The sequence below is a fragment of the Mytilus californianus genome, unplaced genomic scaffold (genome assembly GCF_021869535.1).
Source record: "Mytilus californianus isolate M0D057914Y unplaced genomic scaffold, xbMytCali1.0.p SCAF_5, whole genome shotgun sequence".
In the NCBI taxonomy this organism is placed as follows: Eukaryota; Metazoa; Mollusca; class Bivalvia; order Mytilida; family Mytilidae; genus Mytilus; species Mytilus californianus.
In genome coordinates, this window is record NW_026262701.1 from 59413498 (window position 1) to 59485586 (window position 72089).

The 72089-nt window shown below is 32.0% G+C and overlaps 2 protein-coding genes across 3 annotated transcripts; one reads left to right on the forward strand and one right to left on the reverse strand.

Annotated features, from left to right (window-relative positions):
- Positions 1-29724: 29724 nt before the first annotated feature.
- Positions 29725-48663, reverse strand: LOC127701161 (titin-like). 2 transcript variants are annotated; one of them, XM_052204983.1, is made up of 8 exons: positions 48511-48663; positions 45683-45770; positions 43473-43787; positions 41347-41392; positions 40430-40533; positions 38919-39227; positions 32167-32472; positions 29725-31145 (listed from the first exon to the last, which is right to left on the reverse strand). In XM_052204983.1, the coding sequence occupies exons 2-8, from the start codon at positions 45741-45743 to the stop codon at positions 30862-30864; spliced, it is 1425 nt and encodes a 474-aa protein (XP_052060943.1). In that variant the 5' UTR covers positions 45744-45770; positions 48511-48663; the 3' UTR covers positions 29725-30861. The 2 variants fall into 2 exon arrangements, with proteins under 2 accessions (XP_052060943.1, XP_052060944.1); XM_052204984.1 differs by lacking the exon at positions 45683-45770.
- A 17846-nt stretch (positions 48664-66509) lies between these two features.
- LOC127702732 (uncharacterized) lies at positions 66510-68306 on the forward strand (the record flags this gene model as incomplete). The annotated part of the gene is made up of 1 exon (XM_052207037.1): positions 66510-68306. A coding segment is annotated over one exon (1587 nt), but the record flags the coding sequence as incomplete, so codon positions are not given.
- Between the last annotated feature and the right edge of the window lie 3783 nt (positions 68307-72089).

Consider the following 72089-nt stretch of genomic DNA (forward strand, 5'->3'; position numbering starts at 1 on the left):
TGGTTTCGTATTGACTTGATATAGTTTTGTCATTACTCAATATGGTTTTGTCATTACTCGATGTGGTTTCACCATTATTTAATGTGGTTGTGTCATTAGTCAATGTGGTTTTGACATTACTTGATGTGAATGTGACTTAACGTTATGTAGTTGTTTCATTACATGATGTGGTTTTGTTATTTCGTAATGATGATTTGCCTATTCTTTATATGGTTTTAACATTACGTAATGATATTTCAAAATTTGACGATTTTACACTACATGATGTGTTTGTTTCATTATTTGATGTGGTCCTGTCATTCTTTGATGTGGCTATCCCATTACTTGATGAGGTAAAACCACGTGACCAATTCGGAAAAAAATATGTTCTATTTTTAAACAGATTCTCAATTTTATTCAATATATCATTTGTTTAATGTGCTTTGGATGGGTATCGCTACCCATTGAGTTAAAGTTCAAATTAAAGTTCGAGTGGTTGTTCAGAGTTATTTAGCATGAAAAAGGTAACCGGCAGACAATAATAAGAAAAAAAGTATTAAAAAGTTTACAGTATTTCTTACATAATTGGGATATCCCCAAACCACTTTGTCTTGTTTTTTTTTATCCTAAGTTCTCAAACGGAAGCAGCATTTTTGTAATAAATTTGTAAAATATTCCACGGAACCCTATGTCTCGCCTGATATTGCTGCTGTAAGTGTAAAAGCGTCATGTTGATCGGCTGTACATTTACCTATACATTTATCGGTAAAAAAAAAATAAAAAAAAAATGTTTTTCTGTTGATGCTTTTTCTTGAAATTGAGGAATAACTCCTATACGCCTATACAAGTTTTAAAACACTTCATGGAGGTTTACAAATTTATCATGTCAAAACGGTTTAATTCGGTTTTATTTAACTAAAACAAAACTGTATGGTTTTCAACAATAAGCAAAACCCATACCCTATAGTAAGCTATAAAAGGTCCCGAAATGAAAAATGTAAAAAACTAGAAACCTAACGATAGATAGATAGATAGATAGATAGATAGATACTTTATTCTCTAAAAACTAATTACAAGTTTACAGAGAAACACACAATATTAATTCAGATAAAATAGTTGAGGTAAACAAATATAGTATGATATTCTAAAAGTACAAAATAATAATAGCATACTAGTACGTGTTTAGTAACATGTATAATGAAAGGTTAAACTCAATAGAAATAAAAAAAATGGAGATGGAGACGCCGACGCCACTATCGACGACGAAATATAGGTTTGTTGGGTCTCACTGTCGCTATATTGATGTCGCAGGCTCGACACAAATCAAACGACTTGAACTTTAATGTTAACAAATGAAGCACTTCAAATCAACTCACACTAAAGTTACAGGGAAACGGGGGGAGGGGGCTCGGACTTAGCAACAAAGCATCAATACTATAAAATAAGAATTCTCCGATTTTGTTTTAGCGTAAATGATCATTTGAACTTATACAAATATCAATCTTTTATTTGTAATCAATTGAATTCCCTGATCTACCTCGCACTAATTGAAAAATAAACTTTTTGGAATATCTGTTTCACATGTGACGACAGACATGTTCCAGAGGTCGTAACCATAATACCGTCATTTTTTTCTTGAATGTGAACTACCAAATAAAACCAAATCACTGGGTTTGTACTTTCTCGAATAACACGACGGGTGCCTTTCTGGAGCATCCAAGATCACCCCGATGGATTTATATTACCCAGTCATACCGATCTATTGAGTCAGCCAAATGAAACTGTTTTGTATGCCACTACAACTGAAAGTTGGGGGGGGTGGGGGGGGGGGGTGGGGTGGGGGTGGGGGGGGGGGGGAGCATATTGTTTTACCGCTGTCCGTCCGTCCGTCCGTCTGTCCGTCCCATTATGGGTATATAGTTATTCCGCATAACTCCTCCTACAGTTTGAATCCTAGGAAGTTTTCTCTTTACTGTCTGTTTGTACATATATTGAAGGTGTGCATGTGGTCAGGGTTTAGTGTTTATTAATATTTGCTCTTTTGGGGGATAGTTGAACTTTGTAATTTTTTGAGAAATTTACTTGCATAAGAAGAGCGTTTCCAGATAACTCCTCCTACAGTTTGAATGCTAGGAAGTTTTCGCTCTGCTGGCTGTTTGTACATATATTGAAGGTGTGCATGTGGTCAGGGTTTTTATTTTTATTATCTTTTGCTCTTTTGGGAGATAATTGAACTTTTTTTTTGTCATTTTTGGGGTATAAGCGGTTAAATGAGTTGAGTGCGGGGCATCACTTTGTCTAGTTTACATTTTTTTCTCGTGTTGTGCTGTTACACAAGTGTAACAGTCCGATGTAAGGTTAGGATTTAGCGCTCACATACACGTTAAACTCCGCCACGTGCACTTTCTTTATGTATCTGCCCCAAGTCAGGAGCACGAAGTTCAATTGTTGTCGTTGTATAAATGTGTGTCATTTTTTTTTTGTAGATTGTTTAAATATAAATAAGACCGTTTGTTTTTTCGTTTGAATTTTTTCACATGGTGCATGGTGGCCTTTTATAGCTGACTATATGGTGTCTTGAAGGCTGTACGGTTGCCTATATATGATTTCTTACATCCACTGTATTTAAACTCTGGTGGATAGTTGTCGCATTCTCAATCACACCACATCTAACTTTGTTTCAACTTCTAAGTTGCGTTTTGTATACTGTAGCATTGTTTATCTTTTGTACGCATACCCCGGAGCCCTCTTTTCGAAATCCCGAGCAAAAGTCCTTGTTCCGCGATAGAAAATTTAATTACGAACTCATATAAGATAGCACGAATTTCAACTCAAAATCTTAATCAATCTAAATGAGACTTAAATTCGAATCCTACTCAAACTCAAAAAGTGACTCAAATTTAATGGTGTAACTTGAACTCTACCTTTAAATGTAACTCAAACTTGAAGTCCAACTCGAAACTCAATGCTAACTAAAACTTTAATTCTAATAATGACTTGAATTCGGAATCGGAGACTAACTCAAAGTTCTACTCAAACAGTAACCCTAACTTTAATTTGAACTCTAATTCGATGGATGGCCACATTCATCCAAGGCACATACAACATGGAAATCTATCTAAAAATAGAACAGGTTTTTTCCGAATTGGTCACGTGATTTTACCTCATCAAGTAGTGGGATAACCACATCAAAGAACGACAGGACCACATCAAATAATGAAACAAACACATCATGTAGTGTAAAATCGTCAAATTTTGAAACATCATTACGTAATGTTAAAACCATATAAAGAATAAGCAAATCATCATTACAAAATAACAAAACCACATCATGTAATGAAACAACTACATAACGTTAAGTCACATTCACATCAAGTAATGTTAAAACCACATTGACTAATGACACAACCACATTAAATAATGGTGAAACCACATCGAGTAATGACAAAACCATATTGAGTAATGACAAAACTATATCAAGTCAATACGAAACCATATCGTGTAATATCGAAATATCATTAAGTAACGACTATTCCATATTGAGTTATATCAAAACATCATTACGTAATGTCAAAACCATATTTTAAGTAAAGACAAAATATCATCAAGTAATAATAAACAACATAAAGTAATATCAAAGTTCCACATAAGACAGCTGAGGCGTTCCATAGAAATGATATCCTTATGATTTGAGTTGATAGAAATTATGTATGATTCGACGAAACAAAAATACGTTGTTTTTTTTTACTAAATACAGATATAAAAATACATATGTTTTGACTAAATAAAACTACGTATGTGTTGACTTAATAGAAAACGTTTGGTTTGACTAAATTAAAATACGTTTGTTTTGACTAAATAAAAATATGTATGTTTTGACGAAAGAAAAAAAACGTATTTTTTACAAAATAAAAATAGCGTATGTTTTGACTAAATTAAAATATGTATGTTTTGACGAAACAAATAACGTATTTTTTTACTAAACAAAAACACATATGTTTTAACTACATAAAACTTCGTATACTCGAAATTGTATCGTTTCACCTATGTGTTCTTAATTTAATGGATCAACAGCAAAGATAACATTCTTTGTTATTCAATTTAATGATTCACCAAATGCATATATACTTAATTCCATGTGCCTGTATTTTACATTGTTATTATAATGACAGCTTACGCTTCCATGTGTTGATCGTTGATACGGAAATACTAGATAGCAATCTTAAATTATTCAATTAACTTGTATGGCATATAATATATTATCACAACTAGTAATGTTTGTTTATATTTTATTTACCCAAATTACTAACAGCTATATTACAAATATCAAAACATTGAATAAATTGTTAATATTATGGATTAATGAACAGATACTCAACTTTAATAAATATATGGTACGGTTGTCTATAAAGAAAAGCACTAGTCTTTAAAGGCAAATAACTTTACTGCTTACAAATATATTGGATAATTTAATTACATATTAATACCGATTCTGTATTTTTGAATTTGTAGTATTTGTTAAATAACATGGTTATAAACTGAAAATTCACAATCTGCTAAATTATGCAAGTACAGATGTACCAATGGAACGGAGGATTTGTCCTCAAAAACTGTTACCAGACCAATGATACATCCACGTCCTTTCGTCTCTGGTTAATATAAAAAAGAAGATGTGGTATGATTGCCAATGAGACAACTCTCCACAAGAGACCAAATGACACAGAAATTAACAACTATAGGTCACTGTACGGCCTTCAACAATGAGCAAAGCCCATACCGCACAGTCAGCTATAAAAGGCCCCGAAATGACAATGTAAAACAAATCAAACGAGAAAACTAACGGCCAAATTTATGTACAAAAAATGAACGAAAAACAAATATGTAACACATAAACAAACGACAACCATTGAATTACAGGCTCCTGACTTGGGACAGACACATACATACAGAATGTGGCGGGGTTGAATAGTTTGTCTCATTGGCAATCAATTTCATCCTAGCCCCCCCCCCCCCCACATAAAAATGAAATGGTAGCTCCCTAAGATACAGATTTACGTGCATAATACCGTTCTGAGCTTTACTTTTTCCAAAGTAATTACCAGTACGCAAGCACCAAAAAATTACTTCTGTAAGAAAGGTACATTTTTAAGACTAAACAGAAATTAGCCTCAAGGAATATAAATAGAGATATGATACCAAGAGGAAATCAAAAACGATGCAGTCGCGGAAAAACAAATAATGTCATGGCCAAAAACAAAAACGACTCAAAGACACCCAAAAGATTAACAAAACACTATATAGAAATCAGAAGACTGCATAAGCTATATCCCCCCCCCCCCCCCAAAAAAAAAACAAAAAAAAAAACCCAAAAAAAACCAAATGTCAACAAAAAAACGCAGTTGAAAACAGATAATCCGGGTATGTGTTATGGCAATCCTCTAACACACACACAGTAAAAATGTTGCTCAACATATATTGTGGACTTTTGACTTATCATGTGTAGGAAAGTGTCAAAACATATGTAATTATATTAATATTAAATACAATTAACCAACACAACTTTTCTTTCCTTTACCCTGATCTCTCGCAGCACAGCTTTGTAGAAGTGTAAAATTCAATATGTCAGTCATATTATAAAAACTGCCATACGATACGAGCATTTTTATCTCAATACCATACCAATACGATAAGATTGTCAGCGCCTAAATATACAATGACGTCATCACTGACCATATATATCGAAACAGTTTGATAAGTTCTTTTTTCAATTCCACATCAAATTAGATACAAGAATGAAACGAATTAAAAACAATGTTCATATTTTGTAACAGAAAATTCCCAGTTTATTTTCACTATATCATTTTCAGATTTAAAAGGCAAGTCAGTTCGAACTTAAGTGCATTTACCGAAAGGGGAATTTTTTGTTCATTTTGTCAAATATTAATAATTTATTCGGTCTAAAAGGGCCATGCTGATGGACGCAGTGGTAAATGGATTTCATTAATGAATTATTTTCTGGTTTTTCTTTTTTGCATTTGCGTGTTGATATAATGACCTTTTACTGTCATTGTGTGAGTGTTTTAGATAAGTATTGTTACTCATCAACCATGACTATTGTTCTTTAAGATGAGTATATGAATATTGAACTGCTTTTTTATTACCTCCTTATATCATTGAGATTGGCTGAAATAAAATTATATTCTTTTATACTTTTCCATTCATCTCCCTTATTCATCAAAATTCGATACACAGGAAGTAGTTTATACATTTCCTTTGTTTATATACAAAAAAATGCACGTTCATTCTGTGTGTTCGGTAAGCCCATAACCATAAAAAAAATTATGTACTGTCATGTTAACATGGTTAATTTATGCAAAGTGGATAATTATGGACTTTTATCAAATATATAAGTTGCAATGTATATCATACTCACTACAAATCATATCGGTTCATAATAAAGAACAAACACATTGGTTTGTCTCGAAGACAATTAAACTCATTGCCGACCAATGTACCAGTATAAAAGGAGTATGAACCTACTGCTTTTATAACCCAATGATCGCGCAGAAAGCACTTACTATCATTGCTACAACTAATGCCAGCTTTATTACCAGTAACATTTGCAAAAGCCATGACCAACAGTACTATCTTTGAAAAATTGGTTCCGTCATTTGAGTGTTTGACGATTAAAGCTGTTTGAATACAGTACCAGTACTGGCATACCTTCAAATAACAATGGTATACTAGTATCTTTAATGAAATTTAAATGGAATGCATACACGCAACTGTTAATTTGTTGGCCTAAATCTATAAGCTTTCATTTAACTTTATTTTTGATAGATTTATAATTATATTTTTAATTTACTATTTCTAAGTTTGGGTCAAATAAAGAACTAATTCTTTCACATGTTTTGTTATATTTGCCTACCTCATTTATTTATCATTTTTCTAAAGGCACATTTGATGTAATGCAATGCATTATTTCAAAATATTTAGTTATTGTTTCAAAATGTCCAAGGATTATTTTTACTATTTTTCCACAAATATTAAGGACAGGCTACATAAATCATGTTTAAAATTCGGTCATGACAAAAGGTCACGTGTTGTCATTTTTTTATTAAAGTTGCGAAACTAACGCCTGACTCCAAGATCCGTCATTCGAATCAATAACAACCAACAACAACATTAATCTAATAATGAATACATGATTCTCATGTTAAACGCTTGACCCACTTTAGATACTTCACCTTTAATAAATATGATTTACGATTACCTTGGTATATATCGTTCCTGTTTGGAGTTTCCTTACTCAGGAAGTAGATCGAAGCATTGTACAGGTCATATTCTTTCTGATTAAATAGATAATGTGATACTGAGGGATGAGCTTACAATATAAATGATGATATTTAGGCATCTGATATTTATCATTGAACAAAGATTTGTTGATAATAATACTGTTATATCTTTACACCTCACATTGTATAATAATATAGCCTATTCCTGAAGTTGGACACCGCAAGTTCAGAAAAAAATATTGTCATAGTGTTATATCACAACTATTTTCAGATTTTTTTGTTCTGCAAAAATCGTTTTTTTAACAAAATTATGTTAGCAAGAAAAATTAATGCAATGCTTAAATTCTTTGCATGGTTTGAACTCAATCTATGAGTCATTCTCAGCAAATCATGCATTGTAAAATTTTGGAATATTTACTCAATTTCAATATTGATAGTCTACACTTGTTTCTCAAATAGAAATATAGGACATAATTTCTAATACAATAAAAAAATTGTGTTGTAGTGTTCCAGAAAGGGTAGTACTTGCTTATTCGAATTAGAAGTGCACACCGAGTTGTTCTTCGAGTCTATAAATTGGATTCCTATATAAGCTCTAATTTATCAGTGAAATATTTCGGATCTGGCGCATACAACTTTATATTCAATTTACCAACATTTAGTCCAATATGAGTAAGAACATTATAATACTCACACCTCGAAGACTCATTAAACTCTAAACATGAAACAAAAATGCTTTCAAACTTATGCAAAAGGACTTCCTTATTGCTTGATGTTATATATGATTCTTGAAAAATTATCAAATATATATCATTTTAATTGTTTTCGATAAAGGAGAGAAGCAAATAAAAAGACATTCAAATCATAAATTGATACTTAAATCCAACAAAATGATCAAAGTAAAAGGCAAACAGACAAATAAAAATTCAAAAACCCCAAAAAGTAAAGATAAAGCAACCTCACCAAAACAACTGAGCTGACTTCAGTGGCTCCGATAAGGTAATTTGTTCGTACTCCATTAATGACACCTTTTAAAATCTCCGGACGGAACTTAAATTTATCTGAGATCACAGGGTTTCACACAATTGCGGAATCCTCTGCCATTATAGATTTCGTAATCATTCATTCAAGTAAAACGCAAATGAAAGTTTGAATCAAAACAGTACTTCTAAGCTCATTACAGATAAAACAACATTGCAAAAATATAACAGATACAACACAGAAAACAATAACAAAAGCATGAATGCCTTTAAAAACATGGATGCAATCAGGTAGCCTGGACCCTGTTTCATTAGTAGCATTCGGCCTTTTGCCTATAACAAGTAAAAATCCACTCGGAGATGAGTCACGTTCGGCGATGTGTAAAGTTTTGGAACGAATAAAGGATTTGAGTTTATAACATATGGAGCGTGTCCGTTGTCATCTGTAACACAGATATTCCATAATAATTAACCAAATAATAATGGGGTCCGTTTAACATTCGAAGACTTTTCAAATCGTATTAAGTTTTAGATATATACTCCATATACATGATAACTGCCAATTTACATCGCTCCATCAATAACATTTGAGGTCAAAGTGTTGAAACATAAACAACAACATCGCTTGCACTCTGTTCAGCGCCATAGACCACTAGAACAACTGGGCTATAAACTGTAGCAATCGTTATTCAAGTAATGCCCTTTTTCGTAGTCTTGACCTCTCAATTCTTGCATCTCATATACCACTATTTACAATTTTTTTTAATGGATAGAAGAATCACTACTATTATCATTATTATCATTATTATCATTATAGTCATTATTCACGTAATTCCCTTCTTCGTCGTCTTAATCTGGGTTTTAATACAGAAAACAAGGTATGGTTGCTTGGAGATAGTACATCTGTTTAGTTATTCTTTATTTCAAAATATACGCCCAACAATGCTAGAACTGCATTAGTGCACTTGAAAATTAATATCTTTCCTTCAGCGGGATTCGAACTCAACCTTAAGATTCCTGATCGACATTTAAATACTGCCGATACTAGAATGTGTGCTTCACATCTAAATCTGTTCGTCTTGTTGCCGTTCATATCGCAGAGGTTGAGTTCTTTTGAAATAAAGAATAACTAAACAGATTTATCTTTAAGAATCCATACCTTGTTTTCTGTGTTAAAACCCAGATCAAGACAACGAATTACCTGAATAACGACTGTAATAATAATGATAATAATGATAGTAATAATGATTCTTCTATCCATTAAAGAAATTAGTAAATAGTGGTATATGAGATGCAAGAATTAACTAGATGGGAGTGACAGTAGATCACAAATGTTTCTGAACGTGCAACTGAAAAAAAATGGCAACTGCATTGAAACTGAGTAGAAACTTTGATTTAACTATAATCATATAGAAATTACCACTTATTCCTGTTAAAACAAATCGTTGTTTGTCCTTTGATATAAACTGTTTATATGCAGCGAATTGAATAATGTTGCAGTAATGACTATAGATGAACTTTTAAATATCAATAAAAGATGTTAATATTGTTGTTGTTATTATCATTAGTTGTGGAAGTAGGAGTAATAGTGTTACTAGTATTTATAATTAGTGTTATCACGATTAACCGGTTAAACGTCGGAGGGAACGAATATTGAATACCAAAATCGCTAACCTGTTATCAGGACCTTTTTTTCAATTTTTTAAAGATTTGGGATAAATGTGTATTGATATCATTAAAACATTTTGTTAAATTTCAAAATAATAGTCGTGCTAATTAATTTGATAGATCAAGTGTCCAGTATATTGATTGCTATTGATAACCTTGAAAACATTCTAATTTTATAAAAATTAATTAGCTCAAACACAACTTGTACTAAAGCTCGAGGCAAGATCTAAAGTAAACATAATTAACATACATGTATTTTGAACAGTTGTAAGCTGACTACATTTTACGATTTACTTCATTATTACATTTTTGATTTAATATAGCTTTGATCTACATGTAAATATGTCACCTCCATAGTCCAAGGTTTCATATAAATGGAATTAATGTATATTTGTTGTACGAGTAACAAGCTTAATCATCTCAAATTGAATCACTCCACATTATTTTCTGAGCCACTTTAGAAAATGAAATAATCAACGGTTACAGACATTGTCAATTCAACGAGATCAAGAAGATTTTCATTTTCTCAATCTGAAGTTACTAGTATTACAAACTTCGTAGTTGATACGGTAGAATCGAATTATTAAAAATAGAACTTTCCAGGAATGCGCAAAGCCTAGCTTTATAATGGACAAGGATAAACTTCCATTTATCCTATCATAACAAACGTACAAGTGTAGGGTACTATAGATAAGGCATTTAAAGAACAACTTAACTACCAGTTAACCGGTCAATCGGTCGAATGTATTAAATAAATTAATATCCGTGATAAAATAAATACGAAAAATGAAAATACTAAAAATGAAAACAACACGTTATTAATTTCATGCGTCCGAAGCGCTTTTATGGATTTACCTTCATCAGGAACTCTCACACCTGAATATTTGATAGTCAAGGATGTACAAGAACCGAAACAGTTGAAGAGCTATATAACAAAAAAGGACCTTAAAAATATCAAATTCCATATAAGGTCAACTTTGCCTGAGGGAGTTGAAACCTTAAAATGATAATAACTAAGAACAACAAAAAAAAAACTAAAAAAAACCCCAAAAACAAAAAAATAAGACATATAGTGTTTAGGATATGACTTTTAGATAACGATGGGTGGCTGCTTAACTTCCAGCGGCAAATTGAAAAACATTATCAGAACATGTTAATGTGATATGAATATGAACCCTGCTTTGTACTAGACCGACACGTTGAACCTGATATTTAACGTGCTAGTTCACAAAGAAATAGTCAATATGAACATATGTCAACCTACCCGTAAACATTATTCTAACTCCGGGCCAACTAGTCGTTGCTCGAGCTCCTACTCATAAATGTTGAGAGGAGAAGATGCAAATCTGAAATGTTCAAGTTTAAGGTTTGACATGGCCGGGGATAGAGATAATGAAAGAAGTTGAGGTATTAGTTTACATTACTTATATGCCAGCATTCGTGGTCGAGTGGTATCATCGACGGACTGCAGAATATTGTAGTTATTAAAGAAAATGCTTGCAAGTTCTATTTGTAAAGGTGAAGACAGTTTTTTGAGAGATGAGTTGTTAAAAGCTGAACGTTAAAACGAAACTAAACTTCTGTCGAAAGTAGATTCTTGAAACATAATCTACAGTTTGAATAATTGCCTAACGTCTGAGAAATTGATTAAACATTATATTGATAATGTGTAAAGGTAAGACAAAAGATTGATTGACTGGTTGATTAGTGTTTAACACCACTTTCAGCACTATTGTGCTATTTCGTGGCGGTCAGTTTTTATTGGCAGAGGAAGCCGGAGTGCTCGGAGATACACACCGACCTGTGGAAGAAAAACTGACAATCATATTCAATCAAAATTGGAGTCGAGCGCACCTGCCACGTTCGTGATTCGAACCCACAACCTCAGCCACCAAGGCCCCTAAGACAAAAAGACTCTACCAATCTGATATTAAATGGGGATTTATTGCTTATTTGATATCAACATCAGTAAAACGATGGGTTGAGAAGAAACTGTTCAGGATGCAAGGGCATCTGGTCTCACCTTTGTTTTTCTTAAGGGCTCGTATTGCTCAATCCTTTAGGTTTCTATTGATTTGCTAAATAATTCTGGACAGTAGATTTTCTTTCTTTCTCCTATTTTTGACAGGGATATTTGTCATCCAAATGATTTTGTGATTTTTTTTAATACCTCCACATGGACTTTTACAAAAGAGTTGGGATAGGAAACCAAAACGACTTTCTAACCACTGAATTAATTTCAATGAAACCCTCATAGACTTTTTTTAAATAATGCATTATGTACTTGATATATATGATAATTCCAATGATACATATTTTGGGTGCCTTTTTGCCATATTTATATCTGGTATGTATATTTCTCATCAATCATATTACATTCATAGAATTTCACTTACATAATATCATTGTGCACCTACTAATTTTGTTTTTATTTGAGTGAATGTTTAGAGTTCCAATAGACAAATATAGAGAATGCAATATTAACAAAAGGTGAAAGGTATCTTGTATCCGCATATTGCGGAATCTTCAATACCTATAAAGACTAAAGTCTAATGTCCGTTACAGTTCTAGCAGATAAGGATTTAACATTATTCCTAAAAATGTGGTACAGGGGCTGTTATGAAGACTTTCTGGACTCTGATAATTAATTTTCTAGTTATTGTTGTCCCATGTGATACCACTTAACTAACATTTCTACCACAAGCACGTGTATAACATGGCTAAATATGGAAATGTATAAAAAATCATTTGTAATTGTAGAAAAGTGGGTTTCCTTCATTACCAAAAACTGTCAAATAAGTTACATTTGAAAGGAAATTTACTTCAGTAACTCGAATTCCTAGTATTGATATACATGTACATTCTCGTAAGAAGTTTCTAAAAAAGCTATTTTAGTCACAACATTATAAACTATGATATAAATGCTTAGTTTTACATTAACTTGTACTTTTAAAGCCAATTTTAAAAACAAGAAGGCGTTTTGTGGTTTTTTGTGCGATTTTTCCCATTGCCACAAATAGAAGCTGAAATAACAGGAATCGATATTCCTGTCCTTCTAACCCTGTTATATGTAAATGAAACGAACCTAATCCAATTATGATGCATTGATGATGTAAGATGTTCGATCGAATCTATCTATGAATGAAAATGAAACAAAAATCATTTACATTTACGTAATGCTTTAGGTAATCAGGCAATTGTTTTTACAATGATTTTTTTTGTAATATCGGCAATTGTATTGAAACATCTAGTTAAAGAGGTCCGAATAAGGAAGCTTTTGTTTAATGACAATTGACTTGCTCATAAAGGTACACATTTAATAAACAAAGGTAAAAAATTAATTGATATTCTACTTAATAGATATAGGAAGATGTGGTATGAGTGCCAATGAAACAACTCTCCATCCAAGTTACAATTTATAACAGCAAACCATTAAAGTTGAGTATATTTTAACATAGATATATAAAAGGTTGCAATCACTTTAATTCTTACACTAATATACAAATTATAACTTTTCTGAAGTATAAGGATACATATGCAGACGATAACCAATGGCTTGTCATTTTTTTTTTTTATTTATTATACATACTGTATCACTTCATGATTATTCAAAGGTAAAACAATAAAAATTATTAACCGAACGATAAACAAGAATAAACAATCATATTGGAGTTAACTGCGGGTATATTGATCAACTGAGGTCAAGAACTAAAACAAGTGTAAATGAGCTTATGGTAAACATTTGAAATATGCAAATGAACTGATCATAGATAGGCTGTACCCCTATTTTTGATATTTTTTTCCTATTATGTCTGTTTGTTTTGCTCACATATTGTTGTCAATATAATGGAATTAATTGCGACTGTCATACAATTGAGAGGATTAGCTAGCTATAAAACCAGGTTTTATCCACCATTTTCTACATAAGGAAATGGCTGTACCAGGTCAGGAATATGATAGTTGTTTTCCATTCGTTTAATGTGTTTGATCTTTTGGTTTTGCCATTTGATAATGAACTTTCCGTTTTGAATTTTCCTTGGCGTTCGGTATTTATTTTATTTTACTTTATACCAGGCTACAATTGTGTTCGTCTACAAAGACGCTCGAATTACAAATGACGTAGATGAAGAGCATTGAGGATCCAAAATTCCGATATTTTTTCCTAAAAAAAATTAAATAGCCCATAAAGGTCTGTGTAACCTCGTAATTGATTATACTTGTTAATTTCGTAGTGTTTTTATTTCTCAGGAATATAAAAGGCTGACATATTTTCATGGTATCTGTATAGATATATTTACAGTTTGTCTTGACATAGATTTAGACCTTTGGATATTTAGACACATGGTATATAAACTTGTTAATTGTTCAAGATGACTGATGTGGTTCTATTATGAGTAAGGGTTGCTGTTTTTTTTTACTTTTAACTCTTAGCTATCATTTAATTTATCCTTATTTATCCTTGAAACATGCACTGGGCGACTTCTAAGTTCATCGAAAATGCATTCATAAAACGTGAAAAATATCACAATCACCGTTTCCAACACACGCTATTGAAAAGAATATTCAAAATCAAAGGGAAAATCAAGGTATGAACGTTGGTGAATTAGACTATTATCCTCTGAACATTTGTGTAATCATATATATGGTAGAGTTAAGCTAACTCTTGTGTCAAATTGATAGCTTTATACTCCATGTACGAATTTGTCCTGATTATGCCAGTGATGTCTCTTAAATTTTTTATCTTCAAAAAGCAACCCACACTGGTGACAGGTACAATATCTTTCCCGACATTGCTCAGCATTTTCGAAATAGATCAATCCAGAAATGGATCGGTTTCTGCTGTTAACTGTTCAATATCTTAAATTATTCATCATAGATTCCAGGATTGAAATTTTTGTACGCCAGATGCGCGTTTCGTCTACATAAAACTCACCATAACGTTCGAATGAAAAAAGTTAAAAAGGCCACATAAAGTACGAAGTTAAAGAGCATTGAGGACCTATAATTTTATCATTGCAAAATTCCGTACTATGAGTTTATAATTTATGGTTTGAGCAAACTTTTCAATATCAAAACTCAATCGTGTTTTCTACACATGATAAAGAACTGTAAAAATTCTTAAATAGGAATAATACAACTTCATCTATTCCTCACAAGGAAACAACGCTTTGGTAAAAAAAAGGGTTTGTAACAGGGAAAAATGTTCAACAAAATGGGTTTGTTCAGAAAATACAACACCGTTGGCAAAATGTAAATTAAAAACAAGTATTGGACATATAATATTGAATAGTTTGGTTAACGTTAAACGATTGCATCATTAAGGTAGTATATGAGACTAACGTTTTACCTTTTAAGCTCAAAATACTGATATACATATAAAAGAGAGAGAGAGAGAGAGAGAGAGAGAGAGAGAGAGACTAGTCAACGATATATATACGCGCCATTTGAATTGCGTTACAAACTTACCTATAAACATAAAGGGAACGAAAGGAACGCAATCAAAGTTACAATGGAACGAAATAACAAAACTTAAGTATCATGGAAATATAAAATAAGGATCAAAATATTTGTACGTATACAAAAGATTATTTGTTATAATTGAAATCCAAAACCAACAGGAACTATATGAAAAAGGAACTTGATTACTGTAACAGCAACGCACCAAATTAATGAACTGACATTAATTGCACGCTTCATCCACATTTAAAATGGTTATATTCAAATCATGTATAAATTTGTTGTTCAACATTACTACAACAATGAAATAATCATGTGTTTAAATTTTATTTTTTCCTAGTAATAAGCTTGTGACTTATTTCATCATTTCATTGTAGGTTGTTTTTTTATTTAATGTCAAATAATAGGACGAGCAGCGTTGTATGTATGTGAAGCACGACGGTTTGAATACCAACACTATTCACCGTACTTGTTATTCATTGAAAGAAACTTCATTGTGTCATGAACATAGTGTATATTATTATACTTAAAAACGATAGATGATAAGATTAGAACTCTTTTTGCCTCCTACAATTTCAATATTGCGAATGTAATGAATCTATAGGTTATTAGCAAAATATCGTACGATTGTTTGATCTCAGTCGAATACTATATTGTAATTCGTTGTTTCATATCCATCATATAAGTTAAGCAATTTTCAAGATAAAGCTTACATACTACAAAAATTGTCTTGTCATTTTGACATTTTTTTATTATTATTTATCGTTGAACGAACATCAGTGTCTTACCAGATATTGTTTTTATATATCTCGTTTGATCATAATGTATCTTGTGTTTCATTCTTCATTAAACTATTCGCAAAATAGCCACATTTGTCAAGTTCTAAACTATCATACCATATGCTGATATGGCTAAATAATATTCTATCGTCCTTATATGGTATAAAAACTATATATTTGTCTTTTTTTTATTACCTCAGTAAATGGATCTGGTTTTCTAGCCGACAACAATTTTAACATGTTTTTGTCTATGACGAATATAATCATGAATATATTGATGATTATACAGATGTTAAAGGGAGGCGGAATATACCAAAGGGATATTCAGACTCATGAGTCAATGACAGACTTGCAAAGGCCGCGGCAAAAAAAAAAGATTAACCATCAGAAGACAAACAACAGTATAAAAAACACTACATCGTAGACTTAAAACTGTGCAACGTGAACCCCACCAAAAACCGGAGTGATATCAGGTGCATCGGAAGGGTAAGCAGATCCTGCTATACATGTGACATCCGTCGTATTGCTCATTGAAATTCAAACTGGGTAGTAAGTCTATTTAGAGTATGTCAAATACGAGGAAAAGAAAAAGGAATTATGGTTACAAAAGATAATTTTAATCTAAAACCAACAGGAACTATAGGATATAGGAACTTGATTACCGTAGCATCAAAATATTACACTCCTTACATCAAATTAATGTTGCACGTCTAAATGTTTTTCCACATTTAAAATAGATATCTTTTAATCGTTCATAAATTTGTTGCTCTACATTATAACAACAATGACATCATCATGCGTTTAAATTAAAAATTTTATTTGCAATAAGCATGTGACTTATTTCAATGTTGCATTGTAGGGGACAATTTCGATGTCAAATTCTAGAACGAGCAGCGCTATATGTGAAGTACTAAGTTTTTGAATACCAACACTGTTCATTGTACGTCTTATTCTTAGAAAGAAACTAAATTGGGTCATACAAATAGTGTATATTATCAAAATTGAAAAAGAGAGATTTGATAAGATTAAATCACTTTTTGCTTCCCTATATTTCAAAATTATGAATGTTATAAATCTGTAGATTATCATCAAAACATCGCAAGTTTTCTGCTTTCAGTTGAATAATACGTTGTAATTCGTTGTTTCATATACATAATATTATCCTTCAGTTAAGTAATGCTCAAGATAAAGTTTACATACTACAAAAATTGTCTCGTTTTGACATCTTTTTATCAGTATTAAACGTTATGCAACATTAGTGTCTTTCCAGATATTTTGGTACGTGTCGTCATTTTTAAGGTGTTTTAGACATCTCTTGTGATCATGATGTTTCTTTTCTTTAATTTTACATTACACTATATACAAAATGTCCATCTGTCATCAACGTCTTAACTTTCACATCACATGCAGATATGGCTAGCTAGATAGCATATTATCGTCTTTATAAGGTATACACAATTTATTTCTGTTTTGTATTATTACATTAGTAATTGATTTAGTTATCTTGCTGACAAAGATCCCGATATGTTTTTCTATTAAAAAAGGAAATGATAATTTATTGAGGTTTATAAAGATGTAGAAGAGCGGCAGAAGAAACCAAAGGGATATTCCAACTCATCAGCAAAACAATCAAAAGACAAAAACAGTATACATAACACACCATAGAAAACTAAAGACTGAGCCACTCGAAGCATCAGGTGTTCCAAAATGGTAAGCAGATCCTGCTCCACATGTGACATCTGTCGTGTTGCTCATGTAAGTACAAACTCGATGATATATTTAATTCAGGAATGTCACATACAACAAAAGGAAGACGGGATAAAAATAAAACAATTGGAACATATCCGTCGCTTCTGTGAAACAAAAAGTAAAATAACAAAAATACCGAACTCCAAGGAAAGCTAGCTAACCTCTCACTTGTATGAAAGTCGCATACAATTCCATTATATTGACAACAATTTGTGAACAAAACAAACAGACATAATGAGTAAAAATGTCAAAAATAGGGGTACAAAAAATTTCGTTAAAGTTCAACCAACTCGTGATGACGTCCGTTAAAATTTCGAAGGGATGACTTCAACTTCACAACTTGGAACTCTTGGTTAAATAGCTTCCTTGCAATCAAAAACCTTTTATCAAGGAAATCATGATAGGAAATGTAAGCTCTAGAATATTGTATCAACTTGGAGATATACAGCCGTCAAATATAAGTTTTACGTATTTGTTTGTTGATGTTCATTAGTTTTGAGTCGTGGTAATGCGATTTCTTTTATCACAAATGTGTAGATTATTATTATTTTTATGTTAATCCAGCTATAGGAAGAGGTTGATAAAACGATGAAACGTTCGAGGTTTTAAGGGGAAAAGTTTAATTTTGCGAACATAAGTCATTAAATACTGTAATCTTAAAAGGAGAGATTTTGAAGTCTTCATCTATTTAATTACTTTTGTTCAAAAGCTACATCTGAAGATTTGATGCTTTGTTTTACGACATAATACTGAAATTATCGTTCATCTATTACGTTAGAAGCTACATATAGTATAAAAATGAAAAATTCCAAAATGTTTAGTTGAGTTTACCTTACCATTCCAAATTTTTATATATGCTATAAAACTCGGAAATTTAACACATTTAATACATGTATATTGACAACTACCAATGTACAGGTATGCATTTGAAAGTGGGATTAAACACATTTCTGCGATAGGTTGTGTCGTTCGTTACTGAGTTTTAAAAAGGGGTAGAAGATACTAAGAGGGGTATTAAAACTTATATCATGAGGAACTGACAACGCCAGGCAAAAGCGACAAAATGGAATGACAAACAAATCACAAAACTCTTTAAAAAAAACTAAAGACTGAGCAACATGAACTTCACTGGTGGTGATATCAGGTAATCCACAAGGGTAAGCAGTACATATGTATTTTTAAATACAGAATTAAATTAAATGCCCTTGCATCAATAAATGATTTATATTCCACAAGTGAATGAGGTTTCCTGAAGCTTACATAAAATCCTTCCTCACTCAAATTATGACGATTGGTTCAGCAAACGACCAAAAACAAATGTTCTCATATAATTTATTATTTAAAACCTGATGAGATATTGATACATGCATCATTGTCCCCAACAGAGAATGTAGAACCGTAAGACATCACGATTAGATGTAATTTGTACGGAAGTTTTTAAATGGACTTTGTATTTTGATAAGAAATACATGTGACTTAATTTAAAAACTGTCAGAGCAAGGGATGATTAAATCTGCCAAGTTCTATGCTATAACGCTCAATGCTGTGTGTTGAAGACAAAGCTTAACAACTAAACAATGATCAAATAAATAGATATTCCTAGAAATTAAATAAATTGTAAAACACTAGTATAGCGCATAAAAAATTATGTACATCATTAGTAAAACAATGAAATTTAGAACCTATAAGGAGGAATTATTTTGAAATATATCACAGAAAGTAATAAAACATTAGTCTATAATATTTCAGTTTGATGTTATTTTCTTATTTCTGCTGACGTTTTTTGGGGTAAATTCAGGTTTTCGATAGTGTTAATACTGTTCAATTTTATTTTCTGTGTCTTGTTTTGTAAACTGTTGTTTGTCTTGTTCAATTTTTTTTTGACAATATTATCGCTAGGCTTTCATGGACCTATGGTGTTTCATTGTTCCAGTTGTACTTTCTTCCATATTAAATTTATTACTTTTATAGATATAATGAATGTTTTTCTAAATAAAGGCGACAGTAGTTTTCCGATTTTCAACTCTCGCAAATCGATTAAGAATAGACAAACCAAACAACAAAATCGAGGAAAGTACTTGAACTCGAAAAGGATCGAGACCGGGCGCTACGACTGTCTCTAGTATATACATTTAATTGCTGTGTTTTCTTCATTAATATTTTTTGTTGAAACATCATTTATATAGTCATGTTTATAAAATCAACTGTATACAAAACTTTAGAATGTTCGAAATAATAAGGATTTTCAACCCGAGGAACAGATCATTCAATTTGTATTGGGTAAAACCTTCTGGAATTTGGGTTCTTAATGCTCGTCAACTTCATACTTGATTTGGTCTTTGAACATTTTTATTCGAACGTCACTGATGCGCCTTTTGGAGACATAACGCGCATCTGGCGTACAATATTATAAGCCATGAATATTAGATGAGTTTTTTTCTCATAATAAGAGAATGAAATCACATTCCACTATCCAGCTATGTACATATTTTCTTTACAAATAGATGATTTTAGCTTCCCAATTGTAAACTTTCAATTCTTATGTAGCAACATTCTAGTAGCGCCTGCATACGGAGTATATATTTCCCAGTTGATACGGTATTCCACGGCTTGTATTTCCTATCATGATTTCCTTGATAGAGGGTTGCTGCTCACAAGGAAGCTATTAAACCAAGAGTTCCAAGAGGTGAAGTTGAAATCATCCCTTCGTAAATTTTACGGACGCCTTGACGAGTTGGTTGACCGTTATGGAATATCCGTCTCACAGATGACAGCGTATATGTTCCAATTATAGTAACTACAATTCCGTCCCCTTTTCCCCGAATGTGACCTACCGAATAAGACTTATTACCGGGTTGGTACTAACATGAGCAACATGACGGGTGCCACATGTGGAGCAGGATCTGCTTACCTTTCCGGACCAGCGGAGATCACCCCTAACTTTTTGTTGTTTTTTTGTACTGTTGTTTGTCTGTTGCTTTTTTTTCTTTTTTTAGCCATGGCGTAAGCTTATTTTTTACTTATAAGTTAGAATGTCCCTTTGGTATCTTTCGCCTCTCTTCTAACATTTGGCAAGTGTCTTTGCAATAAGTCAAGTCCTTAACCGTTCCTAGTTGATAAATCATTGGCTATATCAATTGGTAAATACGATTTCTTAACATGACGACATTGCTAATTTTGAAGCATTCCGTCGTTTAACTTTAAAAATATCAGAAAAAAACATAAGAAAATTTAAAATGTATATCGGTCTTAACATTTTTAAAAGACAGTTTAAGATAATAACAAATTCATTAGGCAAAGGGAGGTAAACACTTGATTTTTCAAAAACTTATTTAACAATTTATCATAGTTCATCAATTGCTTATGATAGATGTTTTTCTGGTCATTTTAAATTCAGTTATTTTTCTACCTTAAAAATGTCCAAATGTTTTCGTTTGTTTTTCTTTTTGTTCCTTTTTCCCACTTTGTTTGTCAACCTTTAATGCGATTATCATTGAGTAAATATTCCTTATGAGGTGTACTTTCAGTTTCCACTTGAAAACGAATTTATTAATATAATTATTTGAATATAAACTTTGTTTGCACCATCAAACGATATTTATCTGTAAAAAGAAATTATATGATCTACCGGAATGATTAGCATATTTTAACTCAACCCTTATACATTGTAAATCCTTTTAACATTAAAACTGTAATAATTATTGTATATACAAATGTAATGTTTACAGATACTAAATGTTTGTCAAAATGATAACAACTATGGATATATGTATAAATATGGGCGAAGATTTAATTAATTGTTTTTTCTCTTAAGATTTAATTTCTTAACTTAGGTTAGAAAGGAGAGCGTAAACAATGTTCATCTTAAAAAAAACTAAAGTAGAAAACTGTGGAAAACTCTACTACAGTATTGAACGCGTCAATGGTCAGCAAAGGGTTATTTTCTATTATTGTCAAATTCAGGAACTATTATCCTAGATCTACAACCTTACCTCATGCAAAATGTACAAATGCACCTTAAAGTTTCGAGATAAGGATAAATGATCATTGATTAAATCATAATATGATTAAGAGAAGTAAATGGTTGTGAAGGTCCTTTAGCAATATTCAATGTAACTTTTTGTGTACTTTTATTTATGAAATAGTGTCTAGGATGTAATTTACGAAGAACTACATTTTGGTCTGAATATTTGTCCATTTTGCGTCCTTTAAATAGGAAACATTATGTCTGAGCTTTTAAATGAAAAAAAAAGTAGACTTTAATACAGTGTTCAGTTATTCTATTCTTTGCCTCGCTCAAAAAACAAACAGTTGAGAGAGAGAGAGAGAGAGAGAGAGAGAGAGAGAGAGAGAGAGAGAGAGAGTATCATAAAAAATCCTCATATTTCAAATTATTTTTTATTTAGCTTTTGTGAAAACTCATCAAAGATACTAAGATTACAATTTGGAACGCCAGACACTCGTTTTGTCTTCATAAGTGGTGCTCGATAATCTTATTAAATCGATAACATTGATGGTAGCAACGTTAATGCACCAAAATGCGCATATCGACAATTCTAATGCAATCCTATTCAACAATTTTCTTCATTGTTTAAAAATTTACCGTCAAATCCACAATTGACATGTCTTGAGCCGCTATATTGAATTAATGGAATTCACAAATGCTCGATTGAAACAATAAAATCGAAAATAATACAAAAACTACCTCAAAACGCCGTTTTTTATTAGATATTATCCACATTTGAACTATGCAAGTAAAGAAATAACCTTCGGTTTGAGTGTTTTCATTTGTATGACGTCATCATTTCCCATGACGTTTTTCGCCATTATACTTAATGAAGTTTCTCGAAATTTTATTTCATCGTAACTTTAAATATTTTACAAGCTCTAATGTACTATTTATTTTTGTAATGCATTTGAATAGGCTACGCGTCGCCAGTAAAACTTCATTCGCGACCGTTAAATCGCCAATTGACGGCGGCAACTCTTCAATATTAGTACTGTTATTCCTTTATTAATGTTTCGTCGATAATCCTCGCGGCCAAAACCCAATACAAACGTCCAAGAGCTGATAAAATAGAAAAAGTCCAAACATGTAGCCAAACCGGAACAAGTTATCCGAACTTTTGATTTCAGAAACAAATTTACCATGTGAAACATTGCATAATTCTAAAAACAGATAATAATTAAAGAGTTTAAGGAATATCACGCAACATATTTTCTCATGAAATATTACTATTCTAACATGTTATTTTTCTTTATATAAACATCATACACATCATGTAGATAAAGCATATATACAGTGTTCTTTGTTGTGATATCTTTATTAACAATCATGACAAGAATAAACAGAGATGACCAGTACACATCAATGAAGTGGGAAACAAACGACACAAACATTTCCATACACCTAGAAACTAATATATTATCTTTAATATAGTAAACTACTCCGATTTGAATGAAATTTTGACTAAATTTTAAAATCAATTTTAAGATCTGTCATTATCAGCAAGAACTAGAAACCTTAATGTACACCCTAAGACACGAACTAATGAGGTTTCTGATTTGGGACAGGTACATCAATATGTTGTAGATTTTTTAAGCTAATGAAAGTCAGCAACACACTCGATTGGATTTCAAGGGTTATTAAGTACGTTTTCAAAATCTCTTCAACTTTAAATAATAAATCTATATTAAAAAAAAAGCCATAGTCCTTTTCAAAGATAAGATTCTGATAGATTAAAAATGATATTGTGACACCCTGAGATACAATCGAGTTTATCATCAAAAGTCTGCAAACAAATAGGCAAAACCATATTATTTGAACTTTGCGGTAGTTATCTTTTTTTTTTCTTTTTTTTTTTTCAAAACTACTGAAATTTATAACTGCAGCATTTGTCTGATATCAAAGATGATATATCAAAGATGATGTCATTTTAATTTCACAATCTACCAGTAATGTGGTACAACATTGATACATGTACATCAATGAGTATGTCCAGTGGTAGTAAACGATTTCTTAATATTACTATTGCTAAGTTTGAAGCCTTCCCTGGTTTAATCTTAAGAACATAGCGAGAAAAATATACATTTGATGCTTAAAAATATAGATAGAGTATTTGTTTGTTGATTTGATATATCCGTTATAGAATTTTTAAACATTTAAAGATAATACTTCATTAATCATACAAAGGGAAGTAAACACTAAACATTCTAAAAACTAAAAACTAAGTTAAGTGTTTTACTCGATTAAAACATAAAGGAAAAGAAAAAAAATATTTAAGAGAGAGGAAAATACCAAAGGATGTATAAAATCCAAACACAAAACTTCAGATTTATCAGTTTATTATAGTTCATCAATTTTTTTCCCTATGTTATATGTTTTTTTCTTATCATTATATATCTAATTTATTTTCTATTTCAGGTGCATCTGTGGACGAGTGGTCTAAGTAGTCGAACTACTGTATCACTAGCCTGTCAACACTGAGGTTGTGAGTTCGAAACGCGCACGTGGCAGTTGCACTCGACTCCAATCATAATTGACTAGCATTGTCAGTTTTCCTACCGAAGGTCGGTGGTTCTCTCCGGGTACTCCGGCTTCCTCCACCAATAAAATCTGACCACCACGAAATAGCACAATAGTGCTGAAAGTGGCGTCAAACACAAATCAATCAATCTATATTTTCTATTTATTAATTGACAATTTTTTTTCGTTTGTCTTCTCTTTGTCTGTCTAACTATAATGAAAATAACACTGTGCAAAAAGTCATCATGAATAGTATTTTAAGTTTGTGCGTGAATACCCAAGTGTTTATAAGATAACCTGAAAATTTACTTTTTTACCATCAAATTCCCTTAAAAGATATAATTTTCGTCAATTAAAACTTATGAACATGCAAATCATGTGATATACCTATTTGGAAATGGTTTTCATATTATTAACCTTAGGCTTATACGTTTTTATTGTAAATCATTTTTACATTGAAAATTTGAATAACTATCGTATAGACGAATGCAATGTCAGCAGATGCTGAAAATAAATGTAATTAATAAATTCGAGTGCAGAAGTAATTTATGAATTAGGCTAAGATACGAGTAAAAAGTAAAATAACAAAAATACCGAACTCCAAGGAAAATTCAAAACGGAAAGTCCATTATCAAATGGCAAAATCAAAAGTAGAAAACAATGCGGAAACTCATACTCAGTAAACAACGCTTCAATGGACAGCCAAGTTGTTTATTTTGTTTGGTTAAATACAGGAACTGGAAGCCGTGATTATAAAGCTTAGCTAGTGCATAAAGCTTACCTAGTGCATACAGTACAAATGTACCGGTAAGGATAATGATAAATGATCATTGATTGGATCATTATATGAACAAGGACATCACAAGGAAGGAATAATGATTGTTTACTTCCTTTCTGTTTGAAAGATAATATTCGTGTACTTTTATTTAAAGGAAAAAAACTTATGTCAAAGATACTAGGCTGTGTAACGTCTGATAGGCGTTTTGTCTATATTCGACTATCCAGTGGCACTCGAATGAAAACCGTTAGAAGGTCAATCAAATACGGAGTTGAAAATCTAGAGCATTGTAAAAAAAAAAACAAAAAAAAAACATGAAGTATATCTATTTTGCTTTTAATATATATCATTCACAATATTTTGCGTAATTTAAATAGTATCCATCATATTGAAGCGATTGAATTTAATAAACATTGATAAATATGTTAACATTGAGTTAGTTTAGAGATAGATAGAGAGAGAGAGAGAAATGTTCTTCATAGTTCAGTTTTTTTCTTAGTTTTTGTATGTGATAGTTAATACTTGCAAGTTTACTTGGTTTTTTTTTAAATTACCAATATTCAAATGCAAGTTGTGTTTTATGAAGTGCTCAGAATTAAATGTTTCCAAAATATGTGATATTCTATATTTTTCGAGGATGACAGAAAAAAAAAGCAAAATAACAAAAATACCGAGCTCCAAGGGAAATTCAAAACGGAAAGTCCCTTATCAAAATCAAAAGCTCAAACACATCAAACGAATGGAAAACAACTGTCATATTCCTGACTTGGTACAGGCATTACCTTGTGTAGAAAATGACGGATTAAACCTGGTTTTATAGCTAGCTAAACATCTCACTTGTATGACAGTCGCATAAAATTCCATTATATTGAAAACAATGTGTGAACAAAACAAACAGACATAATTAGGTAACAAGAGCGCACACGCTAAACTGTCTCGCCTGCTTTACTGAACATTGATTTTATGTTGATATTCCTAAATATAAAGTTAACTTCAAGTATCACATAAACTTATATGATCCAAGAAAATGAGGTTAAGTCAGACAAACCAAGCCAGAAGTACATGTACACCTTACAATCATTCCAAACATCGAATATAGCTGACCTATTGCTATAGGATACAATAAACAGACAAAACTATGGAAACTTTATATTGACCAATGAACCATTAAAATGAGGTCCAGGTCAGATGAACCCTACCAAACAGACATGTACACCTTATAACAATTCCATGCATCAAAAATAGTTGACCTATTGCATAAAGTACCTACGATACAAACTTAACCAGGAAAACTTAACATTGACCAATGAACCATGAAAATAAGGTCAAGGTCAGATGATACCTGCCAGATAGACATATACATAGTTTAAGAAAAAAAGACCAAAACAAAAAAACTTAATATTGAACAATGAACCGTGAAAATGAGGTCAAGGTCAAATAAAACCTGTCAGACTGACATGTTCATCGTAAAATATTTTCATACACCAAATATAGTTGACCTACTGCATACAATATTAGAAAAACAGACCAAAACACAAATACTTAACTTTAACCACTGAACCATGAAAATGAGGTCAAGGTCATATGATTCCTGCCAGACAGACATACAGACCTTATAATCATTCCATAAACCAAAAAATAGTTGGCCTATTGTTTATAGTTTAAGAAAAACAGACCTAAACACAAACAATTAACATTGAGCAATGAACCTTGAAGATGAGGTCAAGGTCAAATAAAACCTGCCAGACTGACATGTTCGTCATTGAATATTTCCATACACAAAATATTGTTGACCTATTGCATTTTTTTTCTCTTCGTCATTTTCATCCATGTTAAAATAGCGACGACCACTTGCTCCTAAATCTAATAGTTTAAATTTGATAATTTCACTTTTGAAACATTTTTTTTTCAGTATGCCTTTAATTGCAGAATTTTCTCACTTAAACTTTGTATTATATATATCAAAATATACATGTCACTGACCAAATGTAATCATTTAGTCTTTTAGCAACAACAAGACTAACAATTTAAACAGAATTAAAACAAAACACAATATTTGTAGTAAATCCAATGACTTAATTATGTGTTCGTATTTTCTTTTCTTTTAAACTTCTGAATTGTATATATAAAATATTTGTTCTATTTCCAATAAGTCCTTAACATCATATAAAATATGTGACTTTATATTTATAAATATTTTTGATGTTCATGAAAAAAAGTACTAACGTGAAATTTAGAAACACGAAAATTTATTGTCTAACGTCAAAGCGATTAGATTCAATTTAAGAATATTCGTTTTTTTTTCAATATTACTTGTTGTCCATTGCGTTACATAGTGTGTTACATTGCATAAGGGTAATCGCTTTCTAAAAAGCCGTTCAAGTCATAGCTTTTCTAAAACGAACCTGCAGAAAAAATAACTTTTCTTTAAAGTTTCTTATTGGTTATTGTAAAAGTAGTAGCTTCTCTGCAAAATTGTGTCTTGTCAAAGCTGATTTTTTTTTAATAGTTTTTGGCATGCATTACAAATAAAAATAACATTTTTGGGGCTTAAAATTTTTCTTTTATGGGAATAATGTAAGATAAAGACCTTGGAAAAACAGATGATGTCTTAATCTTTAGTAATTTCGGTATTTATTTGGTACCAGTAAGTGGGTGTTCTGGTTTTCCAATTTTTTGTCGGGGCCTCGGCGCTTCAGTGGTCTCGTAAGTTAATCTACGGTAATCACTAGCTTATTTTTTAGCCAAGACTGTCATATGCATATTGTTTGATCACTTCAAATAACATTTTAGATAAAAAGTCAGAATTTGGAATTTGAAGTAACATAACCGAAACCATATATCAGATACACAGTGTAAATGACTTACATAAATTACTAAATGTAAGACATATACCACCAATATAAACACATGTAATTTGCCCACAAGTGAAAAAAGTGATGTAAAACGACCCTTATTTAAAAAAATACATATATAGATCAAATGCATGTTATGAATCAAATTGCATAAAATAATGTTATTTATACATTTATAATTATTATATGATTTGCATATTTACAAATCCTTGTATCGGATTGGTTCGTTTTAATTTTTTTTACACTTCAATAGACCATGTTGCCGAAACTACTTTCGTAACCTTTACTGTGATCTATTCATGCGCGATACACATCCATGGTGAATCAAGCAAATTGAGATTGAAAAACAAATTCATAGCTGTATTTCTATTCTAATACATAATAAAAAGAAATAATCCATTAAAGCTTGGAAAATGTATGCCCATTAACGTCATGCAAAACATGACGTCATACGAGAAAACTCTCAAATTAATGGTTATTTCGTTACTTGTACGCTTCATATTCGAAAAAATATCTAATTAAAATGAAGTTTTTGAGGTATGTGTTATTTCATTTTAGATTATATCGCATTAATCGAACATGTATGGATTTCAGAAAGTCAATATTTCGACTAACTCCTTAGTTACAACATGTCAGTTGTGCAGTTGATGGTAAATAATATCCAATGAACAAAAAAAATGTTAATTAAAAATTGTAAATATTTTGGTTAAGAATTATAAGAATTAAATACATTTTTCGAACTTTTATTCAGTTTGTGATTTGACTGCCCCAGTTTCAAATGAATAACTTCTAGAAAAAATGTGTTTTATCCTATAGTAATTATTTGATATAAAAAGATTTTATTTTTAAAAGTTGATAAGGAAGTGTGTTAGTATCGTATTCTTGTATTATGCTCGTGGAAAAAGTTGATTAAAATTCTGTATAAATTGTTCATTGATATCGACGTGACTGTCCCATATTGTTTTCTAAATATACGTTTAACTCGCAGTTATATAAAAAAAAGTGATATGGTTGCCTATGAAACAACTATACACCAGATACCAAAATAACGCAGATGTACACATCTATAGTTAACCGCGCGACTTCAACAAAATGTTAAGCCCACACCGTACAGTAAGCTATAAAAGGTCCCGACATAACAGAATGTAACAACAATTAAACAAAACGACAAACACCTGATTTATATACAAAACTTTTAGCGCAAAGCAAATACGATAGACAGCAACCAACGGCAAACACTGAGTAACAGGCTCTAAGTAAGTGCGGGGACAGACAGCATGTGGCGGGATTCAACATGTTTGTACGCGCACTACTTTCCTCCTCTAACCTGGGCCAGTGGTGTAACAGCACATCTTAAGAACCAATTGTTAAAATCAGTCGAAAAACTCTTGATTAGTTCGATGCAAAGCACAAAAACAAAAAGGATAAAGAAACAATGGACCGATTTGAGGAAACTCGCACATTCTGACAGCTAGTTCAAAACCTATTATAACTAAGAAATAAATCATGTCTCACACTAAAATATTATTCAGTAAAATATTATTCAGTACATATCCAATTGATTTATTGTAAATTCGATATAAACAAAGAAAAACATGACATTGTGCAATACCAAAATATAAGCATCGACGGGACGTAGGACTGTGTGTTCAAAGCTCTATAGTAATACATTTATAGTTATGTTTTGATTTATCAATTACAGAATACCGGTACAGATAAAAACAATAGTCAAATATCTTATTGCAGTATAAGATATAAGGACAATTCAGTCGGTGATGGCCTTTTTGACAGCTTTATTCAGGCTGGATTGATAGTCAAAGGGACATGAAAAAATGGCCTTTCAAAGAATAGGCAGGACATTGTGTATGAAAATGACACTTTATTTATTTTGTGCAAACGAATACACAAAAATCTTTTCGACTTCGAATGTTACTTAAACACGAACATTTGTCGGTCATACAAAAGACTAGTTTCAGATCTGACCCCGCTTCTTTACCCAGAGATTCATATACCTAACGGGGTGCGTATAATGCAGTACGATAGAAAAGGAATACTGATTTCTCAGGAGATTGTTTCTTAAATATCCGACCGCCATTTTAAATTAAAAGCCAACATAGGGTACTTAATTAATAAACTAAGTCTTGATTCAGATAGGGTTATTATGAAATCGGCTGCTGAGACTTATTAATATAGTTCGTTTGAGAAATAGGAAAAACAATGAAAATCAATACAGCAATGTTTCAAATATCAAATAATTTTTCATACAAAGTCATCGATCCCAGATATTTTCATAGTCCTTGATTTTTTTTTTAAATTCAGAAGTCTTTGATATATGTAATATCATCTACCGTCATTTTGTCTATGTTATTCTCGGAACTAAAAAAATAGTGAGGAATGTTTTTGTTTATTATACTGCCAGTTTGTGCAATATCTGAATCCTAATCAAGTCGATCGGATGTATCGCAAAAAACTTTTTTCCTCAGTATTTCGAGAGCTGGACGGTTTACTAGTAGTTATACAATGTATATAACTCGGAATTTTTTAACGGAATATTGACGAAAAAGACTTGAATTTCATACGCCTGAAGTGATTTTCTATATTTCTATCCTTTTGCTTTGGTGTATAGAAAAACTGCTTTGAACAAACCATTTGCAAAGAAATGACTTAATGTAAAATTACCATGTATGTACGTTCAAGTCAGATTGGTTGCCTCACAGTTGATTGATTTTTTTGTGTGTACAAATCGATTAAAGAAACTATTTAATTCATTTGAGTGCTTTATTGATTTGAAATACCTACATTTCTAGTCTTAGATCATCAATAATGTCTTGTCTCTCAACGAAAGTCAACGCATTTATCAACTCTTTAACATTGTCTTCTTCTGTAGAATTTGATTTTCTGTTACGCCACATGATCAGAGCCTCAGTTGTTTGTGTTACTGGTTCATTTATATACTTTCTTTCTATCTGCTCCAACTCTTGTGTTGTAATTTCTAAAGCTATTGGAACTCGTTTCCAATCATGTCCGAGTCTCTTTGCAATTTCGGACAAAAAACTATCTTTCAATTTTTGACAATTACCTGCAAAAAATAATCTCGGTTATTTTTTCACATTATTTGCAATTTCAATTGCCAAATAATGGCTTCCGAATTGACTTGGTTATACAGTTGTTTTGATTTGAGCGCAACTGGCGAGTTTTATTTGACGAAACACGCGTCTGGTGTACTAAACTATAAACCTGGTGTCCAAAATAAGTTTGTAAATCTATCATACCTATATGGTTCGTTGTTACGTTTTCTCTTTGAAAATATTACAGTTATTTCACCCGAGTAATGATCAATTCAGACTTCAAATATGGTTCTTTTTAAATGTTAAATGAAATTTCAAACACAGTTCCCATAAAGGTTTTTCAGTTTACATGTTAAAAATTTACCGGTATTAGCCATACATTGTCCGTATTTATATTCAAATTTGAATATGAAGGACCATATGATCACACATAGGGCTAGGTACCATAACAAGAATGACTGTTTCACGCAAGACATAATTTTTATCTATCTCTTTTTTTTCTTTCTTTTTGACATTCAATTTTTAAAAATGTTATGTAAAGATTTAATTAAAAGTTCGCACAAGTTTGGTACAAAAGGTTTAAAAGTAGAAGATAGTGATGGGAGTCATCATAGAGGGTCACGCTTAAGTTAGCAAGTGAAGGATTATTTGTTTTAAATATCTGTAATACCCATGGAAGGCAGAGATTTTCTGATGTACCATTAATTCAACCTTAAACTGCAAGGAGTTTCAAAGTGTTAGAGCTGAAACAATCTTTGTACAAACAGGTATCTGCAGAGTTGGCTAAGTTTAACTAAGGTTTTGTTCATGACTTTTAATTTATGTTTTTGGTACCCGACACATCCCATGTGGGATCTTCCGTCCCTCCCAGAGAACCTGAGATCACCTTCAATTTTTTACGGGTTCGTGTTCCTCATTCTTTTGTTTTCTATGTAGTGTTTTGTTTACTTGCTTGTCTTTTAAACGATTTTCGTTTTTTGCCATGGTGTTGTCTTACTAATATGTCGTTCTTAGGTATTTAATTGTACTTACTTATGCAAGTTAAAACGGAAGAATTGCTGTTTCCTCTACCAGCTGTATTAGTTGCAGTGCACACATATGCACCATTGTCAGAAGTTTGAAAGTTCAGAATGGTCAATGAAGGATCTGAAATCGTTCCACCTGAATACTTTGCTGCATTGTTCTCAGGACTGATTTCTACCTTACTTTCATAAGTTGGTGTGAAATACCATATTATGCCTCGTGCAGATGGTTGTCCGCTTATAGAACATGTTATAGTTTGATTGTTTCCAATGATGACATTTGCGTGATCAGGTTCTACAACCAAGCTGAGAATATCTGAAAACAAATAAAGAAATTCACCAAGTATTGAGTAAGGTCATGCAATAGTTTAAGATCTTTTATGTCAATTTGACAATTAAAACATGTTTAATGATAACGCATATCTTTTTAAGATAATATTTATGACATTTGTATGCAATGTTATACACTTTTATACAAGTCTAGCCCAATTCAAATTTTCAAAAAATGTTCAGTTTGTCATTCAGTTGTCATGAAACTTATGGGGTAGACCTGGGTACAACTCTTACAATTGTTTTGAATTCATTTTTGTGTTTTAACCTAGCAATAATTGAAACAGTGATCAAGCATTTATTATGTTTACATTTGGTCTTGAGAATGATGCAAGAGCATCTAAGAAAATTGGACACGTTTGACTCCATAAAGTATTATATTAACCCATTCCAGGCGAACGATGCCTCAATGCATCGCCAAACACACGCCGGACGATGCCTTGAGGCATCGCCGTAGCCAGGCCGAACGATGCTTCAGGCATCGTCAATCACGGGATAAAAATAATTTTCGTCTTTTAACACATTTTCCCCAGTAAAGCTGCGTTTAAGCCAATTTATATATGGGTTTTCAGGAAGCTTGTATATCAAAGTTAAAGAATACCTATTCTGACTGAATTTGATACCTCATATTTACTACAATACAATGGAAGATCGGTAGCGTCAACAAACAAAATAAGCCGTCGCCATTTTGTACAACACATGTGATGCGAACATGTGACTTTTTTGGTCAAGAAAATGTTATTTGGAAGGAAAGTCTAATTTAATTTCATGATTAGTTTGATGAATATTATATTAAAAAATACGAAAAATGCGTTTTGCAATTCCACGGAGACAAAAATCAAGTAATAATCGGACTTCGGTGGGCGCGGTTATTGGATTTTTCCCACGAGTGCAAAAGGTCGCGCTCCTTTTATGGAAAATCTTAATAAAACTGTCCAATCACTTTCCTCTCTCACTTGCTCTGTGTCAAGGACGCCAAAATCGTTGTAAATAATTTTAAAACACAAAAATGTCCGGTAGTTCAGAGGACGAGTTTGAGGGATTTTCGTAGGGAGAAGTAGAACTTGCTTGTCAACGGTATCAAATGCAATTAGCTCATAATGGTATATGTGATGATTTCATGATCAGTGATGTTGAAATTGAACTTTCAGACGATAATAATGATGAACAACAACTGGCAGATGTAAATAATGCCGGTGATTCCCCCAAGAATGACGAATGGCACCAAGAATTTGATATATTTGAAAGAGGTCTCCCCCATCTTTTCCAACCTAGAAGTAATACAGGCCCACAAAACATATTAGGCCCAGGGAAGGATACCATTGACTTTTTTTCAACTGTTCCTATCTGACAACCTTATACAAAGTATAATTGAGAAAACTGATAGTTATGCAAAGATGAAAAAAGATATAAACCCTGATCAAAACAAATCAGCTTGGTCTTGTCCCTTCTTGCCTGAGATGAAGGCTTTTCTTGGTATTACTTTTCTCATGGATATTGATGTAAAGCCAGACATTAATTCATATTGGTCTAGAGTTTGTTTGGAAATCCCATATTTTGCCACAGTTTTGGCACGTGACAGATTTATGCAGATAATGAGGTATCTACACTTCAATGGTCCTCACCAGCAAGTTCCGCAAAGAGGGGAGGCTAATTATGATGGTACTTACAAAGTCAGATACATTACGGACGCCCTTAACAAACAAATGAAAGACCAATATGTCCCCAAACGAGAGGTGACAATTGGTGAGTGCATGCTACCTAACAAAGGAAGGGTTGCATTCAAGCAATACATGCCTGCTAAACCAACGAAATGGAGCATCAAACTTTGGGCATTGGCAGAGTCTGACACTGGATACATGTCATAATGTGAGATCTACCAGGGCAAGACAGATCGAACACATGTAGGGTTGACCAGCACCGTTGTTATCTTTTGTCTTGAAGGAGCCAATTTATCCAGACAAGGTTACCATGTTTACATGGATAATTACTTTTCAAGTCCTGCATTGTTCACTAGTTTGTTTGAAAATATTGACACTGGAGCTTGTGGAACTGTCCGCCACAACAGAAGAGGCTTGCCAAAGGATTTGATGACAAAGAAACCTGTTAAAGTAACACAGAGAGGAGATAGTCAGTTTAGGCAGAGGGGGCAATTGCAGCTACAGTATGGAAAGACAAGAAAAATGTGTCTGTGATCTCTACCATACATGACAACGGCTTGACGTAAGTAAGTAGAATTGTCTAAAATGAAGGACAATTCCAAAGACAGCAACTTCAATGCCCAAAGATGATTGCGGATTACACTACCCACATGGGTGGTGTTGACCGTTGTGACCAGTATATCCAATACTATTTCTTTGGACACAAGACACTGAAATGGCCAAAGAGAGTTTTCTTCAAGATGCTTGGAGTCATTAAGTTTAACGGCTACCGTCTCTTCCAAATTTCACCAAATCACTAGCAAACTACATCAATGACCTTCTTGGAATTTTCAAAATCTGTTGCTACTATGCTTATCGCAGGGTATACGACAAGGGACAACAGTCGAGGGAGGCCATCAAACCTACCAGTAGAAATCAGATTGACACACAGGCATTTGCCAGCAGACTTGGGAAACAAGACATGGTGTCACGTATGCTGGGCTAGGGTTGCTAATAGTACACAGGAAAAAAAGGTGTCAGACAAAATATGGTGGTGTTGAATGTAGCAAACACCTTTGCCTGTCACACTGCTGCAGTCTTCCACTCACTCAAAAATTACACTTCTTACTTGACAGTTACTTGGTTACAATTGAAGTTGAAAGGATATACATAATTTGTGAAAAGATATTCATAATTTGTTGAAAGGATATTCATAATTTGTTGAAAGGATATTCATAATTTATTATTGTTGTTACAGTTGACAGTTTCATTTATTAATTTTTGAATCAACAAATTTTAAGGAGCATTAAATTATGTTCATCATTGAACAATACCCAACCAAAGACAGTGGAAATTCTAGCATCCCATGGACACTGACAAAGATAATTATTTAAATAAATCATAGTGAGTTCATGATTGTCTTAAAAGAGTTAACTATGTCTCACTTAATTTATCAAGATTATTGAAGTGTTAAATGTTCATGTATTAGTTTGTCAGATCAGCTAACATTTAAATAATATTTCCATGCAGTGGTCTGATACAAAAAAAAAACAAAAAAAAAAAACAGAAAAAATATATATGCACATTCATTTAAAAAAGCACATATGAATCTCAAAAGTATTAATTTTACCAGAAAAAAAAAATCATTAGATATCTCTACTAAAATTTAAAAAAAATCTACAAAAGATCCCAATAGTCAATTTATATATAAATCAATGCAAAAATACAAAGAAAATATTGGACTAAGAAAGACAACTCCAACTTATCCAGGGACACAACTTCCTATCAAGTGATTGCATTACAAGTACAAAAATGGCCGCCGCGGAATTTGACACACCATTTTCATTCGTGTTTCTTCAGACTAATGAGTTATATTTTTGACTGTGGAGTTATTTTTTCCATAAAACTTTGTTAAAGGAACACTCGAAATTGTTAACTACCGTTTGTAGTGTTAATTTAGCAGATGAAAGGCAAAAATATAAACCGGTCACAAAAAAAGATGATTTCGCAAATCAAACGTCATTTTCCTCCCACAACAGGTTAAAAATTATCAAAAGTAGGTATTGTCATGTAAAATTATTTATTTTGCAACGATCCTTACATACTTAAATGTGACAATATCGAGTTTGAAACCGATTTGATGAGAAACAACGAAGATACAAACTTGTTTTCTAAAACGTTAATTTTTCTCCATTCACACGTCAAATTAATTCAGGCCAGGCAAACTGCGCGAGGAAATTTGAACAGGCCACACAAAGTCGCGGAAAAAAACAATTCAGTAAGTAAAGTGTTAAGGAATTACTTTTTTTGTAAAAAGATTCAAAAATCAAAAGAAAAAAAAAACATTCCTACATGAAATGCTTAAAAAACTATGTACTTGTAAGTTTTGGGAATGACTCTTGACATCTTTTAGATAAAATCTTGGAAAGTTTGGAAAACATTGAGTTGGGAACAAAATCGATGGAATATTGAAGTTATAAGGTTTTATTGCTAAGATATTAGTTGATAGGCTGTACTTAACTTATGTCTTAATTTAGCGTCTGCTGACTCGATGACAGGCAGACAGGGGCATTTTGTAGTCTTAGGGAGGGAAACCAACGTTACATATTATAATGTTGATATGTCAATTCGTCCCAACGGTAATCGTCCCATATCTATGATGAGTTTACTTACTGAATTTTACTGTTTTTCCTTATAAACTTATAAACAGTTATTATTGTGACCATACAATTTTCATTTAAGCACGCAAAAAGATGCAAAGAGAGACAGTAGCAGGTTTCGTAAATTGAAAATGAATTTTGTTCAAAAATTTTCTTTTTTCTTAGGTCTGTATGCGAAATTGTTTGAAGATTTTGTACATTTCAAACAGTTTCAATAAAAGTTTGTAATTTTTAAGGTTTATAAACAATAATTGGTGTAGCAATTTTTTGCAGGAATTAAACGGTTTTTGTTCTGGTAGAGTTTGAAAATTATATCTCTAATTGAGCTGGCCAGAATTTTCGACTTATCATAATAATTTTAAACAATTTATTTACATTCAGCCTACGTATATTACCATGAAATTTCAGATTTATTTTATAATATGTTTCTACTACGCATTTTAACAGTCAGTTTTTAGGGTACCCCAAACTTGAACTGGTCATATTCAATATACCCTAAACATAACTGTCAATTTCAACAAAAATTTGTGATGCATGGACCCATACCCTTTCAATGGTGAAAATAGAAGATAAAACATTAAAAGAGAGGAAAATTTTGGGATTACCCAAGCCTACCCCCTTAAATCATGAGAAAACATGAAAATTAGCTCTATAAAATTTAAATAAAAAATAGTAAAGTTTATCATAACAAGTAATTTAAATTGCGCTAGACTCTTGTAATCCTCTTCCATTATATGACTTTACACGAAAAATTTATGCAATTGTTCGTAAGTATTTAAGACGATAATTCTAGGTAACTTGCATGGAACTCGAGCTTTTTTTCAAATTCCTGATTCATATTTATTTTCCACTTGTATATACACTTTAAATTCTGATGATTTCAATAAAAGAATCATAAATTGAAAAAAATTAAAAGAATTACTAGTAATTCAAAAAGAAATCTTTCAAACAAATTTCCAAAAAATAAAGTGAACCTCATTAATTCCTAACCAGTAGCTGAACATATAATAGGTGACCATAATTAAACAAAATCCATGAAAGTCAGTGACGGAGTCGATTTATATGTAATTTAGACTTTTCTAGATCTGTATATGAAATGAATCTGAAATAAAAACGGTCAAGATAGATAAAAAGGAGTGTGAGAGGAGTGTTTTGAGCACGTTATTTGGTTAGACACCACAACCGTGTGTACTTACACAAAGTAAGGCTATCTAGACCGTGTGTAGTTCTTTGAAGTTTATATACATAGAAATAAGAAGATGTGGTATGAGTGCCAATGAGACAACTCTCCATCCAAGTCACAATGAATAAAAAATTAACAATTATATGTCAAAGTACGGCCTTCAACATGGAGCCTTGGCTCACACCGAACAGCAAGCTGTAAAGACCCCAAAATGACTAGTGTAAAACAATTCAAACAGAAAAACCAACGGTCTAATCTATATAAAAAACGAGAAATGTCTATTATTTTTTGAAGAGTCGGATGTTTTGTTTTGTTTATTGTGCTATCCATCATGATCCGTGCAGTATTTATATAATAGCAGTGACTGTTATGTGAGTAAGTATTGTAAACGTAAAGCCGAAGTATTATCCTTTACAGACCTGATTATAACCAGTGTTAAAGTCTTGATTCTAATTTATTTGGTCATAAATCGACGAAATAAGAACTGTAACTCCAATACTTCTTTAAACTTAGACTATAGACTTGAAACAAATCGTGTGCGTTCATAGATGCAGAACAGCTATCCACTAATGCAAACTTATTGATTTTGCTTCTTCAGCTGATTAAAACCTCAACCCAAAACCCCTAAACGGTGGCAGAAAAAAAAACAAACAAACAAAAAACAGAAATAAACAAAAGCAGCAAAACAAAAAAATAATCATAAACAACATCAAACACATACAAACACACATGCGAAAATTAAATATTTACAAACTCATATGGCTTTTAAAAATTGTAATACGTATAATATTGCTATTATATCCTGGTCACTAAAATATATAATTGTAATCTTTATCTCGAAGAGAATTATAAATTCCTTCAAATGTCTTTTACGATACAACGTATAAATATATTTGTGTCACAGTAAAACGAACCAATCAAAGTCCTGAACTACTAGTACAATACTTACTTATATAAGTCAAAAGGCAAGGTTCACTTTCTATAATTGTTTCAACAGCATTGGTAAGAGAGCACGTGTATGAACCACTATCTGATGACTGAAAATGCAGTATGGTTAGAGAGGGATTTGACATTGTACCACCAGAATACTTCGTATTATTGCTGTCTATGTTAATAATCTCTCGACCTCCATCAGGTGGAGCAAAGTACCAAGCTATACTCTGCCCTGGAGGTTGTCCAGTGACAATACATGTAATTGTTTGACTATTGCCATGGAGAACAGTTGAACTAGTAGGTTCAACAACGACACTGAGAGGATCTGAAAAAGAAGTGGAGAAACTTGGTATATAGATTTGAATACGGACAATAAGAAGTTTGATTTAAAACAAACCATAGCAAATTTTAAAGGACATTGCTACTTTATTTTTAAAACATCATTTCATCTTATAAAATACTGTGAATTCAATATTTCTGCGATGTTTTAATTATTGCAAACATTAAAAAGAGATTGGTTTCGCTAAGTAAAAGCTCATATTTTTTGTGTAGCATTATTTGTTTACAGCACTTCCTGAAATCGCAATGATTAATCTAGCATGCTTGTCCATTTTTCAACAATACCAATAATAAATGCATTCAGGCCAAATTTGTATGATTTTACAGTACATAGATATGTCTATAAAAATTGTATCAACGGAAAGAAAAGGAAATATTCTAAAGCTTTTATGGGTCATAAATCTGAAACGATAAATAATGTATAATTTGTCAATTGACACATCAGCTATTTACGGAGTCCTTTCATTCCCAGGATTTAAGTAAAGGAAAATTGTTGTATATTCGTTTCCAAACCTATGAGATTTGTGATTCTTGACGTTTAGAATTGACAAACGATAAACACTGTAAACCACATTGCAAACTACATGTGAACAAATAATTAATTTGTTAAGATTCGCCTGATACTTAAGATTAGAAAAAGTTTCCAAATAATTATACCATTTGATATATGATCTGTGCTGCATCGAACGATAACTGAACCATATTAAGTAATACTGAACAAAACGTTTGTTGATGATCAGATATTAGATGCTCAGAGTCAATTTCGTAGAACGTTTTTATGATAGTGAAATATTTCGTTTCTCAAAGCGGGCGATACATGCATAGCAAATCGCGAATTGCACACCAATATAAATTCATCCATCTATTCATTCGATTTAAATGCAAATTTTGACAATTATGTAAATCATGTGTCATTTCATCGAAACGAAGCCAAAATGAATGTCTACTAATTTATTGTTCTAGCTACGTCATTGGGTACGTCTTGAATCAAAAAGTCGCAATGTATCAACTTCCCGTTTGTACATCAAGACCCACAAAAGAAAATGTAAAAAACATTAATGCTTAAAATGGCTCTAAATGGTATTTTGAATAGTTTTATTTTGCCTAACTAAACTATTATCAATGAATTTGTTGAAATCAATAATAAATTTTGTGTAAATGATATTAATTATAATGTAAACTCCTTACTAGCGAGTCTATAGTCATTATCCCTTCTCTTCCAAAAACAGAGTGCTAAAATCCCCAGTATAACCAGTATCACCACAATACAAGCAGCAACCACTATACCAATACTGAAATATTAGTAAAGACATTGTTTATCTTCCATCTTTATAAAGCATAAACTAATGATTCAATGACCAGTTCCAAAATTATAACTATATAAAGTTCCTAGAAAAGTGTTATATATGGTCGTTGTAGACACGCGTATCGCCTGTATATTACCTATTTTGTTAAGTATATGTATGAAACCTTCAAAATTTAATTTATTTTCATAGCCGAATTATGCTTTGCGTTCATTATGTAATATTTCAGAAAAAAATGTGTTGAGTTGTGGAAGGGAAATTTGATTAAGGTGGCTGGGGTGTCTTAATCAAAATTGATAGAATTTTTTGATAATTTGTCAAAATGAAGTTTTTATCATGCTTTTTTCAAAAATATAATAAAAAGTATGGGTCACCGAACTTCTTTTCACGCTAGAGGTTGTGCAAAATTGTATAGATTATGCATGGAAAATCAAATTTTGTGTGATAAAAAGAAAACTACTTGATAGAACTTTAAGATAAAATGTGAGAAGATAGCTCTTATAAGATGCTTTCAGATAAGAAAAAGAAAAAATTACTTTATCTGAGTTATCTCCCCTTATATGGCAAAGTTGAAAAAAATCTAACCAAACACAAATAAGGTGCTTTTTAGAATTTTAGAAATTACAGCCGTAAATATGATAAAAAACACAATTTTCTGTATTTACATCAAAAGTCTTTTACATAAATTACATACTACTCTCAAAATTTGCACATTTCATGAAATATCTAGACCAACGTTATCTGCTACTTCGAAATCCAAGATGGAGGAAGACACCCGAGCCACCTTAATAAGGTACTTACAGTGCTCCATTCGTTAAAATAGCTGATTTTGTTACCGTCGGTCTTGCTGTAAATGAAAATAACATTTTCTTAATGCCGTGTATTCTAAGCACTTTTCTAAATTTACGTTCAGCAGGAATGCTCAAACGTAAACATTTGAAAGACTTGGATGTAAAAATACGTACAAACATTGGGAGCTGTATAACCAAAATAAAGGTTAACTTTATTTGAGGAAATTGCAACCTTAGTTTCTAATTAATTACTTAATTCATCATCGGGAAATTATAGAAATGTATGTTATAAATCATATCGTCAGTACCAAAGCAATGACTACTGAGCTGGTGCTATTATCGGGACTAACAGTCAACCATCAGTGATAGTAAATGAAAGGAGTACTTGATACATTTCGTGTAAGAAGATAATGAAATATAACTGAAAACTTTTATTATGAGACATTCAATGCTATTTAGGCAATACATACGAGAACAAAACATATTGGTCATCTCTTTTCAAAAGCTCAGAAATTGCTTAAAGTTTCTGCAATAGCATACAAGTGGAAATAGAATAATAACAGGATGTTAAGGAATATACGATGCATGACAATTCAAAGCAAATAAAATGAGAGAACTACTGCTTTAAAACATCCCACTTAATTTTTTTTTGTAAGTTCATATATTTCGTTGATTGCTAAAAGTATATAAAAAACATTCATTAATAACAGTTGTTAATTAAGAAATGGTTTTTTTTATGTAATCAACGAAGGGATAGGGGACGCGAGATATCCTTTATGAAAAATAGGAATTCCAAAAAATTATTGCCAAAAGCCATTACTGACATTGTTTTGTTTTCATTGAATATGAAAATTTATTTTTAAATGGCAAACGCTGTAAAATATGAAACAAATCGTGTTTAGATTGCATTTAGTATGAATACCATTTCCTTTCAGTTTTGACTCAACTATTACCTTGATAATTCAGTTTGAAAAAGCACATACAAAATATTCGGTCCACTTTGTATCAATAGGACGTTAATGTTGATAAATGGACACTGATGTTTGACTGTCAATTTGTTTTGGTGTCAAAATGCTTGACTTAATATATATAGAATAATGGCATTTTTGTTTTTGATACTGACTTTATCAGCAAGAATATCAAGCGAGCCCGTTAGGGCGAGCTAATATTCGAGCTGCTGAAGTCAGTATCAAAAAACAAAATGCCATTATTCTTTTTATCGGCAATTTGTCATAACTGTAGGTTTTTTGGTTGAGAATATGAAGTAGAATGAAATAGTTAGTAAAACTATTTTTACGCGTACAAAACTTTGGAATCGTTGTTTCGTTGTATGAATGATGTCGATGGACTTGAGTACGCGACGTCGCTGCACTTATACATGAAGTCATTGCCTAATATTTTCGAGTATCAAGTCCTGTCCATGATCTTAAAAATAATATGAGTCAGGCGTTACCTGTGAAAGGGAACGAAGTCCGTATCAATTTTTTTTTTTTTTAATTCTAACATATTTTAATGTTCAAAAAGAAACGGAAATACCGTAACGTTTCCGATGTTGGTCCTGTTGTTAGTGATACTCAAAGTCTCATGACAAACGAGACCGGAAAAAAGATTTGATTTGATTTTTGGTGTTTTAACGCCACTTTTAAGCACCGCTTTTGGGCTATTTCGTGGCGGCCAGTTTTTATTGGTGGAGGAAGCCGGAGTGCCCGGAGAAAACCACCGACCTTCGATAGGAAAACTGACAATCCTCGTCAATTAAGAATTGAGTCGAGTGCACCCGCACGAGCGGGGTTCGAACTCACAACCTCAGTGTTGACTGGCTAGTGATTACAGAAGTAACTACTTAGACCACTCGGCGACCGAGGCCCCCGGAAGAAAGAAAGAGATTTCTGCGCAAATGCGGGAAAATAAATAAATTAGAAAAAAAAGTTAACGATTTTGAGTTCATTAGAACATTGGAAATATATATTTTTTTTATTTTTTTTTTATTTTTTTTTATTGATTTTTCTACTGTTATAGGGGACTTCGTCCTCTAATTAGGCTGTAAGATAAAATGTACAAATTGCCGATAAAAGGCTAATAATGCCTTTGTCTTGAACTTTAAAGAAATATCTGAAAACAAGTAAAGAATCGTACGTTTGAAAGCTTCTTCTATTACCAAAAGTTTCTTTTCACCCACAATACTTCCATATGTACATGAATAGTTACGATTCATATCTGTTTCGGTCAAATGTTTTAAGACTAAGGTAAAGCCATTTTTTCTTAAATCTCCAGCATATTTTGAACTTTTAAAACTTCTTAGATCGATAACTATCGTCCTGTAATCTTTGCCGTCATAATTCCAAAGTACCCAGCCTGGAAATTCTGAACAACAGTCATCAACTGCACAAAATAATGTCAGGTTTTGTCCAAACGATAAAACTTTATCTTCAACCATCCATTCCACCTGACCTAAATAAAAATAAAATTGTAAGAGGTAGTGATTAAATGTATATAAAAGAAAGCAATAAAAATCATGTCGACGAAATACAGACAACATTAAGGTCAAAATGAAATATCGAAAATAAAATACAGTATTAAACTACAAAACGCTTAAATACGACATGGAATACAAAAGCTTGATTTTAACACTAACGCTAACCCCACAAAAAACTAGTGGCAACGTGAGGTTCTCTTATATGTAAGGACTTCTTGTTCCACTAAGAATTGTGAAATTCAAAATATCCATAATATTTTCATTTCTACAAGAACTTATTGGATGTGTTTTGTTTGATTGCTGGGTAGCTGTCTCGTCGACTTTTTTTTTATATATACCTTAATAAAATTGATATGTGCAATTCAAAAGAAAATATATACTTGTAAAGATTTCAAATATTTGACAGTGAACAGTATTACATCGTTCAATAATACGGTAATACGAAGTAGCTTTAGTTAAAATAATGGTTGGCTTGTAGTCTGAATAATATATCAGACTAGGGAAGCATGTCTTCCAGTGGCCGATAACTTATATGTAGCTATGATCTAGCTATATTATAAAACAACTCAACGTGTTGGTCTAGTCAAAAGCTTACATTTAATTATATATTCGAGAAAATGATGCAACCGTCATCAATTGGATATGTTTAATTTTGATATACCACAATGGTTCGATGTTATTGATATGTTTTCTCTGACTGTTAATGACGTCTTTACACTAAATCCATTGGATGTTGGATGTGTACTGATTGATCATTTAGTCTTAGATATGTGATTTTTTATTAGTTGTTATTGGCTTTGAACTAGCTGTCAGTAACTGCGAGTACTTTCAGATCTGTACTTAGTGTCATTTTTGTTGTTAAGAATGAGGGATGAATAAATACCCTGCCACGTCCGGTCGTTGTTTATGTTTGATGTCTTTCTGCTTTGTAGGGATCTGATGAGTCAAGCCTCTTTAAATTGATTTTTATAGTATGTTCTTATGTTGTGCTGTTACACCACTGTCCCAGGTAAGGGGAGGGTTGAGCGCTCACAAACATGTTTAACCCCGCCACATTTTTTATGCGCTTGTCCCAAGTCAGGAGCCTGTAGTCCAGTAGTTGGCGCTGGTTCATTCTGTCATATTTGTTTTTCGTTAATTGTTTTGTCATAAATTAGGCAGTTAGTTTTCTCAATTGAATTATTTTTTTAATTTTCATGTCGGGCCTTTTATAGCCGACTATACGGTATGGATTTTTCTCATTGTTGAAGACCGTACGGTTGCCTATAATTGCTCACAGCCACTTTATTTGAACTTTGGTGGATAGTTGTCTCATTGGCAATCACACCTCATCTCCTTATTTTAATATTGTTAGTTTATATTATCAAAAGTATCTTTTGCATGTAGTAATCACCACTTCGCTTATAAGTAAAGTTTTGCGATTTTTGTAAAATTAAGGGCTCTAATTTCCAAAGAAACAAAGACCACTTCGCTGCAACTCCAATTAACCAATAGCGCTGTAACAAATTTCATTCCGTCTTTCTAATTTGAGCAAGGCTTCATAAGTACATTCAGCGCATTAAAAATCACTTCGTTTTACTATTTCAACACTATTTTGATATGTTCCAAACATAATTGTAAAGCTTTGACTGCTTGTAGCATTACATAAATTCGGAGGACCACCTCCGGGTGCGGGATTTTCTCGCTGCATTGAAGACCCATTGGTGGACTTCGGCTGTTGTCTGCTCTTTGGTCGGGTTGTTGTTTCTTTGACATATTCCCCATTTCCATTCTCAATTTTATTTGCATATGTCATGGAAAAATATGCCATTTAATATAAATGGTGTCATTTATCACAATTTATTTCATGGATAAATTCAAACAAATGTACCTAGTGTTTTCTGACCTGACACCAACCAAAGGTAAACAAACACAGCGACAATGAAATACATCACTGCACAAAGGCCCCAAACCTGCACCTGTAAAATTGTGTAATAATTCAATAATACAATTTAGCATCCAAAAGATTATTATTTTGATATAACTGCATACAAAAAGTCATTTTTATCAACATATATAGACGCCAAAACGGACTTCATAAAGATTTGGTTGACCATAATAGAAAATCTGTGTCACAAATGACCCAAGAAAGGTTCCTTATAGTCAGAGCTACAACCCCTTTTACGATATCGTAATTCCCTTCCCTGTTCTTTGTTTCAGTGGGCAATCTAGTGAACGAAAACAAAAGAAAATTCACTCTTCTTATGATAGAGTCGAGAAAGTCAATAATAAAACAATGCCGGTGACGATACTGATCAAAAGTCAATAATAAAACAATGCCGGTGACGATACTGATCAAAAGTTATTTCTAAATGATAATTGTACATTTTAAAAAAATTATTTGTTAAACTGTGTTATTAGAAATATAAATGCGAATACACGATATTTTATGTTCAGTATTTATCGAGAAAATTGCATAAGAAGCTTGTGAAACTGAAACTTAAAAATGCCAATCTTTGCTGCATATTGATAAAAAGAATTGAAAAAAATCATGTACATATAAAATCTAAAGATCTTTCAATTTTCAGAGTGTTCCACAAAGTCCTTAGCATGTTACAATTTCCCAAAAGTATACTTATTTTTTCACACCTAAGTTATCGCGCACACCGGTCTGCTCTTGTCTCATGTACATTCAACAGAGAAATATTGTCTTTTCGTGAATATAAAAATTTTAAAGTCTGTATGTGCAGGTTAAGAAATTAAAGATAACTATTCTTATAAAGTCAGTATCTTTCTACTATGTTTTATGCATAATGTAAGAAAAGGTCGTCTCGATTTTTGTACATGTATTTGCGATCTTCTCGATCTATTCACATTCTTGTTCAGTCCTGGAACGGTTTGGAATGTCGCTGTTCTGCTTGCAGATAACTCTTGAGATTTTTATTATTTATGTTGCTTTTGGTTTCTCTGGTCTAGCATGTTTTATTTCATTTTAAATTTATTGCTAAATTTTTATTGCATGCTATGTAAGTGAGATTTAACTTCGTATTACAGGTTGTTTTATACGTCAAATTAGACTGTTTTTATGTTATGTATATGTTTTTATATTCGGTCAAAAGCTCCTTAGAGCTTGTGTTGTGTCTTTAAACTTATGCCGAATCAAAATAAAATTTTCTTATCTTATCTTATCTTATTCAATGTTTACATCGAGATAAGGTCCGTTTGAATTTGCTTAGTAACTTAAGGTTCCACTAAAGTCAAAATATAGGACACTTCATAAACATCTAAACTTTGCCTGTATTTATCAACCTATAATGAATAAAGTCATAAACTATGAGAATATATGTTCATTTAAACATACTTAACATATACACACTGCGTAAATTGTAAATGAACTTGAAATTTTTATGTTGTAGCCAAACCGGTTCTTTGGGTGAACACTAAATTTTCAAAAAAATCTGGAGGCCTGCAAGACGACTTAATTTGTTTAAAATTGGTATGGACGAATACTGTTACATGTAATGCAGGGCAAGCTCATGTTGATTTGTCACATACATATCTTTTAATGGCATATTTGTCCAATTTCTGTATTGACCCTTCGATATCCGTTCACCTAGATACATGAAATTAACTGAAACTCGAAAATCAATACATTTTCTGAAAAATCAACATGAGCTTGCCCTGCATTATTTATAACAGTATTCGTCTATACCAATTTTAAACAAATTAAGTCGTCTCGCAGGCCTCCAGATTTTTTGGAAAATTTTGTGTTCACCCCAAGAACCGGTTTGGCCACAACATAACAAGTTCAAGTTTATTTACAAATTACACAGTGTGTATATGTTAGATATGTTTAAATGAACATATGTTCCCATAGTTTAGGATTTTATTCATTATAGGTTGAAAAATACAGGCAAAGTTTAGATGTTTATGAAGTATCCTATATTTTGACTTTAGTGGAACCTTAATTTCAAAAGTGCCAATCTTTGCTGCATATCAATCGATTCCTTTGGAAATTTTTCCCTGACATTCTTTGATCTAACTGTATATATATACGGATAATTAGCATGTTCCAGAGAGGTATATTGCCAGTAGAAAAATAAATTGACGTCGGTACTCTAGGAAATTATTCGCATAGCAACATTTTTAACCAATTTTACATCAAGCTTCTACAGCCTAGCTTAGCTGCTGTACTCGTCATTTGCTACTTAAGGAGGGAAATGATAATATTAAATGGAAAATTTGTTTTTATTTCAACTTATTTCTATTTTTACTATTTACTTGGACGTTTTCCAGTGAATCCATAATTGATAGCGTCCTTGCTAAAATTAGACAAACATTGAGAAGATCTATTTTTCAGTGTTTACAGAGGAGGTTATATTTTGTCACTAGATTTCCCACTGGTTTTGTTTGCGTTGTTCAGTTTTCTCAGTGGCGTTTCTTATCTGTTTGTCCTGATTGTCTTCCCTTGCTTATGTTTACTTTTTTTTAATTTGCATTCTTTAAAAAATTAACGAAAGATTTGAAAAACTTAAAACGGTAGAAAATTTTTCATATCCCAAGTGCGTTATTTTAAACATCTTTGATCCGTTTTTAATATTATTTGATACATTGCACTAAATGTATTTTTCTCAAATTAACGTTTATTGCTTTATTGTGCAGTCTATAAACTTAATAGTTTGCACATCTGTTGTTATAACACGTGTTTTTTTAACATACCTGACAATAAAGATGTAATATTGGTATTTTCAAGCCTCATAATATATTCCTCAATTCATCTGTGCATTAATGGATCAAATCAAGTGATGCTGAAGGTTACTAAAATAATAGTTAAGCCATCTTAATGTTGAACGAGAATTTCACTTCCTTGTTTAAAACAAATGCGGGTTATATTTAGAAATCCGATAAAAAATTTAAATGGTTTTTATGATGTTGTTTTTGATCCGGATTTCTTTGACGCTTTGTTTGCTATATTTATGCATTTCATTTATTTATGATTAATTCTTATTTTCTGATTTTTTCCATCTTTCATCATTTATGTCATTTATCAGTCATTTGGTATGGTTATACTTGAAGTTGTCAATATTGCAACGGTTGAACATTTTTTGTGCAATAGGTGTGCTATAGATATAAGATATGATAAGCACAGACTGGTCTTTAAAATAGAGATCTCAGGTATTTTCGTAACTTTTCATTCCATTGCCAACTGGTCTCTGACAGGCATTATCCTAGATGCTATTAATTATTCTACACCAGATGTGCATTTCGACAACAAACATGACAAATGTCTCTTTGGTGGTATCTGCTGCTAACATATTTGAATACCAAATAAGATATAAGAAGTCTTAGATGTGGTATGAGTGCCAATGAGACAACTCTCCATCCTAGTCAAAATTTATAAAAGTAAACCAATATAGGTCAAAGTACGGTCTTCAACACGGAGCCTTGGCTCACACCGAACAGCAAGCTATAAAGGGCCCCAAAAATTACTAGTGTAAAACCATTCAAACGGGAAAACCAACGGTCTAATCTATATAAAAAACGAGAAACGAGAAACACTTATGAACCACATCAACAAACGACAACTACTGAACATCAGAAGATTCCTGACATAGGACAGGTGCAAACAATTGCAGGGGGTTTAAACGTTTTAATGGTACCAAACCTTCACCCTTATCTGAAACAATAGTGTAACATCACAACATAGAAAGACAGACTTTAAAATATCAAGCATATTAAAAAATGTGATGAGTTTATAAACCGAAAAAGACAAAACGCATATCTAAAGCCGGGCTAGGAATCAAACCTTTGCATGAAGGAAATGTATTTAATTTAAGATAATTTCCAAATTTTTTAACAGCAAATTATTATTACACAATATCCACATTGTCATGCCAGTACCAAATTACTGGTTAGTTGGCTAGTGATACTATCGGGGAATTGCAGTCCACCAGCAGAAGTATCAACCCAGTAGTAGTTATATCATTAAAGGTACCAATTTTTCTGGACCAGATGCGCATTTTGACAATAAATGTCTCTTTAGTAATGCCGCAATATTTGAAAACAAAAACCTATCCAAAAAATGAAGAGCTTATTAACCAGTGCAAGTGATGATCGAGGCCAAAGTAAATGAAATCCAAACTTATCTTAAAATAAAACGAAGAGCTAATAAACCAAAAAGGACAAAAAGATATAACCAAACCCGGGCAAGGAATCAGAGCGTTGCACAGGGGAGATATATTCCTTGGTTCAAAATTATTTCCAAAATTTTATAACAGCAATTTTTTTTATAACACAATATCCGTATTTTCATGCCAGTACCAAAGTACTGGCTATTGGGCTTATGATACCCTTTGGGACGTGCAGTGCACCAGCAGAGGTATCTAACCAGTGATATATAGTTATTACATTAATTATGTTAATTTTTATGTACCAGATGCGTTTTTTGAGAATAAATGTCTCTTCAGTGATACAATGTACATGATGCTAAAATATCAGAAAACAAAACTTTGTTTAAAAAATTAAGAGCTTATAAACCAAAAAAAGGACATAAAGTATCATCATAGCCGGGCCAAGGAATCAGCTGTACGTTTGTATTGGTATGAATGGGGAATTGTGACTGTACTTTTTAAACATAATTTGTACAGAGAATGAAATTTTAAAAGAGGTAGTAATATAGCATTATGCGAATGATGAATTCTCAACTCCTTCTTTTTAATTGGCAGAAGGTTATTATAGGTAGCACAATGAAGAGTTGACAATATTCATCACTTTAGACAAGCCGTATGAAGAACTTTTAGTACGGGGAATGAAGTTTCAAAAGAGGTAGTAATATAGCATTGTGCCAATGTGATGAATACCCAACGCCTTCTCTTTATTTGGGAGAAGGTCATTATATGTAGCTTAATGAAGAGTAGGTAATGTAATTTTACTACGATTATGTCGAACAACAGAGTTGACAACATTCATCACTTTAGACAAACCGTAGGAAGAACTAGATAGAATACCTATACCATCAATTATGTCGCTATAAACATATGGTGTCGCAGTGCCGAGCTCTCGAATCCAGTAGACTTCCTTTGATCCTCTGAGAGGTGTTGTACAAAGAGGATTGTTAGTTCCAAGAAAGAATTGAAAGTGAGATTTATTGAAATGATGATATGATCTATGACTGCATGTATGTTTGTTAAACGTCACCAGTGTCTGAGAAGAAAGTTGATGAACCAGGGTTATGTCAAAGAACGTCTCATTCTTTTTCTAAAAAAAGTTCATCGGAAGATACTAGTAAGACCTTGTTGATAAATATTCCTTATCAACTTCATAAATAATACATAATGGCCTTTACGTATTAAAGTGTTCTTTTTATTTGTCTTTGTACATTTTTAACCTTTACTGTTTTGTCCATTTTTGTTAATATCCGTTTGACGTGGCTCGGTATTTATACATCCCGCCATTGTGTTATTGTGCTGTGGTCTTTTTTTATATTCTTGTTTTTCAATTTTGCATATGTGCTTTGTCTATAGACAGTGTCTACATGCCATTTTGTTTTTCTCTGTTAAAAAAGAGGGACGAAAGATACCAGAGGGACAGTCAAACTCAAAGATCGAAAACAAACTGACAACGCCATGTTCAAAAATAAAAAGACGAACAGACAAATAATAGTACAGATGACACAACATAGAAAACCAAAGACTAAGCAACACGAACCCCACCAAAAACTTGGGGTGATCTCAGGTGCTCCGGAAGGGTAAGCAGATCCTGCTCCACATGTGGTACCCGTCGTGTTGATTATGTTATTACAAATCCGGTAAATAGTCTAATTCGGTAAGTCACATTGAAAGAGTTGCTTGTTTTCATAGTGATTAAGATTATAACACAATGTTGACCGCTGTACCCCAATTTTTGACATTTTTACTTATTTTGTCTGTTTTTTTTATTTTATTCACACATTGTTGTCAATATAATGGAATTTTATGCGACTGTCATACAAGTGAGAGGATTAGCTAGCTATAAAACCAGGTTTAATCAACCATTTTCTGCATAAGGAAATGCCTGTACCAAGGTAGGAATATGACAGTTGTTTTCTATTCGTTTGATGTGTTTGAGCTTTTGATTTTGCGATTTGTTAGGGGACTTACCGTTTTGAATTTTCCTTGGAGTTCGGTATTTTTGTTATTTTACTTTTAGTTAAACCTTTTTTTCATTTCCCCGACATATACCAAACCCAGGTGAAGAAAGTGCACTTGAGATTACGGATAATACCAACACCAAATTGTATGCGTTAAGTTTTCTTTGCTATCGATACAGATGGACGACTTCAAAATAAAATGTGAAGATTACAACTTTTCAATTGTCAAGTTCTAATTTTTCAGCAGTGACAGATCCTCTGTCCCATTGTACAGATTGTTTATATATCTGAATAAACACGTTACTAAGCTACATTTTGTAGTACAGGTTCTTACCATACGGACTTCATAATTAAGAGTGTCCCCCTGACACAAAACCTGCTCCAACAGAGTTATGAGAAAGAACGACTAAAATCGACAAGTTTAACGGTCACAATCATGAAATGGTTGACCGATACGATGTTTCTGTGTCTCGAATCACTAACGGAAATTTGCCAATTATGTCCTATTCCTTTAAGTGAAATTTTCACTGAGTGTGGAGTCGCATGGCGGTTAGAGATTGCATAGCACAATACGCTTGCCCTGTTGATGTACCCATTCTCGCTACGTTTGGATTATCATGCGGTTCCCTCAGTTTTTTCAACCTTAATTTTTGATCTTCTTATTGTAATTTTAGATTTGATTTAATTTGACAGGGGTGTGGGAATGCTATCCCCGACTCGCCCGACTCGTACATTTGAACACCCGGATAAGTATTTTTTTTTTGTCTTGGTTGCCCGTGGACAAGTAAAAAATTTCATTTGACAAAATTCAATTTAATAAAAAATATAGAATTATTTTCACAACTTAGTAAGATGTTTTATTCTATGTAAAAGGAAATCAATGTTCAACACGCGAAAAACATATATTTAAGTCAAAACATCAATGTTCATGTCGAGAAGTATTACTATTCATTAAAACGGAGAAGAAAAAAAAGATTGATAGCCAGAATAAGAAAAATACGTATGCGAACATTGGTCTCATAAACATAACGTAATCTTTGTCCATTAACCCAGGTTTGCCAATTAGGTTTTAACTGCATTCTATTGAATTGTCATGTTAGGTGTCAGACCACCAATTCAAAATCCCTATATATTCAAGCAACTTTTTCAATTTCAACAGCTTCCTAAATATTTTACCTCAAGTTTAACCTCATAGAAACCAGGTATATTCTGAATTTTACATGTATCACCTTTCTATATGCCAATTTTCACCCAATGCTTAAAGTCTTGTAGCGAAAAGCGACCGTTCGGAAGGCAACTGCTACTAAAAATAACCCCTGGTATTCTGGAAATCTGAAATAAGTATACTATGTGGCTCATTAATCCTCAATTTTTAATGCAAACTCATGCGCAAGTAAATTTTAGCTCAAATGGTCTTAAAAAAAGAAACTTGGAAAGTTCCAACTATGTACTGGCTTCCGAAGCTACACAAAACTCCTTACAAATATAGATTTATTTCGTCTTCTAGTCATTGTTCCACTACTAAACTGTCTATTCTACAGTTAACAGTCTAATAGTTAACTTGGTACAATCAAAATCCTGGTAATAAATTGTTCAAATAAGGTCTTTAAAAATAGTCGAATTAATTACTTTTGGAGTGTCAAAAATTCGTTGGAAGCACTTGATAAATTGCATGCTCATATTGGTGATTTCGAATCTGTTCAAAGTTTTGATTTTTCTACCCTATATACAACTTTGCCTCATAATCTCATTAAATAAAAATTCACACATCTAATTAAATGGGTATTTAAAATGTCAGAATGCGAATATATATGTTCAAACTCTTTTAGGTATTTTTTTAGTAACAACAAACAAAAGAACTATGTCAATTGGACCTGCTTTGATACGATAACTGCACTTGAATTTTTACTAGATAACATTTTTGTTCGCTATGGAGATTCCGTATTATCGTCAAATTATCGGAATTCCAGTGGGGACTAACTGTGCATCACTTATTGTGGATCTGTTTCTGTATTGTTACGAGTTGCAATTTATGACTAAATTCAGCAAAGACCCATCGAAACAACATTTGATACAAAATTTTAACAACACTTTTAGATATTTGGATGATATATTGGCTCTTAATAATGACGACTTCAGTATGTACACTAAAGAGATTTATGCTGAACAGACTTTAAATAAAGCTAATACTAACAATGAACACTGTCCTTTCTTGGATCTTGATATCTACAGTGTATATCTTTAACGGAAAGCTTAATACCAAAATTTACGATAAAAGAGTGATTTTTTTCATTTCCTATTGTTAATTATCCGTTTTTTGATGGTGACGTTCCTTTGTCACCATCTTATGGTGTTTATATATCTCAACTTGTTCGATTCGCTTGTATATGTAACAACGTATTTGATTTTAACGAAAGAAATCTCTGTATTACTGAAAAATTATCACAAACTTGTCAAAACATTTACTAAATTTTATCATCGGTACAAGGACAACATTCGTAAAAATAAATCAACGTGCAGACATCTTATACGTTCAGGTATTTCACATCCAATCTTTTATTGTTATATTCTATACAAAGCACAAAAATGTCGTCATTCACCTCAAAAGCTAACCAAACCTTTAAACAGACTTGTAAAGAAGGGATATAGTTACGTTACTGTTGTCAGGTCATTAAAGATGGCATTTTTTGGAATTGATATTGATTCACTCATAGGGTCTTTGCATCGAAAATAAAAACAACTATTCTAAAACCAGTTGTTGGTATGATACGGTTTATGTTCTTCTCGTATATTTTATGATGGTAAGATACTCAACCCCTAACGGGAGGGATTGTGCTTGATTTTCAAATGATGAAGACATAATCTTTCAATCAGTTTAAATGAGGTCTGGAGCAGGCATGTCAGTAACTGCTATTAGTCCTTTGTTAATTCATGTCGATCATTGTCATTTTGCTTAGTTTCTTCTGTTACCTATTCTATCATCGGACTCAGACTTCTTTTAAACTGAGTTTTACTGTGTGTATTGCTGTGTGTTTGTTTATTCCATATTGGCCAGAGGTATAGGGGGAGGTTTGAGATCTCACAAAACATGTTTAACCCCGCCCCTTTTTTGCGCCTGTCCCAAGTCCGGAACCTCTGGCCTTTGTTAGTCTTGTATGTTTTTTAATTTTGGTTCATTTATATGCTTTGGAGTTTAGTGTGACGTCGAACTAGTACACATTTTCGTTTAGGGGCCAGCTGAAGCCCGACTCCGGGACGGGGATTTTCTCGTTGTGTTGAAGACCCATTGGTGGCCTTGGGCTGTTTTCTGCTCTTTAACAGGGTTGTTTTCTCTTTGATACATTCCGCGTTTCCATTCTCAATTTTATTAATAGATTTCTCTTTCACCAAAATTTTCATTTCTGTAAATTTGTTGGTTAGTTTAAGTAAACAATGACATCAAAAGCACTATTTTTTGTCAGGGAAGGGCTTCTTTTACATACATTCTAAATTGGAGTGGGTGAATTGGTGGTCTGACACCTAACATTTTTCTTGAATAACTTCTATCAAGATCGATAAATACCTGATACAAACGCCTAGACTTGGTAATGAAAAGAAACAGAATGAAAATAATAATGACGAGTCGAGATAAATCGAAAAATGGAGGCGGAGAAAGACGGGGAATATAACACAAAAAAAACAGAAACGAGAATTCCTGAAGTCATGCCGAACATATTTCCCCTGGCTCTCCAGTAAAAAGACTTCTGAAAATAAATTAAATTTGTGCACAATTTATAGGAGACATTCACATCTTGATGATTTAAAGTCCAACTTATTTGTTGACAAATTAATATACAGAAGAGACACTTAATGATCTATCATTTAGTTTTCAATTCTTTACTGTTTTCAAAACTTAGTATACATGTACCTACTGGTTAGCATTTCAAAAACATTGCCCTCTAGATGTCTTTTGGTTGTTTTACTGTTAGGTTTCTGTCTCGTTAATGTAAACCCTATACCCCCCTTTTATTCATACACATAAACACATATCACAAACATCATTTATATTGTGATACAAAACAGCTTTAAGAATCATACAAGCTTACAGTAAAATACTTCAATATTTATGGGAAGTTTAGGGCAAGTAACTTTTTTCCGGACCAGTAAAATTGACAGTTTTAATTGCTCAGGGCCAAGTGCTCACAATAAATATTTCCACACCCCTGATTTGATATAGTCTTTCGTCCGACTTAAAGAGAAATGTCTAGAAGAACAGTTTTACCACCGTTTTTACCCTATGTTAACCAAATTTAAAACTAGTCTACCATAAAATAATCATGTTGGTATGATCTATTTAGACTCCTAAAATTACAAATGAAGTGTTGATTTAAAATACAAAAGAGAGGTGAAAGATACCAAAGGAATATTCAAACTTATAAGTCGAAAACAAACTGACAATACCATAGCAAAAAAAATGAAAAAACAACAGCACACAAAACACAACATAGAAAACAAAGGACTAAGCAACACTCACCCCACCAATACTCAGGGGTGTCCTAGGTGCTTCGTAAGGGGAAACATATCCTGCTCCACATGTAACACCCGTCTTGTTGCTCATGTAAGTACAAACCCGGTGATAAATCTATTTCGGTAGGACACATTCTAGGAAAAGGGGCAAAGATGTTAATGTTAAATGAAATCACAAAACTAAGTAAAACTGTTGTTTTCAGTCACTTATTTTTCTAATCCTCAGTTAATGAGTTTCTTGTTTATGCCGTATTAAAACTTTTCAAAGATAGCAGGCATATAATAAGTAGTATATTACGTATTTCGGCTTTATAAGACTCAAGGGTGGCAGGCGAAGCGGAATAACTGAAAAGAAAAATCAATTACAAAGCTGGGAAGCATTGACAGACCAAAAATTCCAAAAATTATGCAAAAGTTTGTCATCGACCCGATCGATCAATTGTATCAGTGACATGAAGCATATCCCAGAAGTCGAGTCGACCCATCATATGTGAAAACATATCAAAGATACTTACATGACATAGTACGTCAGACAACGCGTTTGAAACATCATGAAGTTGAGAATTATATTGTTTACGAGGATTTGTTTTCAGGAGACGTTTTCTTGTCACAGCCGAGAAAAAAATTACTAAAAACCTTTCAGTCCGGTAAAGGTTATATTTCAGAAATGTATCTTAGAATGATTTGCCTCTTCCAAAATCTATTTTAAACTGAGTTTCAAAAATCCTTGGAAATTTATCCAAGCACAGTAAATTATAAATGACTTTACCATTACGGCATATTTAAAAGAGTTGGAGTTGAGTTGTTAAAACAGGTCAAAGGATTCAAAATGTACATGCATCTAAACTAACTTTTACAGCTTCATATGTGTACATTGAAGTTCTTTGACCAAATATACAAGTGATGGAAATTGCTATCAACTGCAATGAAAAGGCTTGAATAAATGTATAATAGTACGCATCAGACAATATTTCAGAAAGTCGAGTATAAACATTTTGAGAACAGAAAAAACCAAATGGACCACATTTGAGTATTAAAAGTCGTCTCCTGTAACCTTGAATTAATCAATTACATTTTTTATGTTTTGCAACATTTGAATCAAACAAACAAAAATACACTAGATTGATGTTATAATCAACCACCAAACATACCGATCAAGTGATTCATGTAGAAAAGGAAAACTTTTGGATCAACTCATTTTAAAAAGAATATGTAAGACAATCAACACTCAAAGAATTACCAAACATGAATTTCCAAGTAAGCCAAAAATACAAATTACCTTATTTTAATTCACTTAGTCCTAAAAAAAATCATTTTAAAAATGTATTTAGAAAATTCTGCATCAACATTCACATTATTTTACGCATATTTTTATGTTTTTAATGTCGAAATTCTTATCTTTAACTAAACATTAACCGGTATTGTTCTGACAAAAAGCCAGGATGCCAAATTTGATATAAGTGTCACAAATCGTCATATAACAAGGGATATGTTTCAATTGTCGTTATCAAATCCTGTCCTATTGTTTTCGATTGTGACATCACCGAATAAGAATTATTATCCTGATTTTGAGTTATTTCTCGCAGTTTGATTGGCTGATATTGTCCCAATAAATTTCAGTGAAATTTTTTATTAAGTCAATTGGAATTTTCTCCTTTATTCCATTGACTTAATAAAAAAAAAATCCTAACAATTTTCATCTTTCAACAGTTTTACATTAAATATCTTAATATATTAGGTTGATATTGTCCTAATAATTAAGATTTTAAATACTTTTTTGATACTATTTAAAAAAAAAACATATACATAAGTGGTGTGATAACAAAATCGGGATAAATTTGTTACACAGTGTGCAATTGTCCTAATACGGATTTTATTGACCCGATAAATTCCTTTATTAGGACAATTGCACACTGTGTAACTAATATCATCAAACTCATACTAACCATGGGCGACATGACGTATGCATTAAGTGCAGCAGGATCTGCTCATCTTTCATGACAACCGGAAACACCCAAAGTGGGGTACGTGTTGCTCTGTCTTTAGTTTTTCGACTTTCGTTTTCCAAAACTCATATTTTGAAGAAAATCTGATAACGGATAACGTCATGACAAAAACCGAAAGACGACGAAAAGACAAAGAAATGCAAAATGCTACAAAAAGAACTTTTTTCTCGGAAGAGTCGGTTGTTGGTTTTTGTGGTCTTATGTATTGCTTATATTTTTTTGGTAATTCTTGTTATCCTTTTATGCATTACACTAATAGAGAAGGCAAGTTTACAGTAAATATCCTTACAAACATATAATATTACAAAGTCTACTAAATGGTTGAGGAACTCTTTTTTCAAATTATCAACACATTTTTCCATCAGCAATCAAAATGAGCGTCATGGTTAGTAGACACGATGTGAATCAAATATTAATTTTTTAAAATACATGATTTGTGGAGAACATGTATTCATCATTCTCAATTAAAGAAAGTTTTAAATATTATGCAAATTTTATTGTAAAAAAAATGAACAACTGCGATGCGAATACCGTGCTTTATGCAAGGACAAATCATACTTGTGCAAACAAAACTCTGAATCCAAAAATATGAATGACGTTATCCAGATGCTTGATTCCTTTTCAAAGAATCTTATGTGTTGTTTCGTATGTGAATCAACCGTGGTTCTTTTTTTTTCTCTCGAAAAATGCAGGAATAATACAAGAAAGTGGCGTAACCTCGTGTCCAGCTTTATAGAAATATATAAGCCTTGAATCCGTGTACGGTCAAAAATTCAAGAAAACAGGTAAAATATAAGTTATTCAGCCTAAAAATTCAAACTCTATTAAGGTGTTTCCCTATATTAGAACAAATCATGGATCTGGCTTTTCAAGAATTTTGGTTCTTTTTATATAACCACTATACCACCGTTACGGTTCGGTTTTTTTAAATTAAAAAAGCCGAAAATTTTCAAAGTTGACAGTGTTCTTTTGTACAAGAACAGAAGTCAAATAACGTGTATAATGCACTTATATGTGTAAAAGTTGTTGATGACGTGTATAAACTAACATATTGGAATATTTGTTTTATGGGAAGGTATAATCCTATTGAAATTGTATCGTCAAAATAAATTCAATATGACCGCTTTATGCAAATTGGCATAATTTTGCCATATGTGCTGATCTCCTTTTGCTTTGCCCCTTGTTTAAGAATTCATATCTTCGACATAATATATGCTGAATAGCAAAATAAACGCACCAAATCTATTAATTTCTTTGGAGTGAACAATTCTTTTCTATGTAATTTTTGAAAGTGAATAAAAGGAGCCAAAATTATGAGTCATAAACATCAAATTCTGTAAAAATGTTTTTTTTCTAAATTTTCATTTTTGACTTCTAAATAAAAGAAAAACCTATTTTCAACCCCAGGAACCATTGCTACCAAATTCGTGACAAACTAAAGTCACATGTATCTTTTAACCTGAAAACAAGGAATATTACTTCAGTGTTTGTTTTCTTAACCGAATTGTTTTCCAATGATCAGTTTTGAATTGACTATTCTCAGACTTTTGATTTGTGATTTTTTTTTAAATTTAATTCCCAAGTGTTGCCACTTAAACAAACATTCTTTGTAAACCCGTGAATTATCTTCAAGCCTATGTTTGAAATATTCTAAATTTTAACAAATCTTTAACAAAAAACATAAAATTATGAAACAACTGTTTATGGGAAGAAGTGGTGCGTTATTAGTACTTTTCACTTTAATATAAAATATAATATGATATAATACAAAAGATCCCATTTTTGACATTTTGAACTTAATTTGAAAGGATCTATGTATTATTATCGGCTCCTTGTATAAATCATTATACAAATTTAGTTTACAGTGATCTGCAGGTGATTGTCTATATGATTGAACATTTTTGTTTTTAGTTGCCAGACGACAGTCTTTTTGTCTATTCAGCACTTTACGGGCTGTTAATTAACAAGACAGTTTTCAATTTGTAATTATACTGCATAACTTTGTACATTTTAATACAGTCAAGTTCCTTATTTGTTAAAATGTGTACTCTAGTAAAGTAATGGATCGCTATTAAAATGGCGGACTCCTCTTGCAAAGCGCAGGATGAAAATCTATGTATGCTGTGCGAATGTTTAAAGTGCAGCGATTCACTATGTAATGACTGTAAGAAGGTCCACGAGAAACTTTCGTCAACAAAAAATCATGAGGTCGTTTCTTTGGAACAGTAAAATGAAAACCTAACGCATCAAACAACGACTTCATACACTACATGTAATCTCCATAAAAAAACATGCAAAAAACTGTTCTGTGGAGATTGTAATGTTGCTATTTGTAGGAAATGTGTGAAAGAAAAATTGCGACCACAAATATGGAAAAGTATCAGATATTCGACGAGAAATAGAGGAAAAGGCAAGTTCACTATTAAATGAAATGAAAATTCGAACAGATTCATACGACAAGTATGAACAAATTAAATATGATAAAAAACTAACTTTAGAAAAAGAACTTAAAGAAACTAGAGAAAGAATAATAGAACTTACTGAGCAACACTACAAAATGTTACAACAAAACATTAATCAGTTCTATCATGAATCTGACAGACATGCTCGTGTTATTCATGAAGGTGTTTATTTTGAAAATCTTCATGAAAAAGAAATTAAGTTGAATGACATGTTGGTAACAGAAGATTTCACACAAATGATACAGAAATTTGATACATTAAAAAAAGAAGTTCTGAATACCTTATCGGTTATTCCAAAGCTAAAAAAACGTCGAGTTCAAGATCGGCAATATAATTGATGATCTTGCTGTTCACGGTTTTGGTTGCCTTTTGTTTAATGATAACATTAAATCATTATTTGAATCTAAAACTTTAACGACAATAAGAGAAATGGAAATAGATTTTAGGAAAATAGATTTTATACAGCCTTTAGGGACTGATACAATGTGGTTAGCTGACCAAAAAAACAGAAATTCTGCAACTTGTTGACTACAACCATTTGACTTCTAATCCTATAAATCAGATATCGATGATTGTGTTTTAAATGAACAGTTATTTGTAACTGACAAAGGTTATAACAAAGCAATCCGCATTATATCGACGGACGGTACGATAAAAACATTTAAGGTATTCGAAAATGCAATTCCAACTTGCATCTATAAGACATTTATTTTCAAATAAATCAAATGTTCTTTTACTAGTATTTCAAAATAATTATCTTTTGCATGCTATTTTTATAAAATTTGGGGTCCAGAACCAAAATACAGGAATGTATAAATACGCAGAAACGTTTGGAGATATTTGACTAAAAGGGACCTAAATAGGATACCCAAATTCAGCTCAGGTCACATTTGACTGATGGGTTCACACTCTTTCTCTCTTTTTTTCAGTTTGGGTTTTTTTGGTAGTTGGGATTTTATTTTTAGCTTCGTTTTTATTTTTTTATCTAGTTTTTTAAATTTCAATACGAAATATGAAAATAAATTAACTCATGTTCCAAAATAAAGATGTCATGTCGAACGTAATAAAGATTTCGAAAAAAATGGATATAGCCTCGAATCTTTTGCAACGTTAAAGAAGCAAAACGGATGCCAAAATAATTTACTGTAACGGAGAATCAGTGTCACATGTGACCTTAAGTATGTTTAATTAAGTCATAGCCACAATCCCTTTCCAGATTAATTGATTTCATTTCCAGTTCTTGGTTATGTTCGCGTTGTTACGTTTTTTGAATAGTGTTGTAATTTGTTTTTCATCTATTATTTTCCTTTTACCCATGGGTTGTCTGTGTTTCTTCGACTTTGGTTGCCTCTCCTCGCACCTTCTAATTATTCCTTTTAAAAAAGCATTCTTTCTTATAGTATTAAAGATTTGTCAATATTTAAGTGGAAATGGAATTTTGTAAATACTAGGTTAATTTGTTTTTCTTTTAAACTTCTTTCTTTGGACGAGACATTGCACCATAGTTATTTTGCTAAATTAGCATTACTTTCATTTATTTCGAAAATTGAATATCTGAAATCTTGGTGATATGACACGTTTAGATTAACGTACTTAATAGCTGACTTTGCGGTATGGGTTTTGCTCATTGTTGAAGTCCGAACGGTGTCTTGTAGCTGTTAACTTCTTTGTCATTTGGTCTCTGATAGACAGTTGTCTCATTGCCAATCATACCACATCTTCTTATTTTTATGTTAATAGTAAAGATGTGATAATAGTATTTCCAATGACTCTTGATAAATATCTTCATTTCACCTGTGTTTTTTTTTTTGGATGGCATCGAGTGTTGATGAGGATAGAAACTCGCAGTTTCAATCAAGTTAATTTAGTTTTTAACAAAAGAAAAGATAATATTTAAATATGAAAATTCAAACTCGATAATGTTTTGAAAACCGACCAAAATTTTGCTATGATGAGACTCCTTCTCCAGACGGAAACATGTTTGTTATACCTATATTGATCGAAGAAAAAACCCAACAATTTATTCGGTACATACCTTCTTCTTTTTCTTTCAGGTGACCTGCAAAACGTCTCATGTGCATTACTGTGGTTTCAATTCGTTTCGTTGGTTGATAAAGTATTACGTTAGATTTTGTAAGTTTTTATGGACTTCACCTTTTGTAAGTTTACCTTGTAGTTAAGTATTTTTGTTATACCTTTTACACATGCTTTTTTTCCATAGAGGTCTTCTTTTTTATTGAAGAAAAACCATGACATTTTTTTGGTTCGCTCTCTTGATTGTATATCTATTATCTATCTGACAATTGAAAGAAAAAAAACTAAGAAAACTCACATACGGTAGTCAAGTTCTTTATCGATCTGATTGAAAAGAAGCTTGTGCAATATTATGAAGGCATTCCAACTTAACTTTCAAAACGTTAAAAAGGGAATAGCAAATAATGGTGTCGGTAAATAGCATTCAACATCAAACTTTATCATTCTGGTCCTTTGGAATATCATAAAGGCATCCAATTTTTCATTTCATTTTATATTTATTTGATTGGGTACCTGTACGAAAGGGAACTAGAATCATAGTAGCGAAACACATAGAGTGCGATCAGTTGTCAATTTCCAGACGATTGTAATGCACGGAATCAACCGGAAGTTCAATAAAACAAGACAGGACTGTGTTCTGAACGCGTTCCAAGTGTACCGAAAAAATATTAGGTGCAGTCAGAATTCAAAATGGCGGAGAAGGGAACTGATAGGTAAAGAAACAATAATTTTCAGCTTTCAGTCAAATAAAAACAGCAAATTGATAACCAGTTAAATCAAGGATTTGCATAGTAATTCAAATATACAAATCATTGGTTCAAAGTATTTCAACGTATTTGACCATATAAGCATTATTTTAAGGGAAATATGCAATAAAAGTCCCTTTTTTTCTATCAGACTAACACTTTGTAAAGGCCGGCAGATGTCTTTTACGTATAATAATAATATCAAGAAGACTTTGAAGTTAGAAATTTTTATTTGGACACTTAAAAATGTCATGTTTTGTTCGGAAAGACCAATAGATGCAGCCTACGGAAAAGTGAAACCAGTTGCAATTAATTCTTGCCACTCGAAAATGCGAATTATTTACCATTATTTCGTAAATTCGTATATATTGTTATAAATCAAGTAAAATAAAATAAGAGAGTATACAAAAACCATGAAAAACACAATCTTTAATTCGTAGGCCGAGTTGTTCCCTTTTTATTATATAAATAATGGTTGGCCGAGTTTATAACGGTCCGAGTTTCCTATGGGCGAGTTTGTTTTAGGCAGAGTTCACCCGCAGTGAGATACATCCGGTTCCAATTCGTTCGATTGACGTCTGGGTTCGAAACAAACGGAACCTGTTCAGAACACACCAAACCCGAGCGCACCCATACAGTGCTTACCAAAATAGATCTTAGTTATGCCGCTTTGTCTGACTAATATACATTTAAACAAATAAAACTGATGAAAAATGTAAAATCATACAATTCTTAAGTTTAAGTCGCCCTACCCCGCCTCAAAATAATTTACAAAATTAAAACATGATGCAACATTTATTCAGAAGAATGCTTCTTTTTACAAGCAGCATTGAATGATTTAAAAGTTTACACCAAACACACACACGTCGTTAAAGAAGTTAAATACAATTTTCTTTTAGTATTACGTTCCGCTCTCTAACTTATTTCTACTTGAATATAGTAGTATGTGCATGGTATCATTTTTCCATTAGTGTCCTAGTTTAAATTTTGTGTTTAAATTTATAGTTTTTATTTTAATTTTTTTGTATTCATCCTTTATGTTCAGATGTATCTTTTAATTTTTTCTTTTATTGTACTTGCATATATGTCCGATACTAGCCAGATATTTCTATTGTAAAACAGCTTTTATTTCATTAACTCGACCAAATTACGCTTTCCTTTCAATAATCGAGAATGATATTAGCTAGGAGGTAGGACAAATTGTGTGACAAAGTCTTATAAAAATCAAACTACACTAAAGCGGTGTATTGTGTTGTATCTGTCAGATAATAATGTATACTTGTACGTGAATCACACATTTAAAAACAAATTTGGAAAAGTTTGGCAAAATGAAATTTAACAGCCATATGTTGGTCTGTTTTGCTTTTGTTTTTGGTTTGTTTAATCAGCTCTTCAACGTTTTGAAGTTTGAAAAACAAGTTTAGATTCTGGAACACTGAAGGGAAATTATTGTCTAAAGGTGCATCTGGTGCAGTAAACTTGGTACCATTAATGTTACAATTTTTAATTAAAAAAAGAATATTGCATGCATTTATAATTGCGTATTGAAAAATGGACAAAAAATTATTTTAATAATTTCTATTTCAAGAAATGCTGCATTCGTTTAAAGCTATGAATATTTAAAATGCAGGTTTTTACTTTTTGGCGAAAGTTATCCCTTTACAGCAAAAATTTCTGAATTTGCAGAATTCCATTTCGAAAAACATGCGTTTTCAATTATATTACGTTAATATGGAAATGGTTCTACTCAAGTGTTTTTTTTCTAAACGTTTTAAAATTGGAAACAACGTTTGTAATTTGAAAGTTGACTATCATAGAATATATTATCCTACCTTTCCAGATTGAATTCATAAATAGAAATGAAAACTAAACAATAAATAATTCTAATATAAAAAAAGTTTAAGGAGATTCTTATTTTGAATTTTGCAAACATTGAAAATTTATTCATGTTTAAGCTAAATTCATCACTTTTATGCAGTATTAATCGAACATTTTAATAATAAAATCCAGAGAAATGTCGATCAGTGAAAAAGAAAGTTAAAACAAACTAAATGGTCTTAGCCAATTATCCCCTGAATTTTTCAATTACCATTTTCTCGGTGAAATTGAATATCATTTTTACTTCTAACAAATTATCAGGTATGCTTATTAAGAGCTTGTCGTGAAAAAACAACTATTCCGTATTGTAAGAAAAGGCATAACAATTACTGTTTACACCATATTTCATTCAACTTATGATAAGGAAATAATTCGTCCAATTTGTATTTTTCAAAGTTATTGCTAGGTAGTGAAAGAAAGGTTTCAGTTGAACTTGTGAATAAGCTTTTTTTCTGCAACCAGACAAATTCTAGTTCAGCCTAGAAGTTTACATAAGGTATATTTGTAGTATCAAACAACAAAATAACTTCTTTTCTATTCTCATATAATGTAGTGTAAATTTATGTATGCATTTCTATTCTTATTGAATTTAGTTTAAAGTTTTGCCAAATGTATATTTTTAAATAACTTAAAAAAACAAATGTAAACTACATTTAAAATGATCTTACGGTTATTATTTGCATGATTGAACTCTTTGTTTTTGTTTTATGTTGACTACTTTGTCTTTATTATACTGATTGAGAACAATGAGAAGGGCTGATTGAAAACAATGAAGTTTTCTGTCATGTAATTATAACGCATTACTGTCTTCATTATTAGTGTGAGCTTTACGCACGTTCCGAATTTGTTAAAACGTGTACCTTAGAAAAGTAATATAATGGCGGATTCATCTTGCAAAGCGAAAGATGAAAATCTATGTATGCTGTGCGAATGCAGAAATACCGTCAACTGGTAATGCTTAAAGTGTAGCGATTCACTATGTAATGACTGTAAAAAGGTTCACGAGAAGCTTTCGTCAACAAAAGATCACGAGGTCGTTTCTTTGGAACAGTATGATGGAAACCCTTCTGCACATCAAACAACGACTTCATACACGACATGTAATCTCCATAAAAGATCATGCAAACTTTTCTGTGCAGATTGCAATGTTGCGATTTGCAGAAAATGTGCTAAAGAACATTGTGACCACAAATATGGAAAATTATCGACTCTTCGACGAGAAATAGAGGAAAAGGCAAATTCACTTTTGATTGAAATGAAAAATCGAAAAGATTCATACGAAAAATACGAACAAATCAAACGTGATAAAAAACCAACTTTAGAAAAAGAACTAAAAGAAACCCGAGAAAGAATTATAGAACTCACCGAGCAACACTACAGAATGTTACAACAGAACTTTAACCAGTTCTATCACGAATCTGACAGGCAAGTTCGCGTTATTCATGAAGGCGGCTATTTTGAAAATCTTCAGGAAAAAGAAATTAAGTTGAATGACATTTTGGTAACAGAAGATTTCACACAAATGATACAGAAATTTGATACATTGAAAAAAGAAGTTCTGAATACCTTATCGGTTATTCCAAAGCTAAACAACGTCGAATTTAAGCTCGGCAATATAATTGATGATCTTGCTGTTCACGGTTTTGGTTGCCTTTTGTTAAGTGATAACATTAAATCATTATTTGAATCTGAAACTTTAACGATAATAAGAGAAATGGAGACAGATTTTAGGAAAATAGATTTCATACAGCCTTTGGGGACTGATACAATGTGGTTAGCTGACCAAAAAACAGAAATTCTGCAACTTGTTGACTACAACCATTTGACTTCTAATCCTATAAATCAGATATCGATGATTGTGAGTGACGGTTGTGTTTTAAATGAACAGTTATTTGTAACTGACAAAGGTTATAACAAAGCAATCCGCATTATATCGATGGACGGTACGATAAAAACATTTAAGGTATTCGAAAATGCAATTCCAACTTGCATCTATGTTTGTCCAACTGGAGAAGTTTTCGTTGGAACTATGGAAAGCTCAGATTACTTTAGTGAGAAGGATTGTAGAATCCAAAAGTTGTCAAATGCTGGGGATGTTAAACAAGAATTTGAAATTGACAATCGAGGCATAAAGCTCTTCAAAGATCCGTATCGTTGCTGTGTTAATGAAATTAACAAGAATATTCTCGTAATAGACCTTATAAGTGATAAGGCAGGAAGATTAATTTGCATGACTGAAAAGGGTGATATAAAATTTCGATATTTCGGTAATATGTCTTTGAATTTACCAGAACCGTTTTCTCCGAGTTCAATTGCATGCACGAATGATACAATTCTGGTGAATGATTATAATTCTAATAATGGGTTACATGTTTTGGACATAGACGGCAAATTCATACATTTTCTCTCGTACTCATATTTTGAAATAGACAATCCAGTCAGTATTGCCATTGACCAACACGGACAGCTCTTGCTTGGAAGTGTTTCGTACGAAAGTAACGAATCTAGAGTAAAATCGAAAATTTATATTACAAAAATACAGTGAAAACAACACAAGAGTTTAGTAAAACTTTTTTCTAGAATGCTCATAATTTGACCGCTTAACTGCAATCCAATATTCTTTCCAACTGTACTTATTTTTTTCTTACTTCAAATTAAATTCATTTTAAAAACATTTCACAATTTACTGTTTAAATTAGTTAAGATAATAGCACCTGGTAAAGGTATGGAATAAAATTTCTTTTAATACGTCTTATTATTTGAAATTGTTTTTTTTAAATTACTTCCACTCACAACATGAAGGTATTTAAGGGTTGTCTAATATAAAAATAAGAAGATGTGGTATGGTTGCCAATGAGATTACTCTCCACAAGAGACCAAATGACACAGAAATTTACAACTATAGGTCACCGTACGGCCTTCAACAACTGAATTACAGGCTCCTGATTTAGGACAGGCACATACAGAATGTGGCGGGGTTTAACTAGTTTGAGGGTGCCAACCCTCCCCCTAACCTGGGACAGTGGTGTAACAGTACAACATAAGAACAAACTATAAAAATCAGTTGAAAAGGGCTTAACTGATCAGATGGATACAAAGCAGAAATACATATTACAAAAACACAGAGTGGACGTGACAGGGTACTTATACATCCCCACAACAAAAAGACACAAAGTACAGATCTGAGAGTACTCGCAGTTACTGACAGCTAGGTCAAAGCCAAATACTACTGTTATGATCATACAAACAGGAAAAATAGACTGCATGTACGTTGGGTAGTTTAATTGTTTTCATGGTGCGCCACATTAATATCAAATTCACTAAGAGGCAACAGAAAAATATACATCCAAGATAATAAGGGGTGTACACAGCAGAAAAAAAGTGTATTCATAACAATGCTAAATACATTGGCGAATGTGCGGAGCGGTAGGTGGTCTTTTGGTTTTCCCGGTAAGAACATTAAATATGGACGCAACTACGTTTTTTGCATAAGGATTGTTACGATCCTAGCCACCTGCAATACTATCATTTACTCTTGATATATACCAATTAACGTACAATGGTATACATACCAAACTAGGTGGTGTAAGTACAGACGTTAGTGACTCGAGTGTGGAAGGTCATAGGTCGATACACGGCTAATTGGTCAGTACATTTACTAATTGCATTCTTTTCAGAAACATTTGATTTACCATTTTGGCAGGGTCTCGATTCGCTTTCCAAGCGATGCATCCATAGAAAGAAACCCTTACCTTGTATCGCTTCTTTGTAGAGAATGCGATTCCTATATGTTCGTCTAAATTTATATCACATTTAAATTGTATCTAGATATAACAATGGTTAATATAAATATGCATACAGACAAGAACATTTCTGTCTGAGTACATAAACTTCGAAGAACCATAAGCATTAAATTTCTTTATAGATATTTGTCTTATTTAATTTGCATATTTTAAACAGTTAAAAAAATGAATATTCAGTTTATAATTTATAAAATTGCTACCTACCATAAATCGATTGAACAGATTGTATCTAAACTTACCCGATATTGATATTTTATTGCATACTACAGTTACATAAACATGTTTAGCATGAAGTATCAAGATAAGTATATTCGTTTTCCCCATCATTTATTTCTGGAAAGATTATAAGGTGTCCCTTATGGAGTTAAAAGGGTTGTGGTTGTTTTCATAAACACAATACTCTTGTGTACACTTTAAATTTAATAATTAAACATTAGAATAGTGTCTTCAAAATCATTCGCTTCTGTAATCCGTTTAATTTTTTCAAGTCTTACATTTGTATGAGGAGTGTTTAAAATACACCCGAAATTACCAAGTGGTTTCTCCGTCAAGCCTATTGAATTTGAAAATAATGATTACATACATTTTAGCTAATATATATTTCAAATTTGAGCAATTGAGAGTCCAGCTAATGAAAAACCTTTCAGACACAAAAGGTAAGTGTTATTAACAACGAAAACACTAGCATTCTTCTGAAATATGTCCTTAAAGGACCACATCACTTGCGTGTTCGTATTGGCAATTGTATCTACTTTTCTTTTATTTCTTTTTTGTATTAAACAGAAACCATTTCTTTCCATTAGACAGTTTCGTATCCTTCAACTAGTGAATTGATTTACCAAAGAATCTTAAGAGTTGACACCTCCAACTGCTTTTTTTTTAATATAACGAAATATGATCTTAGTCTAAGGAGTTATTCAATACTTTTATTGAAGTGATATGAAATGAATTTGGAAATTACGATTAAGACATCTCTAAGGATGGTCTTACAGCCGGTCTTTATCTTAAGTCGTGTTAACAAATCCTCCTAAGATATTCAAACATTGTGTCCCTAAGTTATGATAGATGAATATTTGTCTTAAGATGATCTTATGATAATCCTAAAACTTATTGTGTAACATGTCGACGTCAGGCCGGGCTGAAATTGGGTTGTCAGATTTGGTACGTTCGAGCAGTTATATAAAACGTTTATTTACCCTGTTGTTTCGATAGATGAAATCCGTTTTCGATTTTATTGTACCTGCAGAACCGCACCTATCTTTGTTTACTACAAACCTTAAAATACTAATAGACAGATAAACTCGTTTACCTTTAAATCAGTCGTTTGCTATATCATTAAAGTTAAAAAAAAAAAAAAAAAGCATAAGTAAAATCATTCGCAGATTCTTCTTAGTTTATTTTAAATGTCAGTTTTTTTCCACTACCTGAGAGAATTTAGACAAAATAGGCTGTGACTAAAAATTCAATCTTACCATTTGTTATTGTCAAACAAGAAAAAAACAGTTTAAATACCATCGATTTAATCAATTATTCAAGCGAAAAATTCTTTACTTTAAATGATGCACTAAATCATATTGAAATTTCTCATGTTTCCGTTGTATTCTTTTCTTTCTCTTATTTCTAAAGGTTTAAAGGGTCATTAGCTGTAAAATTCATTTTCACCGATTTGACTTAAATTCTCATATTTGATTTATAACATACTAAAACGTATATCCAAGTTATAAAAAGTCTTAAATAAACAATTTACAATGCATTGGCTCGATAATATGTATCAGCATTTCGTGTGTATTTTAGTCTAGACGCCATCTAATTAACCATCGATGTGACCTCCGAAGACTGCCGACGGTCATATAACCCAAAAGTAAACATAAATATAGATATAAATAGATAGCGAACTCGTGCAATTGGATTTTTCTAGGTCTGTTTGATTTCATATTATAGGTTACAAATATATGTTAATCATCGTGTTTACCAGTAAAAGAATGAGTTTTTGTGGATCGAATCAGACAATCAAATGGTTTACCCTTGTTTTACTTTCAATGTTGACATTCTTTTCCTTTTAATAACTGAACACGCCTAATTTGTTGCGTAAACCAACGCTAGCTAAGGGGTTAAATTGAAGGTCATATGAATACGGATATAGTGAGGTCGAATTATTCACTTGCGATGTTTCTTTGCTTATTTTGACAAAATTGAACCAAACTGGCTGCTAAAAGCGAATTATTATTTCACTTTTTCACTTTCATTAAAGATTAAAAAAAAAATCATATCTTAATTTTTTTTATATCTCGTAGCTAATGCCCCTTTAATTCCTCAATACAATTCAGTAAATGATGTTCAACATAAATTACAGGTACGAAATGGAAATGTTATTTTACTAAATTACAAGTACCTATTTTTTTCAATTATAACTCCGTTTTTTTGTAACGTTAGGTACGGGGGAGATAAATCTTATGTTTTGCCTTTTGACCTCACCTACTTTTTACACGAACATTTTAGAACCTAACATACAGATGTGAATATACAAACTATAAAACTTTTTCCTGTTCTATTTTTGAAAAGCTCCTTTATTTTTATTTTGCTTTTCCTAATTCACATATATGTTCTGCTGCAGTTAAGATCATAATTACATATTGTAATTTTGTTTACAGGTACGTTACTCATAGCAAATGGAATATGTTATATGGTTAACAACCATTCTGGCATTATCATACATTTCTACCTCCAGACAGGAA

Bases quoted from the DNA above. Each gene is read 5' to 3' on its own strand.
- LOC127701161 (XM_052204983.1), bottom strand. From the start codon at position 45,743: ATGTATTTCATTGTCGCTGTGTTTGTTTACCTTTGGTTGGTGTCAGGT. The intron at 40,534-41,346 runs GTAAGTACCTTA...CTAATATTTCAG, and splicing joins ATTTTAACGAATGGAGCACT to TATTGGTATAGTGGTTGCTG. The intron at 31,146-32,166 runs GTAAGTACAATT...TATTTTTTGCAG, and splicing joins TTCCGTTTTAACTTGCATAA to GTAATTGTCAAAAATTGAAA.